This window comes from Delphinus delphis, chromosome 14 (genome assembly GCF_949987515.2).
Source record: "Delphinus delphis chromosome 14, mDelDel1.2, whole genome shotgun sequence".
Classification (NCBI taxonomy): Eukaryota; Metazoa; Chordata; class Mammalia; order Artiodactyla; family Delphinidae; genus Delphinus; species Delphinus delphis.
The window spans coordinates 268,878-339,546 of NC_082696.1; the positions used below are offsets into that span (position 1 = coordinate 268,878).

The following is a 70,669-nucleotide window of genomic DNA, read 5'->3' on the forward strand; positions in this document are numbered from 1 at the left end:
ACTAACACTAACCCGTACCATAACACGTACCCTAACCCTAGAGCGTGGTCATACCCTAACCTGTACCCTAAATCATACCCATTACCTTACCCTCACCCTAAATCTAACAGTAACCGGAACCCTTACCAGAAGCCTTACCCTAACCCGTACCTTAATCCTAACCCGTACACTAACACTAACTTGTACCCTAACACGTACACTAACCCTAGAGTGTTGTCGTACACTAACCTGTATCCTTAACCATACCCGTTCCCTAACACTAACCCTAACCTTAACCGTAACCGTAACCTTACCCGAAGCCTTACACTAACCCGTACATTAATCCTAACCTGTACACTAACACTAACCTGTCACCTAACACATATGCTAACCCTAGAGCGTTGTCATACACTAACCTATACCCGAAACCGTACAGGTTCCCTAAACCTAACCCTAACCCTAATCTTAACTGTATCCAAATCCCTTACCCGAAGCCTTACCCTAACCCGTACCTTAATCCTAACTCATACACTAACACTAACCCATACCCTAACACGTACAGTAATGCTACAGTGTTGTCGTACACTAACTTGTACCCTAAACCGTACCCGTTCCCTAACTCTAACCCTAACACAAACTGTAACCGTAAACCTTACCCAAATCCTTACCCTAACCCGTACCTTAATCCTAAACCGTACACTAACAATAACCCTTACCATAATACGTACACTAACCCTAGAGTGTTGAAGTACCCTAACCTGTACCCTAAACCGTACCCATTCCCTAACCCTAACTGTAACAGCAACCCTTACCCGAAGCCTTAACCTAACCTATACCCTAATCCTAACCCGTACCCTAACACTAACCCGTACCCTAACACGTACGCTAACCCTAGAGCGTTGTCATACACTAACCTACACCCTACACCGTCCCCGTTCCCTAACCCTAATCCTAACCCTTACCATACGCCTTACTCTAACCCGTACCCTAATCCTAACCTGTACACTAACACTTACCCTTACCCTAACACGTACCCTAACCCTAACCCGTTGTCATACCCTAACCTGTAACCTAAGCTTTACCCGTTCACTAACCGTAACCCTAACCCTAATCATAACCCTTACCCGAAGCCTTGCCCCAACACGTACACTAATCCTAACCTGTAAACTAACACTAACCCTTACCCTAACACGTACCCTAAGCCTAACCCATTGTCGTACCCTTACCAGTACCCTAAACCGTCCCCGTTCCCTAACCCTAACCCTAACCCTTACCCTAGGCCTTACCCTAACCCATTCCATAATCGTTACCCGTACACTAACACTAACCCATACTGTAACACGTACCCTAACACTAAACTTTTGTCGAACCCTAAGCTGTACCCTAAACCGTACCCGTTCCGTAACCCAAACCCTAAACCTAAACCTAACCCTAACCCTTACCCTAAGCCTTACACTAAACCGTACCCTAATCCTAACCCATTGTCGTACCCTAACCTGTACCCTAATCTATAGCCGTTCTGTAACCCTAACCCTAACAACAACCATAACCATAAGCCTTACCCTAACCCGTACCTTAATCCTAACCCATACACTAACACTAACCCGTACCCTAACACGTACCCTAACTCTAACTCATTGTCATACTCTAACCTGTACCCTAAACTTGACCCATTCCCTAATCCTAACACTAACCCTAACACTTACCATAAGCCTTACCCTAAACCGTACCGGAATCCTAACCCATTCCCTAATGCTAACCCAAATCCTAACCCTAACCATAACCATAACCCTTACCCTACACCTAACCCTAAACCATACCCTAATCTTAACCCCTCCACTAAAACTAACCTGTACCCTAACACGCACACTAAACCTAACCCGTTGTTGTACCCTAACCTGTACCCTAAACTGGACCCGTTCCCAAACACTGACCCTAACCCTAACCCTAACCCTATCCCTTACCATATGCCTTAACATAACCCGTCCCCTAATCCTAACCCGTACGCTAACAGTAACCCATACCCTAACACGTGCCCTAACCATAACCCCTTGTGGTTCACTAACCTGTATCCTAAACCGTACCCATTCCCTAAACCTAACCCTAACCCTAACCCTTACCCTAACCCTTATCCTAAGCCTTACACTAACCCGTTTCCTAATTCTAACCCGAACACTAACCCTAACCCTAACACGAGCCCTAACCCTAACCAGTTTTCGTACCCTACCCTGTATCCTAAACCGTACCCGTTCCCTAACCCTAACAAAAACCCTAACCCTAACACTTACCCTAAGCCTTACGCTAACCCGTACCCTATTCCTAACCCATACACTAACAGTAATCCGTACCCGAACATGTGCCCTAAACAGAACACATTGTCATACCCTAACCTGTAACCTATACCGTACCCGATCCCTAACCCTAACCCTAACCCTAACACTTACCCAAAGCCTTAACCTAACCCATACACTAACACTAACCCGTACCCTAACACATAGCCTAACCCTAACCAGTTGTCTACTGCAACCTATACCCTAAATCATACCCGTTCCCTGACACTAACCCTAATCCTAACCCTTACCCTAATGCTTACCCTAAACCTTACCCTACCCCGTACCCTAATCCTAACCCAAACACTAACTCGTACCCTAACCCTAAACCATTTTCACACCCTAACCTGTATCCTAAACCATTCCCGTTCCCTAACCCTAACCCTTACCCTAAGCCTTACCCTAACCCGTACCCTAATCGTAACCCATACACTAACACTAACCCATACCCTAACACATACCCTAACCCTAACCCGTTGTCATACACTAACGTGTACCCTAAACCGTACCGGTTCCCTAACCCTAACCCTATCCCTAATCCTAACTCTAACCCTTACCCTAAGACTTACACTAACCCATACCCTAATCCTAACACGTACACTAACACTGACCCATACCCTAACACATAACCCTAAACCTAACCCGTTGTCTTACCCTAACCTGTACCCTAAACCATACCCTAATCCTAAACCGTACACTAACACTAACCCTTACCCTAACACATTCCCTAACCCTAAGCCATTGTCGTACTCTCACCTGTTCCCGAAACCATACCCGTTCTTTAACCCTAACCCTAACTCTTACTCTATGCTTTACCCTAACCCTAACCCTAACCCTAACAGGTTCCCTAACCCTAACGTGCTGTCTTGCCCTAACCTGTACCATAAACCGTATCCATTCCCTAACCCTAATCCTAACCCTAGCCCTAACACTAACCCTAACACTTACCCTAAGCCTCACCCTAAACCGTACCCTAGTCCTAACCCATACACTAACACTAACACGTACCCTAATCCTAACCTGTTGTCGTACCCTAACCTGTATCCTAAACCGTATCCATTCCCTAAGCCTAACCCTAAGCCTAACCCTAACCCTAACCCTAACCCTAACCCTTACCCTAAGCCTTCCCCTAAGCCGTACCCGAATTCTAACCCGTACACTAACACTAACCCATACCCTAACATGTACTCTAACCCTAACCCATTGTCGTACCCTAACCTGTACCATGAACCGTACCCGTTCCCTAACCCTAACCCTAACCGTAACCCTAACCCTTACCCTAAGCCTTACCCTAAACCGTACCGTAATCCTAACCCGTACACTAACATTAACCCATACCCTAACCCGTACCCTAACCCGTACCCTTTCCTGTACCCATACCCTAACCCTAACCCTAACCCTTGCGTAGCGGGAGCTCAAAGCTCTCTCCTCAGGCACGGCTGTGGTCTCTGGGGGAGGCAGAGCTCTGGTCTAGGAGATGCAGCTGTGGGGTCTTTTCCTCTGCCTGGTGACGGATCCCCAAGGTGAGTGTCTCAGGTTCAGGGCCGGTCTATGGGGATGATTGTGGCTTCAGGTGGCTAAGAGGGACTGATTCTCCTTGTTCTCAGGTGTCTTGTCTGATCTGACACTGCAGAGTCTGGCCCAGGACTGGTGAAGCCCTCACAGACCCTGTCCCTCACCTGTGACGTCTCCGGGGGCTCTGTAACCAGCAGTTACTACTGGAATTGGATCTGCCCACGCCCTGGGGAAGGGTTGGAGTGGATGGGGTACTGGACAGGGAGTACAAGCTACAACCTGCTTTCCAAGGCCGAATCTCTGTCACTGCTGACACGTCCAAGAACCAGTTCTCCCTGCAGCTGAGTTCTGTGACCACCGAGGACACAGCCGTGTATTACTGTGCAAGAGACAGTGAGAGGAACTCAGTGTGAGCCCAGACACAAACCTCTCTGCAGGGAGACAGGAGGGGCTGGGCTGTAGGGGAGCTCAGAGACTAGTCCCAGGAGCCGGTGCAGCGGGTGGCAGGGAAGGTGGTTTCGGTTGGGATTGAGAATTACCTCTCCACGACGTTCAGCTGCCCCAAGGGACATTTCAAGTTTTTTCTGTCTCTGAATTCTCATATTCTCAGTGCAGCCAACAAATGAGAAAGTTACATTGTCTATTTGCAGATGGGATATCATCAGTCATTAGGGATGTGTCCATCAAGTTCCTATATCTTATTTATTTTTCTTGACAAAGAGAACATCCAGAAGACTCTCAGCTTCCCTGTGATTCGAAAACATTTCCACAAAGGGAGGTACCAGCACATTTCATCAACTCTGTGTCCAAACCCAACTTCGACCCCCTCACGCACAGGTGGCCCGCATATAGGACCTCCTGTCAGACAGGCACATATGACCTCAGGGGGTTATGATCAGTGCACCCCCAGGACCTCTGTCCACAGGGTCTCTCTCCCCCCAGGATATGTTAACCTCCTGCTTCTGATTTACTGGGGTGGATGTTGAACCCACCCCAACATAACGCTCTGCCTTCTACCTTTTAAATTCTCCCTCTACCTGTCCTAGACCCTGAGCACCGTGGGGTTAGGGTTAGGGTTAGGGTTAGGGTAGGGTTAGGTTACAGTTAGGGTTAAAAAAAGCACACAAGAGCTCAGAAAACCAAGTAGTGTTTCCCTGTGTGAGGGGAATTTATGAGGTAAATCTCCATTTGAAAGGGTGTCTCCCTCTCTGTACCAGGAATAGGGTAACTGAAGCTCAAGAAACTTTTACCTATGGAGAAGGCCTGGACTTAAATCTACATAACAAACATACCCTTGTTTACTATGCACTGCCTGATGACCTCCTTTAACTGGCTTCCCCCCTCTCCCAACACCTTTTGTTTTTTAACTGAAGATGGTCTGTAAGGGAGATTAGGTCATTTCCTGGCTTAGTTTTCCTGGTGTTGACCTGAAACAAACAGACAGCCAGATATTTCTCCAGCAAATATGGGTTTATTCTCAGGATCGGGAGAAAATCACAACTTGGAGGTCTGCAACCACAGCAAGGCACATGAGCATCCCCATGAGTCAAGGGAAGGAAACACCTCTGCAGAAAGGAAGAGGACCCTGGACGGGCTATAGCAAACAGTACACAACTTTTTATTGGCTGAGTCCCTGAGTCCTGGCTCAGTCCTTTCCTGAGGCCAGGAAATGAGAGTCTTTCTTCTCACTGTGGGGCTCCGCAATTGCGGTAACGCATGAGAGCTCTCCGTTCTGGTCTCCCCGTCCTATTTAATTGAGGTTTCTGCTTATTAATTTTTACAACACTAACCCCCAACTCTTAGCCCTTGGCCCAATCCCTAAACCCAAACCTAACTCCTAACCCTTAACTCTAGGCCCTAACCCCTAAGCTTATCCCTTCCCCACCATCCTAAACCCTCTCCCTAACTGCACCCTTCACGCCACCCTCCGTCCCTTTCCTGGACCAACTGGGCCAATGACATTTCTGCATCTTTCAGCATCTCCACCCTGCCTCTCCCCGCCACCCTACAGCCCCGCCTCCAGGGCTCAGGAGGCGACTGCGGTCATCCGCCCCTAGGTGAGCGGATATGTGCTCCCAGACCCAGAGCATTCAACAGCGTCTGCAGGACGTGCCCAGGCCGTGAGGACGTCAGAGAGCCCGCGCTCCGCTGCACTTAGCTCACCTAAACGCCCTCCAAGACCTCTACGTGACCCCCGGGGACTCAAGCGGCTTCGCGCCCCTGCCCCAGCAACCAATCGTAAGTCAGGGACAACGAAGCCGGCCCACGCCAGGCCTCCCCATGGCCCCGCCCCCTCTCCACTGCCGTCCAATTGCTTCTGGCCGGCCGTCCTCCGCGCTTCCGCGGCGACTTCCGCTGTCGGCGGCGGGGCGGCAGGTCGAGGGGCCTAATTCCTGCGCCTATGGCATCCGGGAGCGTCGGGCTGGCTGAGCTGGGTTTTGTGGAGGCGGCGCCGGCGTGGCGGCTGCGCAGCGAGCAGTTCCCCAGTAAGGTGGGCGGCCGGCCGGCGTGGCTCGGCGCAGCCGGGCTGCCGGGGCCCGCGGGGCTGGCCTGCGCGCTGTGCGGCCGCCCACTGGCCTTCCTGCTGCAGCTGTACGCACCGCTTCCGGGCCGCGCCGACGCCTTCCACCGCAGTCTCTTCCTTTTCTGCTGCCGAACGCCACCGTGCTGCGCCGGCCTACGCGGTGAGCGGCCCGGGGCCCGGGTAGCGCGTGCGCGGTGAGAGGCCTGCGGCCCCGGTCGCGCGTGCGCTGCCTTGCTCGCGGTCAGGGCCCAGGGACCGTGCAGCCTCCTCTGCGACCCCGCCGCGGGCCTCTCCCCTGTACCCCGCGAGCGTTTCCGGGGGTGGGGGTGAGTTCCAAGGGCTCGCGCCTTCTTCGACCCCAGCTTTTTGTTAATCAGTCGGTAGTAGGTGTTCAGATAATAGAACCTGTAATTTTTCGGAAACCTGGGTTCCAACACGTTGCTCATATGTATGTAGTCTGACTTAATGTTACTTTTGTTACTAATTTGAACAAGCTCAAAGAGCCTACTTAGTTGTATGGACTTTAAAAAGTTTCTCGTTTTCACTCTTATTTTTTCTTCCTTTCCAGCAAATAAGCTTTTTGAAAGCAAAAACTTTCTATTTTTCTTTTTAAAAAATGACTGTCTTTTCAGTCCTGTGTGGAGTGAAGGCACAAATATTTGAATTGCTATGTTGTTTTATTTAAAGCATGTGTAACGTTTCTCCTTCTCTCTCCTTAGTTTTTAGAAATCAGTTGCCTAGGAGAAATGACTTCTATGCCTATGAGCCACCTTCTGAGGATCCCCCGCTGGAGACAGGAGAATCCGTGTGCCTCCAGCTCGAGTCCGGTGCTCATCTCTGCAGAGTTTGTGGCTGTTTAGGCCCCAAAACATGCTCCCGATGTCACAAGGCACATTACTGCAGCAGGGAGCATCAGACTCTGGACTGGAGATTGGGACATAAGCAGGCTTGTACACAAGAAGGTCAGTCAATTCTGTTTTTATTTTTAAATCTCAGCTCAGTTTCATAGTGTCTGTCAGGCCAAATCTTTCATTTTGAGGATAAACATTAACATTACAAAAGGTGTAATACTTTTCAAAGCTTTGGTTAACTAGTGACATGAACACCTTTATGAAGAAGGAACTGTGAGGTCTTGCCCACTCACGTCCCAGCCTAGCTTTAGTATAGTCATTTAATTTATGAGCCATAATCTAAAATGCTGGAGCTACATATGTTAATTACTAGGGAAAACTGTTATGACATGGAATACACTTCAGATATAGGAAATTATTTGACCTTCCAAACTAAATGATTACTAATGATGCTAGTTACCTTACTTTGTTTCAGGTGATTTGGACAGTACAGTTCCAGACCACAGCTTCCTTTTTCCAGAATTTGAAATTGTAATAGAAACAGAAGATGAGATTATGCCTGAAGTTGTGGGAAAAGATGATGAATCAGAGATTATAGGTAGCATGGGTAAGGAATCAGTTTCAAAACTCATTCATTAAATATACACTACTATGTATAAAATAGATAACTAATGAGAACCTACTGTATAGCATAGGGAACTCCACTCAGTGCTCTGTGGTGAACTAAATAGGAAGGAAATCTATAAAAGGGGATATATGTATAAGGAAAAAAAGGAAAAAGGTGGGGGGAAGAACAGTGAATCTAGTTGAAGCAGAGAGAAAGTAGAGGGTCAAGTGTCCCAACATTCCAGCCTCAAGGGACATGTTGTCACCCATTTCAGGGGACACTGACGGCCTGCCATGGAGACCTAGGGATTAGAGAACCAGTTTGGAGACACCCGTCTTAGATCATTGCTAAGACAAAAAACGTTTTTCTTTTTAACTAACATATGAGAAGATTCAGTGCCAGATGTTTAAAAGCACCTAGGGAGAGGGATGCTATGTTTGTTGGTGGGTAGTAGTGTTAGAGAGTGCGCTTTGGGGAAGAATTCACTGATGAAGGAGTCTGATAGAAAATTTCCAGTAACAGGTGAGAGAGAACTCCCTGTATTGAGTGTCCAGTGAAATGAAACCATGCTGTATCTGAACTGGACAGTGCATGCCATTGCTCCACACTGCCTCTGCTCCCTCAGACACGGGGCCAACAAAGTAATAAGCAATCGAAATGTAAAAAAAAAAGAATAAAAAACTCTTTCATTAAGTGATTAAATATAATGCTTGAAAGGAAGGGCTCAAGATGCCAAGAAGAGAAGCACTGATAGGAAAAGGCAACTCACTTGGGAGGCTGCAACCTATACTTTTCAAATATTGCCTCATTTGAAGATATCCTTTCTGTACTTCCCTCCTTGGCATATACAGGAACGTTCTGGTTCCTGTAAACATGTCAGAGGAAGTATCCAGGTGGTCAGTTGGGTGGGGCTGCACAGGATGCTGGAAACTTGGAAAGTTTATCTGGCTCCAGGATTTGTTTCTCTGATTGAGATGGTGGACATGAGAGTGCCTAGCAGTGTTTGGTGGGCAGCAGGGGGCCCTTTTATCTGGCAAGTTTCAGGTACTTGATTTCATCAGTTACTTCAAGGTTATCATACTCTGGAGCAGTGCCTGTGCTGAGACTGAGCCGTAGCCAAAATTGATCCAACACTTACTCTGTACCACGGGCCTTTTGTGCATGATCTTACTAAAGTCTTGACATCAGAACAATATGTTAGAAACTCTGCCCCATTTTGCAGTGAGGAATTTGAGGTTCTGGGTATAACTTGCTTGGTCGTATAACTGACTAAAGTTGTTAAGTTCTAGAACTGAAGTCTGAGCTCACGTCTTACTCCAAAACTTGAGCCCAAATGTAGATTTCAGAATCTAAATTAAATTTTGGATTAGAATGTCAGCTTACTGGCTTACAGTTCACATTCAGGGTATCAGAAATATCTTCTGAGTTACAAAGACTCGATCCTGTTGGGGATGGTGGTGTTTCAGGTAGCTGAGATTCCAGAGGTGAGTGTGAAGGAGTGAGCTGGTAGGGTTAGGGCATGTGATGACTGAATGAGTGTAAGGGAAAGGAGAGATGAAACATGAAGAGATTGGAAGTAAGAGTCCAGATGGGTGAAGGACACTAGTGATAAGCAGGGCTCATATTTTTTGGGTGCCCTTTTGTGTGCTGGGCACAGCAGTCCTCAGACTGGGACTTGGGGTCTGTTCTTTTAATTTGGAGTTTTAAAGAGAAGCTCTTACTAGGAGCCGGCATAGTAATAATGCTTCATGGAGTACCTGCAAAGTCAGATGGTCTTAAAGCACAAACATTAATGAACTAAAATAGGGAAGCCTGTAGAAACATCTGGCCTTCACTGTCTGATTTAACACTAAGTTGGTTGTTTAAAACTGGCTTCCCTCAGCATGTGTTTATTGTCCAGACATGGAGATTATTCCTGTTGCATAATAGTTATGTTGATAATTTTTTAGGTGAAACACCTGAGGAAGAACTGGATTCCATGGCAAAACATGAATCTAGGGAAGATAGAATTTTCCAGAAGTTTAAAACCAAAATATCCTCTGAACCAGAACAGGTAAAATAGAATTCATTTACAGCTCCTTCTGTTCTTTTCAGGTGGTGGTTTAGGGGTATAAACCCTGAGTAGGGAATTCCCTGGCAGTCCAGTGGTTAGGACTCTGCACTTCCATCGCTGGGGGCCCAGGTTTGATCCCTGGTTGGGGAACTAAGAAACCAACCTGCAACATTAGCACAAAGACCACTGTGGTTTTGTGAAAAGAATAATGGGTTTTGCTGTTATGAAGAATTCTGGCTTCTTGAATTACATATTGACCTTCTGATGTAATTGTATCTACGGTGTGGGGAAAAAAAAAAGAGTGGTTTCGAGGATTAAGGTAGATTGTAGACTCACAGTAAGTATTCAGCAAATGCTTCCCTTTGCCTCTTTTCTTCCATTAACTTTATTCCCCTTAACTTCCCTTACCATAAACATAAATCACTAAAGAAGACAGCTAAATTCCCATAAGCCAGTCGCTAGAGCAAATCAACATCCAGGGGCTTATAGGAAGAGTAGGTCTAGGTCCTAAATACTGAGAAGGTAGTTTTTAGCAACACATATGCTTTTAACAAGAAATATTGAGGAAGGTCACTCATTTGTTACATAAGATGTTATAACAAAATTTACTTCTGTTTTATTTAAACACTGTGGCTCACTTGGTATTTGTTCCTTTAAAAATTGTTAACTAAGTTTCCTTATATCTGTGTGAAGGTAAGCACAGACCCTGGGCTGCATGTTAGATTGACAACCTGGTGATGGGGAAATAGGATTATTGTTAGTCTCTTCACAAAATAGTCATAGGATTCAGATTCTAACCATATTGACATCTAAGAAAAATAATTTGGATATCCTGAATCAGATAAGCTGAAACAGTCCCTTTGATCAGGGGCCCCAAACCCTGGGCCAAGGACCGGTACCGTGAAGCTTCAGCTGCCACTCCCCATCGCTCGCATTCACGCCAGAACCACCCCCTTCCCCCTCCCTGTCCGTGCAAAAATTGTCTTTCACGAGACAAAACCAGTCCCTGGTGCCAAAAAGGTTGGGCACCGCTGCCTTTGATGACGCTGAGAACGGTCTTAATTGTGCCCAGTGGAGGGGCGCAGGGGGACAGACAGTAAAGTGGTTTTCAGATGAGCGTTTCATCAATCGTAAGAGTATGTACAAAGCTTCTCTAGATGATCCTCAGATCACATGAGATGTTGGTGATTTAAACTGATCCTTATTGATTTTAGATTCTCAGATACGGCAGAGGGATTGCCCCCATCTGGATCTCTGGTGAAAATATCCCTCAAGAAAAGGATATTCCAGATTGCCCCTGTGGTGCCAAGAGAATATTTGAATTCCAGGTATGACCTTAAATAAGTACTATTTTAGTATGTAATTACCCTGATTTATAATTTTAAGCATTAAAAAACTTTGCCAAAGTAACATATGTGTATGGGTCCCTATGGTGTTATGGAAGGTTCCCTATGATGAAAATCAGTAGTTTCCTACCCCACCTTAGGGCTTGTTACAGGGAGGGAATTACCTTTTACTGGTTATCTGGTAGTTATTTCTATCTTTAAATAGCATGCTTTTTCTGAGATTTATCAGTTTACTAGTTTTTTAGACATCTGTTGACTGACTTCTGCAGTAGTGAGGATTTAAATGTAGTCACTCACACCATCTAGACCATCGCCCACTTCCCAGTGTGGTTAGGGTCAATATTATTTTAGTGCCTCTATTGTTACCTTTATAATTTAAAATAATATACCTTTTTTACAATATTTGACTCTCTCCTTTGTGAGAGTGTTTCAGAACGCTTACTCTGTTTAGTCTTGGTTTGTAGATTTGTTAGGAGAACAAATTAATGTAATCATTAAGGTAACCCCCCCCCCCCCCACAAGAAGTTGTTAGCATCAAAATCCGTTTGGGTTGGGCGGAAATGCTCCTGAATTGTGGATTCACTAACCTTATAAAGTGATACTTGTTTCTTAGGATAAAAAAAGGATTTTTGTGGACTGATCCAAAACTAATTGGTTCTTACTGCCAGAGCTCTGACTGACGCCCAAGATGAGCTGACGGTGGTTGTATAAAGCAATTTGATAACAGTAGTGGCAGTGCTGGCTCTTACTCTTTCCCATGAGACCACTGACTCCTAAGACCCATTTCTAGTCTATACAAATACATCAATAGATTTCCTTTTTGTATTCTACTAGGTTAGTGTTTCTTCAGAGTCATAGTAACAGCATCTGCTATTCAGGTTGTAAATAACCCAAAATAAGAGCTGCCCAAAGAGAAGCCTCATCCCTATTTTGCGGCATATTATTAATAAAAAAATAATTAGGTTAACAGCCAGGTCAAATAGATCAGCTGATCTTATTATACTTAGGAACTTCTTTCTTAAACGAAAAAGAAAGACACCAAATAGAGAGGGACTTTAAAGAAACATAGAGTTGCAAAGTATTTTTAGATTGTTAAGTATGTTAACACCATTAATGTCTTTAATCTTGCTGTGGAGTGTGGAGATGGAGAGACCAGGATCCCCAGGAAGGTCTGGTCTGTTGAAAGCAGACTGTGCTCATCACCGCCAAGGAGCGCTCTGACTGTGCCATCCTTTTCCCAGGTCATGCCTCATCTGCTCAACCACCTGAAGGCCGACAGACTGGGCAGGAGTGTCGACTGGGGCGTCCTGGCCGTCTTCACCTGTGCTGAAAGCTGTGGCCTGGGCACTGGCTACACAGAGGAATTTGTTTGGAAGCAAGATATAACAGATACTGCCTAAAGACAACTGTGTGAAGCCTCAAAATATTCATCATCTCTTAGACCTTCCAATTCCATTTCTAGGACTTTATCCTAAGGAAATAATTATACCAGAGATACACAAAGATGTTGTTTTAGGTGTTGTGTATCTGTCCAGCAGGAGGCTACACAGTCTTAATGATACAGACTTATATGCACATCAAGTAAGATAAAGATGCCAAGGTACCATTGTAGATGGTATTCATAGTATGCTATTTTTGTAAAAATATTTATACACATGTATATACACCAAAAATATCTGGAATGAAATGCACTAGGTGTGAACTGGTTAACTGAACAGTGGGACTAAGTGACATGATCTTTTTACTTATATGTGTATTTCTTTCTATAATAAAAATGGGTTATGTGCCTAATTAAGTCAAACCATCACTCAAGAGCATTTCTCCCCTAAAATTTGCAAAGTTAAAACAAGGAGAAAAATATTTGGGTAAAACCCCAGAGACTTCCTGAGTTCAAAGAGAAGCTCTACTTCAAGACTGACCTTGGTCAGCCAGTGGCACTGCTTACAGACCAGAGACTGAAAGGTCTTCTCTTTCCATCTCCCCATCTCACAGCACTGTCCACATGGCAAGTAAACCCAAATAAGGACAGGGAATCAGCCACGGGAATTTCCCTGGGTCAGCCTGAGGGAAGGCTCTGAGGTAGCTTTCAAGTGAGGGATATTGTTTCCGATGCCTCTGTTTACACAAGCGGTTCCTGAATCAATGCCACCAGCCACGCTAAGGCTCCTTCCAGCCCCAGGTGATTTATACTTGTGATAATTCCCAATTCTCTTGGTGCTGGGCAGGCTTCACTGCTGCGAAGGCAAACTTGGAGACATTGCTGTTGATCACTGCGTGAAGACCAGCAGCTAGTTCTGGTTAACATCCCTGCTAATCCTGAAATGCACTGCCACCATAAACACATCTTTTTGGAGGTAATATCACTTGCTAATATCACTGACTTGGCTATTTCACTATAGTTTTTTTATCAGGAAATCCTGGCCTTTTAGTCCGTATCACGTGTGTGTGGATATGTATGTAATTTATATAAAGATACATAAAATACTGGACTAGTGGGGCCTTCATAGCCCAAACTATAAATCAGAAGTTTGCCCCAGTAGGACAGCATCCTGACTGCGAAGGACTTTTTAAGCAAATTGTTTAGGGTCTGTCTATTTGGAGAGATCCCCAGATTATGTAGACATTCTTGCAGGCATGTTGGTAACCCACCAAGCTATCCTTTAGGTGTGTATCCCTGCCAAGGTCTGGAGATGACAGCAAGTTCACCGGGCATTTCCATTTGGAGACAGACTTCCAGCACTGACTTGGCAACCATGTCCAAAAAAAGCAACTAGTTGAAAATAACTAAAACAAAAATAAGAAAATTTAGATAAATAAAAAAAGCAACTCAGTTGCCTCTAGATATGTCAAGACATTTAAAAACCTTCATGCCAACCATGAAATGACCGACACATCTCACCCAGCAGCTGCTCCTGCGGAGGACATCAATCACTACTGCCAACCCATGCATGCTGTCCCCCAAACCTCTGCTTGGCCCAGATACTGCCTGACCAGGCAGCTCACCCTACTGTAGAGAGCAGTGCAGTCACCGGTCCCTTTTTGATACATTGAATGCTGGTCTCATCATCCTTTGACAATTCAGAGATCACAGCAAAGAAAAAATGTTTCAGTGCTTTTGATATTCATATTAGTGGTAGTGTTCTGTTATTCTAACTCATCATCCCACGTGTCTTTAAAAATTAAGGGTTCTCAGCGTAAAATACGTAATATAGAACTGATCAAATAAAAACCCTGTAGTCTGAATCTGGATTGGATATATTAGTACGAACTCATGAGGTATTTTATCTTGAAAACTTTTAAAGGGAAAGAAGCAAGAACTTATCCTGCTATGTGAAAGAAGTATATAACTATATAAAAAAGTATTCTAACAAATCATGAAAAAAGTAATTAGAATTTTATCTTTTGCAACCCACTAATGAATTAGTGGGTCAATCAGAAGACGCCAATCAGACACTAAATCCCTAACAAACACTACTTACAGTCTTTACAAAGAGATCAAGCCTTTAGATGCAGCCACCCACCGGCAGGAAATGCAGAGAACAGAGGGACATGCTGGCTGCACCATCCTGAGTTTGCAAATAGCAAGACAGACTGTAAGAAACTACCAGCCAAACAGCCTATAAATTTCCTTAAATGAGATGGCAGGGGAACTTAAGGAATAAAGCAGACATAAAAACATCAATTTATTAAAATGGAAGACTAACCTATATTGGTGTTTAGGTAATTACTGTAAAAGGATAATGGTTATTTGGGTGGGTGGTGTTGCTGGACTGGTGCATAAGGAGTAACAAGAATTCAGTAAAGTGACTGGAAATAAATCTATCAGCAATAATTTTAAAGTCTTATGAAAAATGCCATTAATAATGAACTAAAATACTTAGGAATTAACTTTTATGTAATGTAAAGCCCTATATGAAAAAAATTATGAAACTTTACTGAAGAACCTAAAGGAAGACTCACACGTGGGGAAACAATTCTTTCTTGAATAGAAGGAGATTATACTGGACTGATGTCTTTCCGATTCATCCATAATTACTGACATCACTGATGACTGGAAAATGCAAGAAAAGGGTACCTCATACACCATGTTCTCTCTGGACTGTAACCTGGTATGGATCTATCAAAACCTAGAATGTATAAATGCTCTTAATACAGTGACTCCTCTTCTAGGCATGTTGCTACAGAAATACCTGTACTAAAAAAAAAAAAAAAAAAAAAAAAAAAAAAAAAAAAGAAATACCTGTACTTATCCACAAATACACATAAAAGGATGTTCCCTGCAGCACCTGTTTATAATAGTAAAACACTACAGGTAACATAAATGACCATAATTACGGAAATGGTTAAATATATAAAGTTGTGGCACCATCAGATTCCATTTCATGGCAGTATGTTTGTCATGGAAAAATGTGTATGATATAGTGACTAAAAAAAGGAAGCTATAGGGGCTTCCCTGGTGGCGCAGTGGTTGGGGGTCCGCCTGCTGATGCAGGGGACACGGGTTCGTGCCCCGGTCCAGGAAGATGCCACATGCCGCGGAGCGGCTGGGCCCGTGAGCCGTGGCCGCTGAGCCTGCGCGTCCGGAGCCTGTGCTCCGCAACGGGAGAGGCCACAACAGGGAGAGGCCCGAGTACCGCAAGAAAAAAAAAAAAAAAAAAAAAAGGAAGCTATAAAATCAAACATATGCTTTACTATTTTTTTCAATATGATAACAAAAGCACCCCCAAAAGAAAAAAACCTGAACAGAAGAGGGCTGGGGAGGTACCCACCAATCTGGTAGTTAACCTAGGGAAACAGACAGAAGGGAGAGGAAGGAAGAAACTTTCTGGTTTCTGAAAAAATATTTTTACAATTAAAAAGAAAAACACATGCCCGAACAATGAACCCCAAGAACTTACACGTGCTCACCTGATATTCATGAGAAAAACACACCTCACCAGTCAGTGGACAACCCCAGCTCTAACACTGAAGGCCTTTGGCTTAGAGCCCGTGTTTGCCACTTAACGGGCTCTGTAACCTTGGGCTGACCCTCAGCTGGGGCCTACCTTACCCTACCTGTGAAAGAGGAACAAAACCTAACTGCAGCTTTTGTGAGAAGGCAACATATCTGGGAAACGGGAGGTGCTCAACGTATGGGACGTAATAAACATGTTTTGTGAGCAACTTAAAATTTTCAGACAACTCTTCCATTTTCACTGCAACATACAATTAAATGTTGATTGAAACAAACAACAAGCAAGCAAGCAAGCAAACACACTGAAATGGTTTCAGGCATTATATCTAAAATACGACTTTTTAAACAGTATGATCACATGAATCTTACAAAGTTTCATTTATAACATCAATCTAACACTTTTATAAACAGCATTTATTGTACAGAGTACTCTGAAGGAAGAAAAATATGTACAGCCATTTGTTTTCATTAATACATTTCTATTCTGTCCTGCAATACTGGAAAGGCGGAATGTGGCACAAAAATAACCCTTAGGAGTTACAAATTAGAAAACAACACTTTTTAAAAAGATTTTTACTTTTCTGGTAGAAATATAAAAACTGTGGTTTATGGGGAAGAAATTAAACAAAATAAAGTCCAATCGATTGTTGAGGTGGCTTTAACACTTAAAGTTTTGTCCCTTAAACCAACTTGTCAACAGCAGTAAGTGTTTAAAATCTAAATATAAATAAACGGGCAGCGCTGCCCAAATAGCAGCACAGTTCGAGCAACTTACAGTAACACTTCGGTGATCTCTGTGCAGAAATAACGCCCCCTTCCTGGCATCCCTACGGGGTACACATGCAGGGGAGCTTCACCTCGTGCTGCAACCTACAACCAGACATCCATCCTCTCATCACATGGGGCCGTCCACAACACCACTAAATGTACCAGAACTGATTTGCTTTAAAAAAAACAAGTGGGTGGGGGAGGCAGGAGTACATGACAGCCATTACGTTGTCTTCCTGAAACCCTTTAGAATAGGGTAGATGTTCTCAAAGGCTTCATAAATTTCTGCTCTGACTTTAGCACCTATGAAGACAAGTTGGAGTAGAGAAGAGTGTGAAACGGCATTTCTTAACATAAAACCACAAGCACAATTCTCTCCACACCTAGTAAGACAGATGCATTAAAACATTAACGATGGACCCTTGTCATAATCCTATTTTTGTTTTTAAGGTGGTATTTTTTTAAGTTGGCTTCTTAAAAAAATTACAAAAGCAGCGCCCCAGGTGACTCCAGCCTCCTTCCCCAGTCTGCCCATGTGACTGGTGTTGGGCTCTGGACTGTGTCAGAACCCAGCAGGGCAGCAGTCAGAGTGGCTGAATCTTATTCTCCCAATCGCTGCCTTCAAACAAGCTCTTTTGAATCTGCCTTTGTTGTCGCAAAATGATAATGGTGATGAACCCCAAAGTTTTAGACAATGGTACCCAACTTAAAACGCCATCTGTTATGCTGTAATGCCCACCTCCCCCTTCCCCACCAAGGTCATGCTTCAGCTGAAGAACCAGCAGGGCTGTGCTCTGACTTCCCTCGGCTCACTCCCTCTGGTGGGTGTGTTTCCCATCAGAGTGTTGGGGTCAGGGGAAGACAAAAAAGGGGCAAAGCTTCTTTACAAGTCACTAGTCAACTGTCCCGACACTGTGATATTACTTCTTAGCACTGAGAAAATGCCATTCTTCACACTTTCCAAACTTCGAACACTACTTCCTGTTGCAACTTACCTGTTAATACAACTTTTCCAGAAACAAAAATAAGGAGAACAATTCTCGGTTTGATCATTCTGTAGATTAAACCAGGAAATAACTCTGGCTCATAACTAGAAGGAAAATGGCAAAAACAGTTTAGAAATTAACAGCTGCTCATGCCTTTAGAAAAAATGGGGACCTGAACAAGGGAAAGTACTGAGTAAGCAGCAAACTAATGAGGAGGTGAAGCCCAATTCTTGAGGAGCATCACAGGAGAGAGGGCTCAAGTGAGGCCAACTTGTAACTGGCACTTGAAGACCAACTAACTCTATTTCTAATGAATCTGGATTTCCTGACATAAGAACAAGAGCTTTATAAATATGTTCTATAGTCTCTGACCTTTATCAAGTTTCATTCTGGACAAGTTTACACCGACTTACAAGAGCCCAATAATCATTCATTTATAAGATCTGACAGTCACAGTTTACCTTCTAATCATTCACATCTCATCTCCTTAAACTGAAATATCTCTAGCTGTTAACTTTGTTCAGGCAATTTAACCAAAGTGATAGAAAAGATACTAGTTGGAGACTGAATCTTTCCCTGACTATGTTGTCTAACTAAATGCACTATTGGTATGTTTTATTCTAATCCTAGTAATCTCATTTTCTTAGTTAGAGAGATTGAAAACAGTTAGGATGTGTGACTCTGTTTAACCTAGTGGAAAATTCAAGATAGGCTTCTCTGAGGAAGAGATGCTAGGGTGGATATGTGAAATGCCAGTGGGACTTTCCTAGGTGAAAAGTGATATAAGAGTGTGCCAGGTATAAAAGTGGGATGTGCAAGGGCCCTGGCGCAATAAGGGCATGATAAGCCTTGGGGGTGCTACGAGCAGAGAGGCTGGAGAGGTGGGTAGGGACCACCTGCCTTGTAAGTCTTCATCAGGAAGTAGCAGGGAAAATAAATGTTGACTAGCACAAAAGATTCAAACAACTGGGGAAAAAACTGATACAAGAGGTTGTGGACTTTGTTCATGTATTTAAAATGTATTTAGTGAGCAATAAAATGATAAAACATACAGAAGGGGAATCAATTTCATCCCAGTAAAGGGGACTTTTGGGTGTCGTTAAGTGAAGTGACAGGAAGTAGGAGGCTGGTGAGAATAATAGGTGTTACCAAAGACATCAGGAAGACACTTCAACATTAAATATACCTATAAGTATTATCATTTGTTCTTACATACTAATTAGTTTGCACATGTTTTATCATGAACAATGTTTAAACAGATTATAAATTACTTGCTGCCAAAGCAATCACAATCCATTTCAGACTCACCTACTGAACTGTTGGTGGGTAAGCACAAGGCCTTCTAACCTTATGGGGAACTTCACATCGCAGCTCCCCACCATATTCTGAATCTTGAAGTCCAAGAACTTAGCTGGAAAACCCAACTTCTGTACAACCCTGGCATATTTTCTTGCTGCTAGTCTGGACTGTTCTTCACTAGGGAAAGAAAAAGTGAAATACTCATACTCAAAGACACCTAAAATAATTATTTAGATGAAAAACTTATAAAAAGTCCAAATCAGGAAAGATATTTTATAAAGTGTAAACTGGTCACCCCTTCCAATAAAGAAAAGCTCAACAGACATTAACAGTTTTATGTACAAAGTATTCCTGTGTCCTTGACAGAAAACTTAGGCCTACCAAAATGAATCCCTCTTCAATTCACCAAATTATTGATAGCCCTAGATTTTTTTTTAAAAAAAAGTCATTTATTTATTTGGCTATGCCGGGTCTTAGTTGCAGCACACGGGATCTTCATTGCGGCACACGGGATCTTTAGTTGCGGCATGTGGAATCTTTAGTTGTGGCATGCAAACTCTTAGTTGCCACGTATGGGACTTAATTCCCTGACCAGGGATCGAACCCAGGCCGCCTGCATTGGGAGCACAGAGTCTTAAGCCACTGGGCTACCAGAGAAGTCCCAACAGCCCTAGATTTTATACGTGTGAAACATAATATCATCATCACCATTATCATTAATATTATTGTATTTTAGCTCACAAATTTCTACTGAGATGAAAACTAACAAGCTTCATTTGGATAGGAAAATAATGATGAGACTTATACTCAAAGAATGCATACGCTAATTCCTCTTTTACGCCAAGTCTTTCTTTATCCATTCCTAGAAGTCATCTCTTGGACAAAACTATGACTTAGCAGAGCAGGGCTCATGTAACAAAAGCATAATGATAGCAGTATCATCGTCGACAAAAGGTTCTCAAGTGCAGGGTCATGAATGACAAAAATGAGGCATGCATACATGCTGAATTGTATGGAAATAAGGTGATAGCATACACCCTAAACTAATGCCTGGTTTTAAGAAAATGAAGTTACTGCTGTCTAAAAGTGATGAGAATCAACTATTTTAATAAGAAAGCAACAATAACATTTTATTAAAGTATTAGCCTGACACCTAGAAACCATGACACAGCCATTTCTTTCATAACATACAGACCAGGACAATGAACTCCTTTAAACCCACCTCTTGGCTCCTGTGCACACCATCTTCCCAGAACTGAATATCAGTGCAGTGGTCCGGGGCTCTCTTATTCTCATGATTACAGCAGCAAACCGCTAAAACAGCCAGAGACAATAGTTAATGATGTCACGCCAGACTGCTGACTTCTGTCAGGAGAACTAGACAATGAGAAAAAACACCCCAAATAGTAAGAAGGACCTGGTACTTAGTTATCAAGATATCTGTCATGTGTTTCCATACAGGGCTCCCTTACATCACCATGTGCCACACATCTTTTGCATATGGAGCAAGCACACAAGTTGTGACTCTAAGGCGGCTGGACCAAGATCTCTGTGTTCTGTCATACACATCCCAACACCTGAAGACAAGGAATATTTGCAAAAATATCTTTAACTATAAATTTTGTTTTATTAATTTTTTTAGACAAATCTACTGATAAACCTTTTCCACATCCAGAAGGAATTAATAAATCAGATTACAAGCATATCAACGCATAGTGACGTTACCTCCCGTTTCCAATACTTTAGAAACTGAATTGGTGGATTGGCATTTATATAAATGTAATGGCCTCAGTGACTAGGTTACATGATACAAAGCAAAAAATTAGTTTCAAAATAACTGAAATTTAATATCTGCTATCTAATTACACATGAAAAAATTCGTATTATTTCTAATCAAGATCACTCTTTGACAAATTAGATTGCTCTCACAATTTTAGTTTAAAAACTACTATATGTCTTCTCTCTGATTTTACCACCATGTAAAAATGCTCGCATTATATTCTAGTTTATACAAGTCCTAGGAAATGCCTAATTATTTTGCATTTCCTAAATTCCCTCTACTGGTTTTATTGCTTGGATAACTAATATCATTTCATTAGAAAAAATTATGTAAAATCATGTATTCAACTTAATAAAATTATGACAAAAGATTAATTCTTATAATGCTACATTCATATGGACTTTCCATATGCATTAGGCTGTTTTTTTTTTAAAATAAATTTATTTATTTAGTTTTGGCTGCGTTGGGTCTTCATTGCTGTGCACGGGCCTTCTCTAGTTGTGGCGAGCGGGGGCTACTGTTCGTTGCGGTGCGCGGGCTTCTCATTGCGGTGGCTTCTCTTGTTGCAGAGCACGGGCTCTAGGCATGCGGGCCTCAGTAGTTGTGGCTCACGGGCTCTAGAGCGCAGGCTCAGTAGCTGTGGTGCACGGGCTTAGTTGCTCCGCGGCATGTGGGATCTTCCCAGACCAGGGATCGAACCCATGTCCCCTGCACTGGCAGGGGGATGCTTAACCACTGCGCCACCAGGGAAGCCCTAGGCTGTTATCTTAAAATCAGAAAATTTGTAGGTATTTTTCCCTTAATCTTTTTATTATAAAAAAATCGGCAGTTATACAAAGGTAGAAAATATAATAAACTTCTTGTACTTATTATCCAACTTTAACAATTATTAACTTTTGGCTAATCTTGTTTCATCCATATGTCCCTTTCCCAATTCTCCAACTGGACTATTCTGAAGTAAATTCCAGGTAGCATGGCATTCGATTCTATATAGTTTTCAAAACATAAATGGGATCATACTATATATTTTGCTCTGTAACTTCACATGATCCCCTCACAATGGATACGTCAGACTTCATCCTGTGGACTGCTGTATTCCTAGAGTCTCTATATAGTTTGCTCTGTAACTTCACATGATCCCCTCACAATGGGTATGTCAGACTGCATCCTGTGGACTGCTGTATTCCTGAAGTCTCTATATATTTTGCTCTGTAACTTCACGTGATCCCCTCACAATGGATGTGTCAAACTTCATCCTGTGGACTGCTGTATTCCTGGAGTCTCCTACTTGGCAGCTAGTCAATAAAAATGCTGCATATTTTGCTTTAAATCCTTGTTTTGCTGGTGTCAACAAACTTAAACACAACATATTCTTTTTGATCTAGAGACCTTTGGAAGAAAATTCTGTATTATTATAGTCTGAAATACATTAAAGTTGTTCTGACCTTGGGATTATATTCAGCATTCCGGGCACGAAGTGCAATGGTCTTCAGGTCAAGTTTACAACCAAGATTCACTGTGGATACAATATTTCTGTAAGAAATTAGAAAAGAAAACATGATTATTTACTGTTAGTGTTAGATGATTACTTAGAAATTGTATTCTTTCATTAGAACTAATTTAATGAAATTTAATGAGATTAGTTTAATTTAAACTATCTTAATTTTTTTAATTAAAATTTTTAAAAATTGCTGACATTTATTAAGTGTTTAAACAAGTACCAAACACCATGCCAACATTTTACAAAGATAATCTCACTTAATACTTACAATGCACTATGAAGTAATAACTATTTAGTACTGCCATTTTCAGATGAAGAAGCTGAGGCTTAAGTGGGGGTAACTTGCTCTGTATACACATGGTTCCTAAGTGAGGTATGACTTTCTCACTTCTCTCAAAATAAGTATCTTTTGGAAGAACAAAAGTTCAATTATCTTTGACAAAGGAAGAAAACCAGCTTTTTCCTCTGATTAACCCTCAGTAAGTCAAGAAAAACAAACATCACCATTTATTATCTGGGTCCAATGAACACTTTTCATGTTTTAATATTCTTACATAATTTTATAAATAACTTCTAAATGAGTTGTAACATCACTCTCTTGTGAATACTGATCCCAGACTGCAAATACATCTCCAACTGTTCCAGCTCATGGCTGCTTCTGGGTCTTTTCTTGGCACTGTCAAAATGCAATACCTTTGAAAACTTGATAGCTCATGATTAGGTTGAAAAGAGGTTGGGTGTCTTCTTTAATACACAATTGTAATGCCAGTTAGGTTGATCAACTCAATGTTCTCATTTCTACATCACCTATTTCCTTCCAATCAATTTTACATACACAAGTTCACAGAACTTTCTTATCTATTTTATTTGTGTAGAATTGGTAGTAACATCCCTACTTCCTTTTCTGATTTTAGTAATTTGAGTCTTCCCTTTTTTTGTTAGTCTAACTAAACGTTTGTTGATTTTTTTCAAAGAACCAACCTTTTGTTTCATTGATTTTCTCTACTGTTTTTCTTTTCTCTATTTCATTTATCTCTGCCCTAATCTTTACTATTTCCTTCCTTCTGCTAGCTTTGGGGTTAGTTTGTTCTTTTTTCAGTTGTAACATTAAGTTATTGATTTGAAATATTTTTGTTTGTTTTTTGGCTGTGTTGGGTCTTCGTTTCTGTGTGTGGGATTTCTCTTGTTGCGGCGAGCGGGGGGCCACTCTTCATCGCGGTGCGCAGGCCTCTCACTGTCGCGGCCTCTCTCGTTGTGCAGCACAAGCTCCAGACGCGCAGGCTCAGTAATTGTGGCTCACGGGCCTAGCTGCTCCGCGGCATGTGGGATCTTCCCAGAGCAGGGCTCGAACCCGTGTCCCCTGCATTGGCAGGCAGATTCTCAACCACTGTGCCACCAGGGAAGCCCTCTTGTTTTTTAATGTGATCATTTGTAGGTATAAATTTCACCCACAGCACCACATTTGCTGCATCCCATATGTTTTAGTATGTTGTATTTTTGTTTTCATTTGTCTCTAAGTATTTTCTAACTGTCCCTATGATCTTCAATCCATTGGCTGTTTAAAAGTGTGTTATTTGGACTTCCCTGGTGGCGCAGCAATTAAGAATCCACCTGCCAAGGCAGGGGACACGGGTTTGAGCCCTGGTTCAGGAAGATCCCACATGCCATGGAGCAGCTAAGCCCATGCACCACAACTACTGAGCCTGCACTCTAGAGCCCACGAGCCACAACTACTGAGCCCGTGCACCACAATGAAGAGTAGCCCCCGCTCGCCGCAACTAGAGAAAGCGTGCGCATGCAGTGACGAACACCCAACGCAGCCAAAAATAAAAATAAATAAATAAGTTCGTAACAAAAATAAATTAAGAAAATACAAGTATGTTATTTAATTTCTACAATCTTGTGAATTTTCTGGGACGCTTTGTGGAATACCAGAAATATTACGGTGTTGGCAAGAAACAAACACCCCATCTGAACTAGGTAGAATTTACGATTTAAACCAAAGGTGCAAACTTAAATACACATAGGAGCCAGCTAAGTGTTAAAAGACAATAGGGTATGGTGTTTATAGAGGTGAACTAACAAGTGCTTATCTTTCTAAAATCATTAAGATTAAAATTATTTTGTTTTTAAAATTGTTTCAGATCAAACAAACACCCACGCAAGATTTAGGCCACTGGATAAGAGTCAGGATCCATGGTTAAACATTACTTAGTTCTAAAAATGATCAGGAATGACTTACAAGAAAACTGGGTAACATAGTTGTTACAAATATCCCCTGATATGGCCATAAACTTCCTAAAGGCAAAAGCTATATACTTCTCGGCGACAGATATTTAAGAATATTTGGTTTTCAGGAAGGAGAAATTTTCCCTACCCGTCCCCTACCCCCCAGTTCTGTTACATACAGGACCTAATTCAATTAGATAGAAAAATACATTTAGGACAAGAACAGCCATCCTCAGCTTGTGGGAAGGGCACAGTTCTTCAAAAATTTACATGCAGCCCTTACAATGACCAATGAAGGAAAACAAGGACCACTATGAACTATAATGATTCTGTGACTAAGTAATTAATCTTCCCAAAAACTAAAAATATCACACGGGAAGGAGACTACATAAAGCTTCATTTGGTAAATCAGCTACAGCGAAATGTCTACAATAACAATAATGCAATCTAAATTGGACTTCATTGGCCCAAACATATAAGCACAGCTACTAAATTTCTGAAGATGTTATGAGAGCCTTTTACTGGGGGCACTGACTCACTAAGACAGCTTCCCCTTTTCTTTTTAAAGCGAGTTTTGATGCATGATCGCCTTTAGTGCCACACAAATAACTCAATCCATCTGAGAACAAAGAACAGCAGCACAGTTCCAGTGGACCCCTCCAGGGCAGGGAAAGGACGTACAACAAGTACTCACTGCAGCTGCGGCACAATCCCAGAGCTCTCCGAGGCTGGCGTGGCAGGGGTAATGGGGGTCATGGGAGTCATGGGGGAGGGATACAGGGGAGTGGTGCCCGGCAAGGGTGCGGTCGTAAGAGTCTGTGAGTGGAAAAGCTGTGGTGTCTGGCCCGAGGCCCCCTGGGTCGCCTGCTGGGAGGTCGACTGCTGAACGGCTGCCACTGCCGCCTGCTGCTGCTGTTGCTGCTGCTGCTGCTGCTGCTGTTGCTGCTGCTGTTGCTGCTGCTGCCTTTGCTGTTCTTCCAAAATAGACAGACTGTTGGTGCTCTGAATAGGCTGTGGAGTCAGTCCTGTGCCATACGGCATCATCGGACTAAAGATAGGGATTCCAGGAGTCATGGCCCCCTGTGGGAAGTTAGGAGAACAATGGGTTAGGCTGGCTGGTGTTTGTGTCTGTAGGACTTGGCTGGTAGAACAGCAGATGAGATTTGCAAAGACAGGCACCTTCCGAGTACAAAGGGGGTTATATAGCAGTAATGGGGAGGAACTTGCTGTTCTTACACACATCACTTTCTTCTTCAGCATAACACAGTAGGTAAGAGCTTAGGATGTGGAAGCACACCTGGGTGTGAAATCCAACTCTGCTACTTACAACACGTGAGAATTTAAGGAAGCTCCTTAACCCTTCAGGCTCTAGAGGATAACAATGCTGTAAGACTTAGAAAAAATCGAGAACTTCTACTCTTTGAAAGATACCATTAAGAAAATTAAAACTTGGGACTTCCCTGGTGGTCCAGTGGTTAAGAGTTAAGAACCTGGCTTGCAATACAGGGGACGCCGCTTCGATCCCTGGTCAGGGAACTAAGATCCCACAGGCTGCGGGGCAACTAAGCCCATGTGCCACAACTGGAGAGCCCGAGTGCCGCAACTACAGAGCCCATGCGCTCTGGATCCTGTGCACCACAATTAGAGAGAAGTCCGTGCGCCACAACTAGAGAGAAGCCCGTGCGCCACAACTAGAGAGAAGCCCACATGCCGCAACGAAAGATCCCATGTGGCACAACTAAGACCCTACGCAGACAAAAAAATAAAATAAATAAATATTTTTTTTAAAAAAAGAAAATTAAAAATTAAGCCACAGACTACGAGAAAACATCTACCATACATATATCTGAGAAAGAACTCATATCCAGACTACATAAAGAACAATCAAAATTCAATAAAAGATGAAAAAACAGACCAATAAAGAATGGGCAAAAGATGTGAAGGACATTTTACAAATGAAGATCTATAAATAGCTAATAAGCACTTGACAAGATGTTCAAGATCATAAGTCAGAGGAAAATGCTTGTACTTCTAGAACGGCTGAAGTAAAAACCCAAGGGCCGGTGAGCACGTGGAGCAACTAGAACTCTCACGTGTTGCTGGCAGAGCCTCAGAACATGCTTTCTTATAGAGTTAAACATGCACGTACACAATGACCCAGCAATCCCACTCCTGAGTACTCACCCAAGAGAAACAAAAACATAGCAGACACGGAGAAATGTACACAAACGCAAAGCACCTTTATTCACAATGGCCCCAACCTGGAAACAACCCTAATGTCAGCAACTGGAAAATGGACAAACTGTCGGACACCCATACAACAGAGTGCTACTTGGTGATAAAAAGGAACTTGCTGATACACAAAGACAGACACAAATAAAAGCATATACTGGTATGGTGCCATTTGCATGATATTCTAGAGTAGGCAAAACTATCTCTAACTCTGGAAAGCAGATCATTAGTTGCCTGGAGCTAGGGGAGTGACTGCAAAGGGGCAGGAAGGGACTTTTAGGGTGATTGAAATGTTCTATAACCTTCACAGGTGCATACACTTATCAAAACACATACTTAAAATGGGTGTTTTTTGACTTCCTGGTGGCACAGTGGATAAGAATCCACCTGCCAATGCAGGGGAAACGGGTTCGATCCCTGGTCTGGGAAGATCCTACACACCGCGGAGTAGCAAAGCCCATGCGCCACAACTACTGAACCTGCGCTCTAGGGCCCGCGTGCCACAACTACTGAAGCCCACACACCTAGAGCCCGTGCTCTGCAACAAGAGAAGCCACCGCAAGAAGCCCGTGCACCACAACAAAGAGTAGCCCCCGCTCGCCGCAACTAGAGAAAGCCTGCTCGCAGCAACGAAGACCCAATGCAGCCAAAAATAAATAAAATTAAACCTTAAAAATAATAGTGTTTTTATTTAAGTATGTAAACTACACTTCAACAGAAGTTATTTAAAAATTTAAAAGTAGCTACGTTATTTGGAACCTTAAACATAAAAATGAAAAGAAAACTAGAAAATAATTTGGTTAGAGTTATCTCCAAAATCAAACACCCTATAATCACTCAGACCACTTTCATAAGTGCTTATCAAAAGATTAAGTTTTACAAATACACATTTTAGCTTCCAAACAAACTCCCCAAATCAAACACTATCATGTTTATTCAAAGCCTAATAGAACTTCTCAATGAAATAAAGGAGGCTTAAAAAATATAAATCCATTTTCAACAACAGATGGTTAAATTCCCTTGCTTCCCTTTTACACTGTCTCTAACAATGCAGATTCTGTCCTACGTGTACCCTCCCTCCAGTTGTATTACCTGAGGGGAGGCCAGGCCCTGGGCATAAGGTGGGAGGCTGTTGTTCTGATCCATGAGGTTCACTTTCTTCTTGGCGAATCAAAAACCTTTGGACTGGGAATCACCTCAGCATTCAGTCTTTTCCTAGAGCATCCCCAGCACACTCTTACCGACTTCCTCAACTCTCTGGGTTGTCTTCATGCACACCAAGAAACAGTGATGCTGCTTTGAAAAAAGTTTGAAGTTTAATGTAAGAATACAGGTAAGCTATACAGTCTTATAAACCAGTTTCATGGTTAAACAAAAAACAAACAAACAAAGAATGGAAAAAACCAACGAAACTATTTTGGAATATATTTCTTTTTACCTTACAAAGCTGAAATCTTATTCCTTCCACATTTCCTGTGGCTGCATGCAAAATTGCCAACAGAACAAAAATTGTTTTTTTATGTGTTTAATTTATAGTCTTATAATGTTAAAAATTAAAGTACATAATCAGCATTAAAAACTTTTGGGGAAAAACACCCAGGGAAAACAAATTCCTAAGGAACCTGTCATATCTGAGTAGAAATATTTATTATGCATTGTATACACAGCGCTATTAGGCTAAATTCAAGTTTTAAAATATTCCATTCAGCATTCTATCCTCTACAATGTCTTGGGCATTAAGTTTAATAAATTTTGAATTGGATCCAATACACTTTAGTGTGCTCATTTATTGAGCAACTACTTTAAATAAAACACTGTGATAGACGCCGTACAGACATAAAAATAAACATCATGTTTTTATATATGTAATAACTTTAATTCTTCAGAACACATAAATACAAACTATGCCTGTATCTGGCTTTCCTTAAATCATGTCTTTACTGGCTACACGTTTGAAATTTCTTTTAGTCAAAAGAACCGAGTGACTGATGAACTACCTTTTATTGTTTAGTTCAGATGGACTCCTACCGTGCTCAGGATTGCTGTGAGAACTGACCGATTCAAACAGGACTGATTAACACCTCAAGAACAGCATCTAATTATCACACAGTAAGCACAGGATAAATGTTAGCTATTATTATTAGATTTCAGTTTAAACATTACCATCTAATAAGATATTCTCACACAGAACTTACAGATCTTAAAGTTACAAGTTATATGTCAAAGACACACGTGTAACTCAAGCATGTACTGGTACAAAATAAGCACTCAGAAAGAATCTGATAATGACTTTGAAAGGACAAAGGACCCCAAAGACATATCCTACATATTCATCAATGGAAAACAGACCAAAAAAAAGAGAAAACTCTGCTTCAGAAAACATCAGACATATAAGAAAATTATGCTCTTTCAGACATTGTTATCCTCTTACAACAACAGAAGTGCTGCAAATATAAAAATGAAGAGGCATTTGATCCCTGGCATCAAAGAGTTCAATTTGAAGGATTTGTAAATAATCATTGCAAAACTTAAGTGCTATAATAGCAGATATGCACTATGCTAAGCCCCTTGAGTGAAGAAATCAGCAATATATGTCTTTGTAATCTCTGTACTTAGTACAGGGCCTGGCATATAGTATGTGATCATGAATGAATGCATACATGCTACACAAAAGAAGACAATATAACTGCCAAGTGTTTTGAAGAGTATGTTCATAAAGCAGGGACCATATGACTTGGGTCTAGCAAGGTGAGAAGGAATTTATATTCAGCATTTCAGGCAGAAGAAAGATGAAGCAGAAAGAGACAAACACTGAAAGAGCACGCAGTATGCAAGCAACAAATTTAGCATGACTGCATGGAACGTTCCTGCAGGGGATGAGACAGCAAATATAAGTGAGGTCACATTATCAGGATTCTAAGTCATTATTACATGAGCAATATGAGCAGTGACAAGATTCTGAAGTGCACCATGAGTAGATCTACTTTGGCAAGAGTGTGGATGAATTCCAATAGATAAAACTGGAGGCTGGAAGTTCGGTTTAAGACTCACTGCTGTGGTTCAGGCAAGAGCTAATGAGGGCAGGATTTAAACCACTCATTAATATGACTACAGATTATCCAGAAACTGGTGGCTCCAGACCCCTTTTTACAAACTAAGTCTAGATAACAAATCTGTGGAACTAGGTTGAGGCCTCATGTAACCATTTTCAGAGCTCATCTCTCACTCCCAGTGATGGAACTGACCATCTTTCCTCCCCTGTGTCATTAAAACCGCACAACTATTACCGCACTACTGTATCCTCACAAAAGAGAGTTGTTTGCAGAATCTCCTCATTTTTTGGTCAAATTCGATATTTTTTGGAAATAATCACTGATAAGGGAAAAGACTCAATTAATTCTGCATAGCCTTCTAGTGACTGCATATGTAAATCAAGCATAATCTTTTCAGAGACGTCTACCTGGAGTTTTAAACGAGAAAATCACACAGTCCAGGGCCTAGGGAGGGAGACCTCGTAAGGAAAGTGGTGTGTATTTGTATCTTAACGCTCTAGCGTGCCTGAACTCTCCGGCCTCTGACAAAACGTTAAAAAGTCTCAAGCGCAACTTTATTATAAAACCACCACTGCTGGTAGCAAAACAGGTGGGCACAGGCCAGGGTGAATCTCCCTTTGAATATCGAGAGGAATTAACGGATGGCAGGACATAAAGACTCCGCGTCTTGGATGCGCGGGACTGTCCTGTCTCAGGCCCCTCCCAGCACCCTGCACCACACGCTCGTACTATGGGAAGCCGCTTTCGAACTACGGCAGAGGAAGGCACTCGGTGGGATAGGCAGCCGGTACAGGCCGAAGCTGCGGCAGCACGAGCGGGAGGAACAGCCCCCGCGCGGTGTCCCCGTCCATTCCGCGCCTCCTCCCACCATCACCCCAGGGCCCCGCTGCAGCGGTCACCTCTACACGAAACCTCCGAGAAAAGCTCAAAGGGCTTTTTTACCTGGAGTCACTGCAGAGACAACTAACAGTCGGCGAAAACGACGTTAAGCCGCAAACGGCCCAGGCGCCCGCTACGGCGACCGTTCCCGACCCTACAGAACTCCTGGCGCGCGTTGTTAACGTCACTTCCGCCAGTTCCGCCCTCGGCTTCGGCCGGCAGCCCACCGTGCAGCGCGGGCCATGGGAAGTGTGGGTGTTGCGTCACTTCCTGTGATTTGCTGGGTATTCGGCTTAAGGGAAACAAGGGGCGGGGCGGAGCTCTTCTGCCTTCCGGCGAGGCCACCCTGTCAGAGTATTTTACGATTGGTTGTTGCTGGATGTAGTAGGCAAGACTGATTTTTAAATGTTGACTGCTTAAACCGACTAGCGATGTGACATTTAGCAAGTTACCAGACCTCTCCGCCTCAGTTTCTTCGTCTGTAGGATGGAGTAATAATAGCACGTGTCCTCTAAGGACTGTGAGATGGATTAAGGAAATGCATGAACAGCGCCTGGCACATGGTAAGCATGTTAGCTATTCTCAAACATGTAGAATGATAAAACAAACAAACAAAAAACACACCTGGTTTACAAATTCGATTATATTTTAATTCTGCTGCTACCATCTTATACAGTATTTTTACATTGGTCACAAAGAGACTATAGGTAGTTGGACCCCAGAGTACCTCTCCTATGGCTCATTTAGGCATAATTACATGTTGTAATGCTTTCCTTTGTACTTCATATAATCAATGAGGTTGTGAGCTCCTTAAGGATAGGAAATGTTTTACAGAATTCTTCTATCCAGGCCAGTACCTGAATAAGTACAATACTTCTCTGTCCATAACCATCAAAGAAAATCCTTTGTTTAAGTATGGGGAAAGTTTTAATTAAAAAAGTACTTTTCAAAAATCTTCTCTGCTTCCAGAATTGCATGTATATATCAGACAGTCCATTCTATATTAGCCAGCTGCTTGTCTGCTTTTTTACATAACATTTTTAAATTGTAAAATATAATATTCATATACAGAAGTACATAAACCCATGTACAGATTAACAGACGGTATTAAATCAAGTAAAGACAACCAGTACTGCCAGCACCACGACCCGTCCCCAGCCACACAGGCCCTTCCTACTTACTGTGTACTCCTAAAGTATATAGTATGTATTCTTTTGCTCAACGTTAGAAGACTCATCCATGTTGATGTGCCTTCGCTCTAGCTGAAGTAGGTTAATTTTTTGCTGTGACACATCCCTCAGTTGCTTTATCCATCCTGCAGTTTATGGACATTTAGCTCATTTCTACTTTGGGGCCGTTAAGAACAAGGTTTTATGAACATTCTTACACGTCTTTCTGGCCAGGGTACATACCTCTGCGTGACACTGCTGGGTCATGATGCGTGTGTATTTAACTATGCCGAGTAATGCCAATCCCTGTTCGAAATATGGCTGTACCAATTTACGCTCCAATAGAGTCTTCGAGCTTCCGTTGCTCCATAGTTTTGCCAATTTCTTTGTAAGGTCAGACCTTAAAATTTTTATCCATCAAGAGTGATTTCGAATGTTTCCTTGGCAGAGAAAGCCTTTACCTCTCTGTCAGCTCTCTTGGAAGAGCGGGCACCGGCTACTCACCGGAAGGTTACGACGCTTGCCTCTAGGACCAATGACCGGCGTGAGACCGAGCGGCCGGAGGCAGCGCCGCGAAGCCGGAAGTGGCGCCATTTCCGGTAGGGGCCGCCATCTCGCCGTGAGACAGCAGGAGCGGAGCAGCGGGATGTTGTCCTCGGTAGCCGCGTACTCGGGCCCGGGGAGAGACCCGGCCATGGAGCCTCACAGCGCCCCGGGCCCTTTGCAGCTGCGCTTTTCGCCCTACGCTTTCAACGGAGGGTAAAGCCCGGAGAGCCGCCGCTTCCTCTTTCTCCCCCCATGTCCCTGCCTAAGGCTGTCGGCATGGCTACCCGGCTTTGCCCCGCCAGCCGCAGGCCTCCCTCTCCGTGGTTGCTCGGTTCGATCTTGTTCCTCAGGGCTTCACCGTACAGGCCGGTCACTGGGTCTCGATGTGGACGGGCAGGTTTGCGTGGACGGGAGGTAGAAATTGATATCTGGGCTCTGCTCTGGAAGAGGTTTAAAAATGGACCTAACCGTTCGTTACTATCTGAACGTGTTTCTCGCGCCAGCAGGCAAGGGGCAGGTTGAGCATCTGAGATGAAAGAGTTAGGATTGATTGGCCGTGTCGTTAGATGTAGTTGTGTCTGTAGCTAAATGAAACTACTTCATCATTTTCTGTTATTTTAAATAGCGGGTAGGATTAGTCGGCCAGACTTAGTTTCATAGATAAGCGTTTATTTTTAAGGGTTAGCGTTAAGTTAAGGAAAAAAAATACTCAGAAGGGGGACCTTTGAATATTGTATTCTTGCGTGTTGCATTCAAGTTGTCTTTTTTTTTTAGTTACCATTTTTACCTTAAATAATACTTTTCCTTGATAGTACACTAAAAGAATCAGGGTTATGGAAAAACACTCTGTTGAGGACTCCTAACAATGAAGAGCTGTATATTTAAGCACTGATTATAGTTTACCGACCAAACTTTGTACTTTAAAATATCCCCACCCAATTGGAACAAACAGATGGTCCTTTAAGGCAACCAGGTTAATTAATCAGGTCCTTATGGATTTGAAATTTTAATGCAGATTTTCGCGGTATGTTGCAAACAGGGTGGAAGGCTATGATTTTAGCCTTGTTTCTGCCACTAAAGAGAATTGTGGTCTTTGGGTACCCCTCAACTTCTTGAACCCAGATTTCCTTGTCTTTCTTAGCTACTCATATTTTGGCGAGGGGAGAATCAAAAGAGAAGCATTTTGTAAACTGAAAGCAGTTATCTTTTTTAATCCTTATGGTGACTGAGTGTTAGATGGTATATGCCTCAATTTTACAAATGAGCCTGGGCCCTTAGAAGTTAATTTTTTTTTGTTTTTTTAAAAATTTATTTATTTATGGCTGTGTTGGGTCTTCGTTTCTGTGCGAGGGCTTTCTCTAGTTGTGGCGAGTGGGAGCCACTCTTCATTGCGGTGCGCGGGCCTCTCACTGTTGCAGCCTCTCTTGTTGCGGAGCACAGGCTCCAGACGCACAGGCTCAGTAGTTGTGGCTCAGGGGCCCAGCTGCTCCGCGGCATGTGGGATCTTCCCAGACCAGGGCTCGAACCCGTGTCCCCTGCATCGGCAGGCAGATTCTCAACCACGGCGCCACCAGGGAAGCGCAGAAGTTAAATTTTTTTAGGCACAGAGCTGGTGTGAAGTTGAGCCGCAGGATTTGAATCCATAGCTGTGTTGCCATGGAGTTCATGTGTGCTTTTACTATTGCACTTCTAAATATCTCCTATGACAGCTAATGAAGTAGTTATACCGCAAAATGCGTTAATAGACCCATTTCACGAGGCAGTTGCAGATTCTATATAAGACTTACAAGGTATTCAGTGTTCATTACTCACTTTTTAACCTTTGTAATCCAGTTACTGCCCTAAAGTTAGTTGCTATGGCTTTTCTCATTATTGAATTACCTTTTCTCAGTCTTCGTTCTTTTTCTTTAATATTTATTCCTGCTGGCTCTTGGGCAGCCTTTGCTTCTACAAAATAAGACTTAGTCCTATGTCTTTCTCTATTCTCACTAAATGTGGTTAAACCCCAATTGATTAGCCTTCACATTTGTCACTGAGTAGTCTCACATGTTTCGTTTATGGGAAGATATTCCCAGATCTGTTTCTCCAGTTCTACCTTTCATGAGCCCCTCGATTCTGGCTTCTTAAATTCAACTTTCCACCTGGATTTTCTGCTTTCACCATAACTTAAGATATTAAAACAAAAAGTAGGGCTTCCCTGGTGGCGCAGTGGTTGGGAGTCCGCCTGCCAATGCAGGGGACACGGGTTCGTGCCCCGGTCTGGGAGGATCCCACATGCCGCGGAGTGGCTGGGCCCGTGAGCCATGGCCACTGGGCCTGCGCTTCCGGAGCCCGTGCTCCACAACGGGAGAGGCCATGGCAGTGAGAGGCCCGCGTACCGCAAAAAAGAAAGCAAAAAGCAAACTAATTATTCCTCTCAATCACTTCTCATTTACACGGCTTATAATTAGGCCATCATGCTGCTTGTCAGAGTTTAAAATCTTGGATGTCAAAATTGGCTCTTCCAGCGTCTAACACATTTTGGTAATTACAAAAACCTGTACAGTTCGTGTGTTTATGTTTTTTGGATATACCTGTTTCTTCCTGTTCACGTTGCTACCTTCCTACTGCATTAGTCTTATTGAAAGAGTTTCCATCCTAATTTCACATATAGTGTTATTGTCACAGTAGTCTTCTTAAAATTCCACTTTGCAAAAGGAACTTTTCTCATTCTGCTCGTATAACCTTTGATTCCTCACAAAAATTCCTAGATCTGTGCTTTTCCATGTGAGATTTTCTGCTGTTGGATCTGTCCATCACATAAGCCTTATGCCACTTCACTTGTATACACAAAAAGGGACACCTGAATAAGTTGTTTGAATGTTTTATTTGAATTATACCAGTTTTCCTTTATTCAGTGTTCATGTTATGTGCAATACCATCCTTTTGTACTTCAGAGTTTTAGTGCCATCCCACCTCGGTAAGAATAATGGCCTAAGTTTTCTGAGCGCTTATGTTCTGTGAGGCACAGTGCAGGTGTTTTATGTGGGTCATGTCTAATTCTCACAGCCACCCTTTAACACAGCAGCTGCTGATATCATCACCTTGAACTTGGATGATTTGTCCAAGGTCACAGAGCTGTTAAGTGGCAGGGGCGGGTTTCGGGTAACTCCAGAGCCCAGGTTCTCAGTGATCATACTCTGCTGCCTCATGCTTACGCCACAAGGATCATAGCTAACACTTTACTGGAGGACCAGTTATGTGTCAGGCACTGGTATGAGGGGTTAACAATTATTAACTCATTTAATCCTCTAACACCCAAATAAGGTAGCTACTGTTATGATCTCTGATACGCATATGAGGACATTGAGGCCTTGAGAAGTTAAGCAACTTACCCACCATCTCATTACCTGCTAAGCAGGAGAGCCAGACTTAGAACCCAGACGGTCTGCTTTTAGGGCTCATGCTCTAGACCTCCACTAAACTGCTAGCATGAGCCACACAGCCACAAAGGGAAAAGTTTGTTCTTTGTTGGTCCATTTTCCAACAGATATTTGGGTGTCTTCCTGAGTGCAAGACATAATATAAAGACTTGGATATAAAGAAATGAAAAACATTAAGCCTTTGGACTTCCCTGGAGGTCCAGTGGTTAAGACTGTGCACTTCCAATGCAGGGGGCAGGGGTTCCATCTTAGTTCCCTGGTGAGGGAACTAAGATCCCACATGCCGCTTGGCGTGGCCAAAAAATAAAAAATACAAAAATAATTTTACGGGGGTGGGGGGGGTGGTGTGATGAATTGGGAGATTGGGATTGACATGTATACACTGATGTGTATAAAATGGTTGACTAATAAGAACCTGCTGTATAAAAAAATAAATTTAAAAAATAAACAGTGGGATAGGTTCTTAAAATGAGCAAATATATATATATTTATACATACGTGCTTATGACTTTTATGTGCAAGAGAATATAAATTTTTAAAAAACAGAAAAAATAAATTTTTAAAAAGAAAAGAAAAACACTAATCCTCTCTTCTCTGAGCTCAGATAGCTTGTGTTGTAGCGCCACTGTCTACACCTAACTGCCCTCCCACCCCCCGGCGGGCAGGGCCATGGCCTTTGGCTGTTTTACAGTATCGGTAGATGTTAATTTTTTGATGACGGTGATAATTTAGTGATTTGTTTCTGTTACCTTCTGCTAAGGAACCTTTGCTCTGATTGAGGCTTGTGTTTTTTACGAAGTACTTAATATTTTTTTCCCAGATGACTTGTAGCCCAGGGATCCTTTCCCCTTATCTTTCCTCTTCCATCTGAATCCTGCACTTGCTTACATCTAGTATATTTTATCCCACTATATGCTGTGGAGCATTCTCATTTTGGGAAAGGTGTTATTACCATCCAGAAGAATTCATTAATTTTCTCTTTTGTCTTTCTTTTCCCCTCAGTACTGTATTGGCAATTGCTGGAGAAGATTTTTCAATTGTTGCTTCTGACACCCGATTGAGTGAGGGGTTTTCAATTCACACACGGGACAGCCCCAAATGTTACAAATTGTAAGTAAATATTTCTAAGGACATATTCTCAGCATCTTGTGATGATTTAATACTGCAGGAGATTTAACTTCTAAATGACTTGTTTCATGAATTTTTTAATTGCCTGTTTGGAGCTTAGCTTGCATTTTTGTTAGGAAATTGTTTTCTAATAATTCAGTATGTAGTCTTCATGATATTTGCCATATCTAGGTACCAACAGTGTTTTTGGTAACTTAAATATTTTTTACTTCAACATCTTATGAAAAATTTCAAATATACGACAAAGGTAGGATAATTTTGTAGTGAACACTCATATACTATCACCTAGATCTTATCAGTATTTTATTATTATTACTTTATCATACATACTTTCATCCTTCTATGCATCCATTAATACGTTGAATTTTTTTCTAATCTGCACCTTAAAAAAGAAGATAACCTGAAACATTCAATTTAACCATATGGTAAGCAGTTGTAGCCATCGTTCACGGTTTTAATGGGGTGCTTATATTTTTTCTAAAACATAAGAAAATAAAGGCATGTGTACAGGGGAAGAAAGTCTGCGTAAGTTACCTAAATGCATCTTGCATGTTAGCAGTGGTTTGTATTTAACATTTTTAGACACAGTTAAAAGTGGTGGTTATGCCTACGTTAGTCCACGAGATGGTCTTAACCTTGAATTGTAGCAGGAGTGGACTGATGAGGTTCGGGTCCTTTGGGTGGGCCTTGCGGTGCTGCAGGGCATGAGCTAGCCCACATCTTAACCTAAAGAACAGTAAGCTTGTCTTCATCTTCCCAGTTCCCTTTCTGTCCACTTCTCTTTTGATACCCCTTTCTCTTCTCTGATTTGTACTGTACCCATGCTATAATTTTTTCTTCTAAGTTGTAACTTTTATAATTTGAAAGTAGTAACGTCATAAATAAAATTTAAATACGTAATTTTATATATATTATCCTTGTGTAAGATTCTGCTCATCTTTATAATGTTCTGTTTTAGTTTGTGTGCTGCCTAAGTGAATACCCATTTTTTTTTTAATGAAATTCTTCAGGTATATAGAGACAGAACGTTAATGTGTTCCTGTCACGCATGTTTTGCACTAGACCATACATGCAGTTGAATTGCCTGCGTGCCTCTGATCCCATGCCCTTTGGGGCTGACCTAGAGCCAAGTCTGCCTCTTCCCCACCTGTTTGAGACTTACATTTCCTCTTTATTCTTTGCATAAAAACGCCTCTTCATTTATGTACCTGGATATTTGGCAAAAGCATTTTGAAGCTCAGATTTTGTCCTACCCTCTTGGTACTGTCAACTCTTCTTAGTAGTATAGGCAGTGAAGCCTTATGGTATACTGGGGGTCTTAGGCTCAGTGCAGTGAGGTTGGGTATAGGGGTGGATCAGGAAATGCTGGTGGTGCCCCTGGAGGTGCCAGTGGTCTCCCCAGCTGGACACGTATGTTTTGTATGAGTCATTCTTATATTTCTGAAAGGAAGGGTATCATGTGGCCTCTGCTGATCATCTCTTGATGAGATTGGTTTGTGTTTCCTTATACATGTCAAGACTTGGGAATTAATTTTTGAGACATAGATGTACCAAGATTTTACCAGTTTCCCTCTGGTGGGCATTTGGGTTGTTTTTGTTTGTTTTGTTTTGGAGAGCCATTAAAATAATACGTATACTTACACACAAGTGAACCCAGAGTATATCTTTGCAAACTTGCATAAGTATATTGACTGGATGAATTTCTGGCAGTGGAATTATTGAGTGAGAATGGTGTGCATTTAAATTTCTACTAGATACTGTCAAACGAGCCTTCTAAAAACTTGCATCAGTGTATCCTCTTTGCCAGTATCTGAGAGTACACATTTCCCACAACATCACCAGCATTAGGCATTATTAGTCTAATAGATTGAAATCATCTCTTATTTAGATTTGAATTTCTGATTGGCATGGAGGTTCTTTTATATGTTTATGGTGACTTATGTCTCTTTTTATGTGACTTTCATATAAGTTACCCATCTTTCCATTGTGTTTTTTTTTAATTGAGGTATAATTGACATATAATAGTTTCAGGTATACAACATAATGATTCTGTATTTGTATATATTGCAAAATGATCACAATTAGTCTGGTTAATATCTGTTACCACACATAGTTACGACATTTGTTTCCCTGTGGTGAGAACTTGTAAGATCTACTCTCTTAGCAACTTTTAAATACGCAACACAGGCTTATGAACTGTAGTCACCATGCTGTGTATTACATCCCCATGAGCCATTGTGCCGTTAATGCTTTTCGTATTTTTAGGAACCCTTTGTAGAATAAGGAAATTAAAATTAGACTTTGGTTGTATGTACTACAAATACATTTCCTTAGTTCTTTTTTTTTTTCTTTTTGGCTGTGCCGAGTGGCTTATGGGATCTCAGTTCCCCGACCAGGGATTGAACCTGGGCAACGGCGCTCTTGGTTCTTTTTTAAAACTTTGTTCATTGTATTTTTATAGAAGTTTTAATTTTTTATGTAATAAAATTTGTAAAGCTTTTTCTGTGTGAACATTGGGTTGTATCATATGTAAATTGGCTTGAGTTGTGAGCTAAACTAGCTGCTCACAACTCAACCTAAGGTTGTAAAAAAATTCAGTCATATTTTCCTTAGTCCATTCATAGTTTCATTTATTCTTTTGAGTGAGATGTTGGGATACAGGACCTCCCAACCCCCCCGCCTCCCCCCAAAAAGAGCTAACTAAATAGTTGTCCCATTACCATTTGGTGAATAATGGGAATGGGAGTTTTCAGTTTAAAATTACCCAAGACATGTCTTCCTCTACTGTCAAACCAACTTAGTTTCCCGAAATGTGGTTTTTTTTTACAGAACAGACAAAACAGTCATTGGATGTAGCGGTTTTCATGGAGACTGTCTTACCCTGACAAAGATTATTGAAGCAAGACTAAAGGTAGATGCCTTTGTATATGTCTGCACTATTGAAAACTAATAACAGTCCTTTAGGTTCTTTTAAGCATATACATCATGACTTGCTCAGAATAGCTGCAGAAGAGCTAGACGTCTAGCAGGTGAAACTAACCTATCCTGGAAATGAAATGATGGTGTTAATGCAGCATCATCAAAGTAGCACAATGTGAAACTACAGCAAGTTCCTTTTGTTAAAATATATGTACGGTATAAAGTAAAGGATTCTCTACGTTTTTTGAGGCAGACTGGGAGGGGTTTCTTCTGAAGACACTCTTCCCTCAGAAATGAAACAAATCAATTTCTGCAGAGGAGGCAAGCTTTTAGACCGAAGCTTGGTCTGGAGCACCGCCAGCTGACATGCTCTCTATATAGCACTGCACTGTTAGCAAGAGCAGGAGAAGAAGGAACAAACCAGCTGTTTGGACCAGAGGCACAACCTGCGCCATTGTTACCTGCCCCTCAACAGGCTTTAGTTGATAGCTAGCTGAGGAAGGAGATTTGATGCAAGGTGGATGAGGGTGGAAGAGACGAAAAGGGTGGTATTCGGAAGAAGTAAGAGAACGAGACAGACTAACCTGTTTTACAGTTTTTAAAGGGCTGACATTGCCTGCATGTCTTTTGTGGAAGCTGGGGAGGCATAAAGAACAAAGGAATGCTGACTTGATGAAAGCAGAGGGCCGTCTGGATTTTGATCATCGCCTGTGCGTATTAGCAGTGTTTGCTGCTAGTAGTTTCAGGGAGAATAGGATAGGTGTAATTTGGACTGTGCTAAAATGGATTTTATCTGTAATAATAACCAGTAACTACTCTCTTCTTAGTTGATAACAGTATAGGGTTGGAGTAGGATTCTCAGTCACCATATGTCAACATTCAGAAGTGTAGCTCTGTTTCTTAATCAGTTACAGCCTGCTGACATTTTTTAAACTGCTGATATTTACAGTGTCAATATTATATGCTGTTAATATTCTTATTTAATTTTGTAGGCTACGTGTCGTAATTTTTAATTTAGTAGTTGGTTAAGTCCAGCTGGTACATGAAAAAGTGAGCCGGGTTGGTCGCATTCTGTTTTGCCTATTTGTGATAACCCTTAAGATTATGTGTGATGTCACTGGAGTATGTAATGAATTTGTTTAACTGATACTTGCTCTTTGAATGTGTAGAAATGATTTCATTTACTATTTATCAATTGTTAACATTTATTTAAAATCTATTTATATTGAAAGCTTTAGTGACATATTTATTGATGTATTTGTATGATTCCTAATGCATATTTTATAAATGGCATTTAGAGGACAAAAATAAACATGACATGGAGAGTTGTTAATAAAATAAAACAAGCAACAGTGAGTTCAACTCAGTGTACAGTCCTTGAAATTTTTCTTTCATATATTATTGTGTAAATGGTGAGGTGAATAAATGTTGGTGCTCGGTTTTGAAATGAAGAATTTTCTTTATAACCGTGGAAAAAATGTTTCTGTACACTGATTTATCCAAGTAGCTCATTTCTCATCTTTCTTCAGTATTTGTCATTGTTTGATTTTATAGTACTTCTTAGGTGTCTCTTTAGAGGTGTTTGCTATGTAGCTGACAAACTGGTGAACTTAAATTTCTTTTATTGGATAATTTGGGATTCCTAAGGATGTAGTAAATCTGAGATTGGCAGTCACTGTATAAGATGCTGTTTGGGATACTTCTGTTCTCCATGGTAGATGCTCTAAGGGTCAAGACCACTGCACTGTATTCACACACAGTAAGGGCGCTGCCCTCGCACCTCACAGGTACCTACTCTGCAAAGAGACGGACTTACGTCTGAGTCTGATCAGGAGTTAGCATAGCAGATATCTTCAGCTTTATGAGCCATTTGGTTTCTGTGGCAACTGTTCAACTCTGCCCTTGTGCAAAAGCAGACAGACAATATGTAATGAATGAACGAGCCTGTGTTCCAATAAAACTTTATAGAAACAAGTGGTGTCTGAATTTGGCCCATGGACTTCCTGACCACTGTCTGTTTGCAGGGTGGAGAGCTGGATTTGGAACATCCTCTCCAGGTCGCCTCATATGCTCTGTTTGTATATATTGCTCTTGAGTTAGCAGTGCCTGGGATAAGGATGGCGTGGGAAGTAGTCTTTAAACCAGAGAGCTGAGGGCAAACTTAGCATTCTTTCCGATAGAAGTGTTTGTAGCCCCCAAAAATGATAGGACATAATAAAGTATTTTATTTTAGTAGTATTGTGTTGTTTGATCATGAAAGAAACAGGTATCCTTTCCCATTTCACCAAGATAGGCTTTCATTCTTTTCAATTTACTGTTCATTGTTCTAGTCTTTAATATATTCTGCCTCTACATGCCTGTTATTTTTGTTAATAATTGCAGATGTACAAACATTCCAATAATAAGGCCATGACGACAGGGGCGATTGCTGCAATGCTGTCTACAATCCTGTATTCTAGGCGCTTTTTCCCCTACTATGTGTACAACATCATCGGGGGACTCGATGAAGAAGGTAGGATGTTTTCTTTCTGGGTGATGAATGGGGTGGCATTTCTTAGATGTGTGTGTGTTTCAAACCAGAGTTGAAAAGAACCGGATACCCTCTTGCCCAGCAACTTCATTTTCTCATAATTAAAGCAGTGAAGAAACTGAAGCTGGGGCTTCCCTGGTGGCGCAGTGGTTGAGAGTCCACCTGCCGATGCAGGGGACAAGGGTTCATGCCCCGGTCCGGGAAGATCCCACATGCTGCAGAGCGGCTGGGCCCGTGAGCCATGGCCACTGAGCCTGCACGTCCGGAGCCTGTGCTCCGCAACGGGAGAGGCCACAACAGGGAGAGGCCTGCGTACCGCCAAAAAAAAAAAAGGAAAGAAAGAAAGAAACTGAAGCTAAAAGGGAAATCAATGATTATCCAGAGACACACAGCAAGTGGTGTATTAAGTGAATGTTGGGCAGTCAGTTGTTTCACTATTTTCTCAAGATCTTGCATGAATTTGATAGTATATTTAGCATTTTAATCTTACAGAAAGAAACCTGACTTGGAGAAGCTTGACCTAGGTATGATTCTAAGTACGACAAACGTACCTCAAAAGGTTTTTATGAAAGTAATGTGTTAAAGAAGTGCATTTCCACCAGTATTTTTGGATAATTTTTAAAATCCCTCTTGGATTTTCTGTCAGAGTCATACCAGGAGGGCCAGTGAAAATCAGCATTGTTACTTGACATTTCCATGCTGTTTTTGATCCAAAGCATGGATCAAAGGGCAGCAGTGTTTTTCACCAGGTCTGATTTGAATTGACTTTTAGTTGCTTCCAGAAATCAAATACAGTCTCCCAGGACAGATCTGTGCTGCCTTTTAGAGTAGTCCAGTGTAAAGAAGTTACAGGAATGTCTTGGGTATCATTGAAACAGTCTATCTTTCTGAGAGGGAAGGTTTCTGGGTAGGATGGAGTCAGGTTCTTCTCATCTCCTCTCGTTTTTACTCCTGTCCGTTCCTGTTCCATGGGTTTTTTCTTTGTTCTCCCTCGCTCTCTCTCTCACCTCTGCCCCTGTATGTGACCTCTGGGAGCATTCTGATCATTTTACCTACCATGGTTTATACGTAGACAAATTAGGTTGACACAGTTTTTTCAGGCTTTCAAACTTGCTTGAAAACTAAGAGAAAATATAAAGCACAGAAATGGTACATAGAAATTAATTACACTTAACCTGGGTAATTAAATTCTAGCCACAGGTTAGCTTGCCTTACCCAGCATGCTGGACACTTCTGGTGCCTTTTTTGACTTCAATTATGTCTGACTTGAATGTCAGGTTAATAAATTCAGATTTTAGCAATGTTAATAATAGCTACCATTGAATTTCAGCAGGCCAGACAACGTCCTTTGAGTTTTTCTGAGCATCAGACTGATTGGAGAAACCTCGTGTGTGCTGAGCTCGTGTGTGGGCAGAGCTAAGGCTTGGATCTGCTTGACTTCACAGCCCTCTTCTTTGATTTCCAGATTACACTCGCTTGCTTTGGTGGTATTCTCAGGCATTTCTAACCTTTTTTCCCCCCTCTAATCTTGTCTGGTTTGATTTGGTTTTATTCCTTAGAGGAATTTGTGTGTGTAGTAAAGCAGTCCTTTGCCGCCTTTTTCTGTTTCCCAGGACAGCCTTCAGCTCTCTCACCCGTGCTTTCCTCTTTCTTGGTTTATTTCCTTGTTTGGTGGTGTGCATCTCTAGAGAAATTTCTGAAGAAAGGAATCAGGAGACCTTTTTGAGTCCTTGTTTTTTGAGTCTTTTCTTTATCCTGGTGTTCTGAAAGGTTCCAGCGAGGCTCCTCGCCCAGAGTCTTGGCTCATTTATTTTGTCTCCTCTACTGTTCTCCTCCTCTCCCAACCCTGCCTCCTCCACAGCCACCTGGGTTATGATCCATAGTTCCTCATTTTTTCCCCTGCATGTTGTCCACCTGTTTATTTTTTTGTTCTGCTCTGAAAATTTCCTCAACTTCAATGCCTCATTCTTTACTGAGCTTTCTATTTTTGCCATCATTAATTTCCAAGAGCTTTTTCTTCTTTGTTAGCTCCTTTATTTTTATTTTAAGTGTCCTGTTACTGCTAGATTTTTTTTGTACTTCTTTGAAGTTTTCTTGTGTTCTCTGCATTTTCTCCAGCTGCTTTTTTTTTTTTTTTTTGCGGTACGCGGGCCTCTCACTGCTGTGGCCTCTCCCGTTGCGGAGCACAGGCTCCGGACGCACAGGCTCAGCAGCCATGGCTCACGGGCCCAGCCGCTCCGCGGCGTGTGGGATCTTCCCAGACCGGGGCACGAACCCATGTCCCCTGCATCGGCAGGCGGACTCTCAACCACTGTGCCACCAGAGAAGCCCCAATTGCTTTTTTTTAATGCATTATTTGATAAGTTTGGAATATGTATACACCCACTGAGACAATTTATTCCTTTTTTAAATTTTTATTTATTTATTTTTATTTTTGGCTGCATTGGGTCTTCGCTGCTGAGCGTGGGCTTTCTCTAGTTGCGGCGAGCGGGGCCCTGCTCTTTTTTTTTTTTTTTGGAGGCCTGCTCTTCATTGTGGTGCGTGGGCTTCTTGTTGTGGCTTCTCTTGTTGTGGAGCACGAGCTCTAGGCGTGCAGGCTTCAGTAGCTGTAGCACTCGGGCTCAGTAGTTGTGGCTCGCGGGCTCTAGAGCGCAGGCTCAGTAGTGGTGGCGCACGGGTTTAGTTGCTCCACGGCGTGTGGGAAGAAATCTTCCCGGGCCAGGGATTGAACCCCTGTACCCTTCATTGGCAGGCAGATTCTTTACTGTGCCACCAGGGAAGCCCTCAGATTGCTTTCTTCATCTTGTTTATTTTTGGCTGCTGCCTTCTACATTGGAGGCTTCCTTCAAATTTCTTTTGAATTTTGGCCGTCCATTTGTGCTGAAGATTGATAATCAAAATCTGGTCATAAAGGTCTGCACTGAAGGAGCACATCAGCTCTCCATTTAACACTTCTGTTTTTGTACCTGCCTTTCGCCCTGTCTATGGTAAGGCCCGGTGCCTCCAAGTCCAGAGCCTCTGCTGAAGTTTTGAGACTTTTTTTTTTTTTTTTGGCTGCGTTGGGTCTTTGTTGTTGTGTGCAGGCTTTCTCTAGTTGCGGCGAGCGGGGGCTACTCTTGGTTGCGGTGTGCGGGCTTCTCATTGCGTTGTCTTCTCTTGTGGCGGAGCATGGGCTGTAGGTGCGTGGGCTTCAGTAGCTGTGGCTTGTGGGCTCTAGAGCGCAGGCTCAGTAGTTGTGGCGCACGGGCTTAGCTGCTCCACGGCATGTGGGATCTTCCCGGACCAGGGATCGAACCCGTGTCCCCTGCATTGGCAGGCGGATTCTTAACCACTGAGCCACCAGGGAAGTCCCTGTTTTGAGATTTTATTTCCTGTCTTTTGTGTTGGTGGAAGTGGGGCTCTGTTCCTATGGAGACCCTCAGGACACTGGGTCAGCAGCTGACTCTAGCACACAGTCGACAGCTATCTACTTTGACCTCTGTGCCCTTACCTCTCCAGCTGCAATCATGCCCTCTTGTAAAAAATTTTCCCCAAGTTAATGAGGGCTTTAGTTTTTCTGTAATGAAAACAATAATGCTTACAGAAGTCAAATAGTACTGGAAGATACAAAGATAAAAGTAGTAATCCCCCAACGCCTGTCCCTAGAGATAATTACTATTCAACTTATAGCGAACATGCTTTTAGACATCTTGGTGTGCATACGTGCTTGTACACTACATAAGTAGGATGTAGTTTATACGTGTTTCTGGGACTGTCCAGTGGATGTATTATCACTGAGGTAGCTTTATGCTGGTGGATAAGGGCATGCATACTGATTCCAGGCTGACATATGGGCTAGGGCGGCACCATAGTTTCCCCACCAGTCCTCTGAGGATTATTTAGGTTGCTTCCAGTTTTCTTAATATAAACAATATGACAACTCCTGTACATACAATTTTGTGTATTTCTCCGACCCAGCTTATCTCCCTGGAAAAAATTCCTAGAAGTCGAGCTTCTGGGTCAGAGAATATCTATATGTTTGCATCCTGCTGACACCATGGGCGTGCCCTTCAGAAACAGTCCTCCTGCACTCCACCAGCAGGGGTGTGAGTACCTTCTTTTGTTTTGGGTTTTTTTGGTTCTGTTTTTGCATCCTAACCAGTCTCAGAATTTTGACACATTCTAGGTCTTTGCCTAGTAAATACTTTGTTGTTTTAATTTATATGTATTTTTTGTTTATAGAGGTTGGGTGTCTTCGTGTTTATTGCCCTTTGCATTTCTTTGGAGACTGACCCATGTGTTAATCTTTGCTTATTCCCTTATTCGCAGGTCAGTCTTTTCTTACTGATTTATAAGAACAACTGTGTTAACCCTGTGTAACGTGTGTGGCAGATGCCGTGCACGAGCGTTCTTGGTCTCTGACCTTTTGGGATGTGTCTTGAGCTATACAGAAGTTCCTGACTTTCATACAAATCTGTCAGTCTTTTCTTTATGGTATTGAGTGTCTTAACTTTGTTAGAAACGCCTTCCCCATCAAAGGTTTACCTGTGTTTTTTTCTAGGACTTGTCTGGTTTTATTTTATTTTTTACTTTGAAATCATCGCACTTTTTAAGAATTATTTTGATGAGGGAAATCACTTTATACTTACAGCCAAGATTCAGGCCTTCTGCACTCATGTTACAGGTGTCTCTTGCTTTTTCTAAGGGAGTCTTTGAAGCTGTGGTCTTGGGTATATTCTACTCTTTTGTTTTCCTCAAAGCTGTGTGTGTGGTTTTCTGAGATTGGTTTACCCTTGGGTAACTCTTTTGAGCCTCATTTTACTTGTGGCCTATTGGCCTCATGAGCGATACAGTTGTTCTTTTGGCTTTATACCTCATAGCGCTTCTTTATGTGTTGAAGTTAGTGGCCTTGCTTGCTGTGACCTTGTTTCTTGTTCTAAGCCTGCTCCCAGCAGAGCACTTCTCCAGGTTCTTTCAGGTGCTGCCTCCTCAGCCGGGTTAGGGTTAGGGTTATATCTCCGTAATTCTGCGGTGGGAAAAATACACACAGCTAATGTTGGCAGTTGTCCATGGTAGTAAGAAGATTGTCCTTATCTCACATCTCCCAGGGTAACTACTGGAGTGTTTCAGTTATGGCATAATGTGTTTTAAAAATCAGTTGTGTCACTTTTAAGTCATACCTTATAAATGATCCGTGATTTCTCACACTTAGAACACAGTTGTTTTAAAAGGCCTTTTTAAAAATTAGTGACATGTATTCTTTGTAATAAACTCAATACCAGAGCATATAAAGTGATTCCCTTCTTTTCTTGTCTGTAATCCCACAAAGATGAATAACTACAGTTTACTTATTAATCTTTCCATATGTTTTTGTGTGTATATGTAAATGTGTGTACAGTTTACTTAATGCCTTTAAACAAAAATAGGACTGTACTCTACATAGCACAGAGCTCCTTATTTTACATTGTCCCATGGATGTGTCCCACAGACCTGTCCTCCTCTTCGTAGTCTGCACATGGCTATGTTGACATATACCATTTTCTGCTAATGGAGTTGGTTGCTTGTAAATTTTTGCTCTGTAAGAGATACAGAAATGATCTTGTACATATTGCTTTGTGTGTTTATGTAAGCATTACTTGTAGGTAAATCTTAATTCTGTAAGTGAAATTATTATTGGGTCATAGGGTACGTACTTTTTCTCTAGTTGCGGCGAGCGGGGGCTACTCTTTGTTGTGGTGCGCGGGCTTCTCATTGCAGTGGCTTCTCTTGTGGCGGAGCACGGGCTCTAGGCACGTGGGCTTCAGTAATTGTGGCTCGCAGGCTCCAGTAATTGTGGCTCGCAGGCTCTAGTGCGCAGGCTCAGTAGTTGTGGCACTCAGGCTTAGTTGCTCTGCGGCATGTGGGATCTTCCTGGAGCAGGGATTGAACCCATGTCCCCTGCATTGGCAGGCAGATTCTTAACCATTGCGCCAGAGAATTCCAGGGAAGTCCCTGGAATTTCTTCTTAATTAAATTGATTTTTTTATGGTGCTGATGCTAAAGAGTGTGCTTACTATTAGTTTACAAGTACACAGTAAATTTTTCATGCTTCTCACATTTAGCACCAGGAAAATCTTACACTTGTGTCTATACTGCAACTACACCAGTTAGATTTTTAGGAATGTTGTGAGGAGTTTGGTGCAGAACTTAGAGCAGGACCTGTGATTGTTAACTAGTGAACCTGTGAGACCACATACATAGTGGGAGCCACGGCGTGGTAATCGGTGATGGTAGCTTGGAAGAGAGCATGACGCTCCTGGGGGCAAACGCCTTAGTGGACAGGAGTGGGCAGGTGGGCCTCCGATTGCATTCTGAGGGGAGGGGAGGGGAAAGGCAGACTGCACTTCTTCTGAAATTTTAGCCAAGTTGATAGTCCATTTTGTATCACATTTTGAGTAGATTTATTTTACCACGATTTGGGAATGTGGTCAAGATGCATCCTTATGGAGACTGTTTTCTTCTTTAAGGGAAGGGAGCTGTGTACAGCTTTGATCCGGTGGGTTCCTACCAGAGAGACTCCTTCAAGGCTGGAGGCTCAGCCAGTGCCATGCTGCAGCCCCTGCTTGACAACCAGGTAATAAGACTGCGTCCAGGGGGCGGTGGCATTAACACAAAGTGCCTCCCCTGCATTCTCTTCACCAGCTTGGGGGAGTGCGGAAGTCAGCGCTTTCTTGTAGTTCGCTGCTGAGTTTGCTGGGCTGATTTGCCCCACCCAGCCTTCTTGTCTCTGTTCCACTGGTTCTCCTGCCGCCCCTCCCTTCCACGGCTCCAGCTTCTTCCCTGTTCTCACGGCTTGGAAGGCGCTTCTGTCTACAGTGGTTGGTCCATGTTTTTGGTTCTCCTCCTGCCATTTTTACCTGCAATCATGAAAATGCATTTCTGCCCCAGTCTCACCGTTTCTGTGTCACCTCGTTTTGTATTCTAATTTCCAAGTATACGTTTAACTTGCCCCCTCTTCTGTCACTGCTGGCTGCATTCAGGCTTGCGTGGCATCTTGCCTGGGTCATTGTGTTTATTTCCAACATCCTTTTTGCCTCCAAGCTTACTTCCCTACTTCATCCTCCTTGCTTGTCTAAAATTCGTTACGTAGTATGTAGTTACTTCTGCTTGTTGCTTATCTGCCTCATCTCCTGTCACTCCATATTCCACTCAGATCTTGAAGTGATGTGCCTTCCCATCTCCATCCCTTTGGAGATACCACAGCCTCCATCTGCAGTGTTACTCCATCCTTGAACTCGTTTATCCTTTAGCACTCCTCTACTTAGATGTATTTTCTGCTGAAGCCTTTCTTTTCTTCTCCCAGGAGATTTAGTTAGGACAGCTTGGGGCTCTCCTGGCTCTATTTTCTTCTTAGTTTCAGTAGATTCTGTAACGATAGTTTGCTTACATATGTTCACGCCTCTGCTGTGTGCTTCTCAAGAGCAGGGCCTTTGTCTCAGTGGATATTGGTCAGGTGTTAGGTATGTGTAATTCAGCCAGGTCTGGAAATATTTCAGTTGAGGGACATTTGACGTCTGTGTGATGTACTCATGTTGAACCCTGAGACGTGTGAAAGCTTTGGGGGAGACTGGACTGCCTTTGTATGGTCACATGATGCCTCATCCAAGGTTTCTGTCCCACCAGGTTGGTTTTAAGAACATGCAGAATGTGGAGCATGTCCCACTGTCCTTGGACAGAGCCATGCGGCTTGTGAAAGATGTCTTCATTTCTGCTGCCGAGAGGGACGTGTACACTGGGGACGCACTGAGGATCTGCATCGTGACCAAGGAGGGCATCAGGGAGGAGACTGTGCCTCTGCGGAAGGACTGAGTTCTGTGCCGTTGTCCTTGATTAGTTCAAAACTGATTAAGTTTGTACCTTGGAACTGTTGGACTGATCTGTTTTATTAAAGAATAAAACCCTGAGCACTTATTTTGTTATGACTTGTTTTCTTCCAGGACAGAACTAGGAAGTAGGGTTTCTTTTTCCTTTCGTTTTCTTCATTCTTCCTGTATTTTTCTGTCATCCAGAGCTATTTTTGTATTTTAAGGATACAAAATCTTTTAGCTTTCATCCATCTGGGAAAGTTCACCGTTTTGATCAGCTTATCGTCTTATGGTAGGTCAGCCCATCTTATGGAGAGTGTTTGGAATTTATTTAGTCCACCCAGCTTGCCTTGAAGGGCAGATTACCTTTAAACCACCTCAATTTTATTAAGACATTAATGGATATAAATAGAATATGTTAAGATTTATCATCCCTGGGATTGTTAAACAGTCTGGAATGGCTGTTTTGGAGGAAAATCTTTAAATCAACCAGAGTAGAAGAAAACTGTAAAAGCAAATAGCCCTTTAAACGGGCTTTAGCCAGAAATCTGGAATAATTTGTATAAACACTTTGGAAATGTTAAAATTGATACCTAAATTTCGATAGAGTGTTTGCTTTAGAGCTAATGTTAAGTGCACTTTGGCTCCATCAAATGGGATGGAGTCAACATTGGATGTGGGAGTAATTTTCTTGATGTCGAACAAGTCGAATTCTGTGCTACGTAGGGGTGTGATTTGCCTCGCGGCCAATTCTGCCGTTGGCCTTCCGTGAGGAATTTAAATGATCAAAACCCCGTAGAGGATACGTATTTTAAAATTTGCTCGAGAAGTATTTGTTGAATACTCTGTCACAGGCACCAAGGATGCAGTGGTGGCATCTCATTCATTTCTCTTAAAACATCACAACTGGAAACTAGACTGTCCCATCCAGAGTGCACATTTGTCGTCTTTATTATTACCAGTTACCCAGAGACACGGAATCAGGAGGATACAGACGGAGATTTATTATTGGTAACTGACTCACATGGTTGTGGAGGCTGAGGCGTCCCATTTCCTGTGGTCTGCAGCCTTGAGACCCAGGAGAGGGGTGGGGCGTGGGTTCCAGTTCGAGTCTGAAGGCCTGAGACCAGGAGAGCCGACGGGGTGAGATCCTGTCCCCCAGGACGAGGGAAGGTGGCAGTCCCAGCTCAACAGGGAGCGAGAATGATTGGGTGATGCCCACCCAAACTGGGGAGGGCAACAACCTCCTCACCCAGAAACCCTCACAGACGCCCGGAAATAATATTTAGCCAAATATCTCGGTACCCTGTCATCCAGTCAAGTCGACATTAAATTAACGGTTATATAAGCTACAGGTGTATTTTACTTCTCATTTCAAAGGATTTTCTGTTGATTTGGGGTTCAGTTTTTCACCACTTAAAGTTATGTATATCGTGCCTAAAATGTTTCTATAAGGTCCTCACCTCCTGAGGTGTCTAGGACCATTTTTCCCCCACCCTCAGGTGCAAATTATTTTAGCATAATATTCCTCTAGACCGTGAACGTGGTCTCATCTGAAGGCCTTGTCCAGAATGTGCTAGATATGGACCCTTCTGGAGCTCCCTCTGACTGCAGTTGCTTGAGTGGCTTTTGTAGGTCATTCAGTCACAAGTGCTCACCTTAAAAAGGCAACCTTTTAGCACTTGGATAGATCGGAGGTGCCGGCCTTTGAGGTCCTGGTTGGAAAGCTGCCATTACGTTGTGACTTTGCTTTACAGATGAGTTGCATTCCCGCCTGTAGCACAGAATTGAAAGAATCTGATAATATTAGAAATTGTTGGGGGAAAGGAGTGCTTACTCTTTGGAGGTATTAGCCATGGCTTTGATTTACACACACACTGAATTGGAATGCTGTGTGGATGTTTGTTTTTTCTTTAATTATCGGAGCAGAAATGCTTTTTTGCAGTCTGCTCGACAGGGCTGCCCAATTGGGGTACCGCTGGCTCAGAGCTGAGCCTGTGACGGGCAGGGGCTACTCCTGCGCCTCTGAGTTTCACACGCAGCCACGTTGCCTGCTCTAATTGCAAAGACAAATCAGGCTGTGAGACAGTGACTTTGCAAGCCTACTTGAGAGGAACATGAACGACTTAGTAGGAAAATCGCCTTTATTACTAAAATATCTCAGTGATTACCCTGATGGGTTTTCCCACTGCTTTTCTGTACCTGTTACCTAGGAGAGCCCTTCAGTAACGTTTTCTGACTCCAGGGTCTACCATTCCCTCTGTTTGTGACTTTCAGGGTGTGACTAGTAGGTCCCCTCTATCAGAATTATGTAGAGCGCTTGTTAAAAATGAATTCCTGGGCCCACCCCGGACGTGTTGTCCTGGTTTCTGGACTAGGCCATGAAAATTTGCCTTAGGAAACAAACACCCAATCTGAAAACTCCCGTAACTCTTCAGGCAGGCCCAATCAGAGGAACAACCCTTAGGAGACATATAATGAAGGCTTGATTACAGGCTTGACCTTGTGCCGTTAAGAGGGGCCGGTTAGACGTGTGTGTGCGTGGTGCCAGAGCCTAGTCTACAGTGCAGCCTAGGCTGTTGGGAAGGGACAGTGGGTGTGAAGGGAACACACGGCCAGTCTGGAAACTATGAACTGGGGCGTGAGGACATTCTCAGCAGCCCCACTACCCGCAGAGATGGCTACAAGGGCTGAGCTAAACTCTCACCCGGCACAGCAGTCGGGAGAAGCTAGAGGGACGCTGGCAGGAGCTGAAGGCACCACCACGCCCACCAGATGGGCACGAAAGGAAGACGGATGCTGCCTCACGTCGCCGGCCAGCCCTCCTCCTGAGTCGGCAGCAGCAGGGCACGCCTAAACGCGGGAAGTACATTCCCTGCAGAGGAGGCGGCAACTATGTCCGTGGGCAATTTGGACTATGGGCGGCCTGAGGGCATGGAGAGCGGGGGGGGGGGGGGGGGGGGGGGGGGGTGCGGCGCGCAAGAACCTCCTCCTACCGTTCTGCTGGTTAGGCCAGAGGGCATGAGAGCTGTCTGTTAACATCCAGGCCGGTTTACTCTCTTGGACGGGGAGGGGCTCACGGTGTGTCTGTAGTGACTCTGGACACGTCCAGACAGGAGGAGGCCCTGACCACCACGGCCACATCACCCTCTCTGAGCAGGTGCCCGGTGTCTCTGTCCTGAAGGCATCTGTTCTCCTCTCTCCTCTAGCATGAGATTAGCTGCCCATGTGGCTCTCCCTGGTCTGAGTGCCTCCTTGGAGTGTGTAATCATCTTTGAAACATGTTTTTTCTGTAATAGGAAAATCTTTTCAAAAAACAGCCGGGGAAAACAAAAAGCAACAAAAAACCACCATGGGGTATGAATTGATATCCATAGGGCTGACTTAGAAAGTACAGGTGACCTGGAGTGTGGTCTCACACACTGTCCTCAGGCAGACCCACAACCTGTGCCCCTTCTGCAGTGAGATGCTGCTGGAGGGGCCCAGCTAGAAGCTGTGGGTTTGGAGGAGGAGTTGGCTGCGGTCCAGGGAGGCCATCGGACCCTCACTCTTAACGGACGTCAGATCTGTGGCCACTCTCCCCGCGGCCACTTGGTGGCAGTGTTGTCTCATTCGGCTGGCCGTCCTGCAGCTGGGGACCTGGTGTTCGGTAAGGAAGCATGTTGCTGGCCCAAGTTCTGCCAGTGCAGACTGCTGGGCTCCTGTGAGAGCCCTGAGCCTGGTGGTAAGTCCTGTTTGGTGACCTGGAAGGAGGGTTGCCTTGCTATGCGCTAAATCCCCTCATCTTCATATCAAAGTGGAAAGAACAGGAGATAAACGCAGAAGAATTGGTAGTAATCGATACCGGCAGAGATCAACCGAAAAGTTGGTAGGTAGTTATCTATACTGGAGGTCCTGTGTATGTGTATGGGTGGGAGGGGAGAGAGGGAGAAAGAGAAAGGGGGGAGAAAAACATCAGAACACAGTATTTCTGTGGAAATGGGGAAATGGACGGGGTTTGCTCAGGTAGATGACTGGCGGCAGGACTGAAATTAAGACAGTATTTGTTTTATGCTACTGCTCTCTCTCTCTGGGTTTTCTTTGTTTTCTGCTACCAGTAAATCCTTTTACTTCTTGAACTTCAGTATGTTCCTTTCAAATGAAATGTGATGTTATGATGCTCTAAGGACCCAAGGCTACAAACGCCGCTGAGATTCGTGGGTGAAGATTTTGTGTAGGCGCTCATGGTAGAAAGTGGCCACAAAGTCATGAGCACAGTGTCCATTTAATGAAGTTCTAAATCCCAGTGAGTGGGCTGCTTACTTCAAGTAGTAACTACACCCCCAAGAAAACACAAGAAAAGACTTGCTTTTCTTGCATTTAACTTAATGCCTTTTGATTTAATAGGAGTTGGCTTCTACTGATTTCCTGTGCCGCTGGCAAGGGGTACATGTGTCTTCCTTATATATCACAGGTAATTTTGCCTTTCTTCTCCTTTGCTCAGAAGAGAGATCTGGTAACCCCAAGGCTGACCTGCCCTAACTGGAAAAAGTTTAAAAAGGAAAAAGGAAAGCTTGCCATTATAATGACCACATTTTCTAAGCCAAAGGTTGAAACATGCTGTAATATACGGCCTGACCAAACATTTCAATTCAAGGCTGTCTTTCAAATATTAACACTTGTAATCGACTTGTTAAGAGTACCTGTTTAGTTTTGGTTTTCTTTCCTAACATTTATTTTTAACTATTTCAAAACCTGCACCTGGATTCTGTTTTCTCCCCGTTTTGATAATCTCATTTACTTTTTGAATTGACTGTTCAGAGCCATGAGGCTGGCCTAGAGGGTGAAGACGCTGCTGGTCCGTTTGTGACGACGTTGCTGTTTTTCCTCTTCATTTAGGATGCTAAGAACATCCACCTACAAACCCTGAAATGTTGGCTAGCGTCTCAGGAGGTCATCTTGGACTGTACGAACTCTGTTATCACTGCTTCCTGGGAGGGGTGCAGTGCACGGATCTCTGGAAGCTTGTAGGCTTGGCGAAGGCCTCCCGGAGAACTGCCAACCACCCCGCTCCCAGGCTCTGAGGCTCTGGAAGCCTTAAATGTCATAGAACATTTCCCATTTGTAGGATCCTTGTGAAACTTCTCAGAGGGAAGGGGAAGGTGTGAACAGGGAGAAAGACACAGGGTCAGGGACAGGAGACCCTGGGTAATGTCAAAGAGCCAGGGTGGTTGGTCATATTCCTTTCTGCAGGCTCTGAAAAGAGTATGAACCATGTGAGCTGGGACTTGAGAACAAAGAAAAGCCAGGGGTTTGAGGATCTTGGGGATGAGTTTGCAAGGCTCATTTGTTCCCCCAAATACCAGCTGAGCACCATCTCCGTGCCAGGCCTGAACAGACACCAGTCCTCTGGAGCTCATCTTATGTTGGGGGAAGGGAGACAGTCAACACAGAGGAATATAGGTTCTAGAGGGAGCAGAGCAGAAGGGAGACTGTGCTGGCGATTCTTCCTGAGAAAGAAGCCAAGCACTTAGTGACTCTTGTGTTGTGCCTCAGAGGGAGGCTGGGATCCTAACACGAAGGTCATGTGTTGAAGCCTCAGCTTCTTCTTGTGCGGTGTACGGTTCCCTTTGAGAAAAGCACTGGGACTCGGCCCATGTGGGCTGTTGCTAGTGGGGGTCCTGACATGAAGCACATCTAGATAAATAAAAACCTCGTCCAGACGGTGTTTCTGTTTTAAGTTCCTTAAAAACTAACAATTGGGAATGATTGAGCAATTTATGAAATACTGACTACCTAGGAACTCTGCAGCCCTTAAAAGTAGTGCCCGTGAAGCCCTTGTGGTAACACTGCAGAATATTAGGGCAGAACATTACATGAAATCCACAGAATGAAAATTGTCTGTGCGCCATGACCAAAGGTATGTGAAAACATGAATATAATAATGCAGAAGAAAAGACGTCCAAATTAATACAGTGGAGTGGCCCAATATGGGTGGTTTTCCTTATTTTATAGGCCTCCATAATGATACTTTGTCATTAAAAAAAGTTTTAGGTAAAGTTTTGTAAATTTAGAATTCTTCATTTAATAACTCCTCTTCCATTTTTGCCAACCTCCTCACAATATTTTATTTTGAGTGTGGATGCAATCTAGTAATCAGCTAACTTAATGAGAAAAATCCAACTGGTAATTTGGTTTGAGTTGGTAAAAAATTAGGTTGTTTGACAGAGTATCTCACTTTTAACCAGCCATGTTGACATCAAGAGATATACCTGATCATTTCCTAATTATTAACTAATAAAAACTATTGTTTTCATGGTGCTATTTTCATAAGCCACAAATATTTTGGGGGTGGGTAGGTGGCGCAAGGATGGGGCTAACTGCAGAGCGCACGCCTGCTGTACTTCAGGACTGTTGGGCAGTTAGGCAACGGCATGGCCAGAACACTAGTCTTGCTTATCTGTCGAATTATGAAACGAATTATGAAAACCCTAGCCTTTTCAGAAAGAGGTGTACAAAGTCTCTGGGTCGTCTGGAGAGAATCACAGAGAATTCTGACTTCCCTCAGGCTTCATGAAGGTGAAAGGAATTTTAACCTTTAGCAAACATTACAAAATTCTAACAAAGAAAATGATATTGAAGGGTGTAGAGTTTCCCTCAAAAAGACACGCTAATAAATGCTTAGAGCCAGTATGTCCCCCACAAAACAATTAAAGAAAAACTCCAGGGAAAATCACCAGCGCCTTTTTTATTCCATTGGAAGTTTGGAGTAATGTCAAATATCAACACTTCAAAACCAAGAAAAAAACACATTCTTTCTTACAGTTTTCACAGATTGGAGGGAAACAAATTACTGGTCAAAACTTATCAGGAGGGCTTCCCTGGTGGCACAGTGGTTGAGAGTCCGCCTTCCGATGCAGGGGACACGGGTTCGTGCCCTGGTCCGGGAGGATCCCATGTGCCGCGGGAGCGGCTGGGCCCGTGAGCCATGGCCGCTGAGCCTGCGCGTCCGGAGCCTGTGCTCCGCAACGGGAGAGGCCACAACAGTGAGAGGCCCGTGTACTGCAAAAAAAAAAAAAAAACTTATCAGGAAGTTTGGTGTAGTTTTGAGGGGCATTTTAACTTTCTCTTCTCCCCTTACTAACTTTGTCTTGTCCCGTGTCCCTCGTAATTCTATGAGAAAAATCCGTATGGGATTTTACACTGGAGAGAACTTTAACATGAGATCTTCATTTGCTCAAAATTTACAGCCAGTTTTGAGCCCTCCTGATACTTCAGTGCCTCCTGTTCTGTATCTTCTATTAAATAGAAGAAAGAAATCTTCTATTTGATTCTAAAGAATCTATTTGATGTGAAGAAATCAGATGAAAATCCTATAACATCATCTGTAAATATTTCAACCCTCTAAAAGATAATGATCATATTTTAAAATATAATCACAATTTCATAATCATACTTTAAAAGATTAACTCTAATTTCTCAACGAAATATCCAGTCTATGTTCAAATTGTCTCGATTGTCTCACAAATGTCTATTTACAGTTCATTCAAACCTGGAGCCAAATAAATCAATCTCTCTCTTCAGTCTCCCTCTCTCTCGCCAGTCTCTCTCTCTGTTTTAATCTCTTTCAATCTCTTGAAACTCAAAGGTCAAAGAAGCCAGGTGCTTTGTACTGCAGAGTTTCCCACTTTCTGGATGTTACCGATTATATTCCTGTAGCTTCTGTGCTTGTCTTTTCCTAGAAATCGGTAGTTAGATTTAGAAGCTTGATCAGATTCAGTTCAATTTTTCATCAACAGAGCAATCTAAGTTTACATCTTACCATTGCTTAGATCGGCAAATTTGACCCGTTTCTATTAGTCAAACAATAATCTACTGTGATGTGACACATATCTAAGTACGATTGATTGTTTTAGTTTATGCCGTTGTAAGATGATAAACTTCAGTTTCTAAAAAAGCCACAACGTTCTTTCAATCACAGGTTCCAAACTCAGACAGGGCAGGGCTTCAAGCTTCCCGCTTGTACAGGTCAGATGTTCCTTTCCCGCTGCCCTGGGGTGGGGGCACCTGGCCTCTGCATGAGCATCTCCAGGGATGGGGGCTCGTCCACTCAGCCCATCCCCGGGGCCACGTAGGAAGCTCCCTCACAAGGTCACAGCTTCTCCTCCAGGGCAGTGCATTTTCTTCCAAGGTTTTTGGTTTTTTGATTTTAAACGGGGTTTCTATCATGTTACCCTGCTCTGTGTTAATAATGTAAATATCACTTGCTTTCTCAAATAACACACTTTCCAGGCTATCTGGCCCACTAACTGAGGGAGTTTGGCTTGCTCTTGGGAATCCTCTTAGCTTAGCCCCTGTATTCAACACTCTATCTCCTATGCCTGCTTGTGGTCAACACCTTTGTTCATATTTTATTCTAGGGATCATAGTAAGGATGCGTTGCTATTAGTCTCATTGTCACCTCTGCCTTTATCTTTATTGCTCCTGTTGGGACTGTTTCTGGGAGAGGGACTCAGGGAACCTACCAGCCAAGGGTCTGTTCCAGCTCAGCTCAGCTCCAGATGGCTCCTCTGGGCACCGGGGCAGAGGGTCTGTGCGACCGGTGCCTCTTCTGCGAGGCCCAGGCTGTCAGGCTCCCTTTTAGACACTTCAGAGTCAAGCTATTCGCAGGCATCCAGCTGCCCTGCCTGCTCCCTGCCTGCCGGGCTCAGATCCCTGATGGCCTTAAAAGGAGAGTCAGAGGGTGGGCTGCACAGGCGCAGCTTCTCTCTGAAAGCGCCCAGGGAACAGTTTGTGGGAGCGAGAGGGTGCCTCCCAGAGCTTGGCCTCAAAATAGCCCGGTCGTCTTGAGCTACCCTTAACAGCCGGCCGTGAATCGATCACCCACAGTCTACGTAAAGCCCCTGTAAACCTATTTATATTTGATGTTTGTGCCACTCTGAACGAGCATTGAATCCAAACGGTTATTCCTGAGCATATTCTTTCCTCTTTTCCTTAAACTAAAGCTATCTTTAAGTTTCAAAGGTGTCCTCTTGCCTCTATGACCTGGAATTGGGTGGCGTGTGACATGTCACATCCACTTGTGAATGTGCCGTGGCGAGGTCCAGCTGCGTCTCTGATGCCAATTCATTGTCACTGTCACTTTCAGATGGAATACTGTTGCCCAAGTGACATCAGTTTCTGGGCGGAAACTAAGTGCCTTGCCTTTTGGAGTAGATTCCATCTCAAGGAATTGTCCAGAAAAGGAGACACTTATTTATCTCAGCTTCCTCCATGACTCCATTCCAAAATCAGCTTCTATAGGGACAGTATTCCTTGCAAATGTGGCAGATGGTCAGGGCAAGATCACAGCTCTTCTCCTTCCTTTACAGCTGTGACAAGTGTATGTGACAGGAGGTTGAATTAAGGAAAGTTACAGATAGGAAGCAAATCTACGTGGATTTCCACCCAGAAAGAGTCAGAGCTGGGCTCATTCAGCAGCCGAGACAGACGTGGATGCCAAGAGGAAGCCAGGGTGTGCCATGAGCCCCAGGGTGTTTACAAGATGCCAGCTTAGAGGGGGCATCCAGGGACAATATTTTGGAAAATCTAACATGAACTGGACATTAATGTGAAATAAGGCCCAAGAAAAGGCTCCGCTTTCTCTGTGTTTGCAGGGTGACTGTGCAGCGGTGCAGTGCATGGCTCTGTGCTCGCGTCTGCACTGCACTCTGCCCACTCCCCGCCGGCACTGGAGCAGCTCTGCAGACCAACGTGGCGCAGCCGAGCCGCACCAGCACCCTCAGGTCCTGGCCTGTCTTCCCACTGTCCCTTTCCAGTGACGACAAGCTGCTTGCTGTGGGCCAAACACACTTGCAGAGTCGGTGGCTGTCAGCCCTGGGGCCCAATTCCCTCACTTCCCAGCCATGCGGCCTCAGACATCCTCACCTGTGAAATGTGTGCAACGTTAGGAGGAGCGGATGAAGTGACGCGTGTGAGTGCTCAGCCCGGACCCCGACGCGCAGCAAGGCCTCAGTGAATTGCAGCTATTTTCTTTAAGCCTCAGGCTGTTCCCGTTCTCTGGGGGGTCCACAACCGAACGCCCTCCTAGCTGCCTAGAAACTTTTTTTCTTTTCTTTTTTTCTTTTTGGCTGCTTTGGGTCTTCATTGCTGTGCACGGGCTTTCTCTAGTACTCTTCGTTGCGGTGCGCGGGTTTCTCATTGCGGTGGCTTCTCTTGTTGTGGAGCTCGTGCTCTAGGCGCACGGGCTCAGTAGTTGTGGCTCGTGGGCTCAGTAGTTGTTGTGGCTCGTGGGCTCAGTAGTCGTGGCTCGTGGGCTCAGTAGTCGTAGCGCACGGGCTTAGTTTCTCTGCGGCATGTGGGATCTTCCCGGACCAGGGCTCGAACCCATGTCCCTGGCATTGGCAAGCGGATTCTTAACCACACTGCGCTACCAGGGAAGCCCTACTTGGAAACTCTTATTTGTCCTTCTTCTCCTTCAAGTCCCGGCTCAGGGGTGCCTCTGGGAAGCTGCCCCTGACCCACCTCTGCCTCCTCTTCCTTCCCTGCCTCGTCCCCGCTCCCCTCTCCTCCTGCACAGACGTCCTGAGGAGGGTAACTCCTCACTGCATGGTGACTTCTGACTCTTACCCTAGAGGGCTCGACATCCATGTCTACCATTACTGATGAATACATATTTGTTAAAATAATTAATTAAACAAACTCAGGACTTTATTCAATAAAACTTTGGCTGGAAACTATAAATATCTTTGATCCTTGAAGAATTCATTGTTACTAAATGCAATTTTGTAAGAGAAACCTTCCCGACACAGGGTGGGTCAATGGAGGCGGGGTGGGAAAGATAAAAAGAATTCTTGGTGGTAGGAAGTTTGAGGAACCGCTGCGCGAGCTTCTCCTTCCATCCCAGCGGGAGCCTGATCTCCGGATTAAGCCTTTGTTTCTGAGCTTAGGAGGCAGCAGCTGCCACTGAAGGTAGGATACAGGGCTTTGCCGCTGACCAGTGCCTTTCCTGGGTCACTTCCGCCTTCTGCCTGGCATGTGCCCCTGCTGGCCTTCTGTGGGCTGGCCTCTAGTCCCTGGCCACTCCCTAAGGTCCCTTGGGGTTAGTTTGATGCAAACAGTTGGATGGGACCAGCTCCTCTCACCTCCTGCCATTTTGCAGTTAAAACTCTATGCATGCAAAATTTTGTAAATGACCCAGCATGATACGGTGACTATATTTTCAGACCCCCAAACTGAGTTTGTTAACCAAAGATTGATTTCAGACTTGTGAACTCTTTTATACGAGAAGTCTTATAAAGTTACAAATACTAAATCATATTTTATGATGTATTCTTTAATAAATTTATTTATTTATTTATTTTTGGCTGCATTGGGTCTTCGTTGCTGCACGTGAGCTTGCTCTAGTTGCGGCGAGCGGGGCCTACTCTTCGTTGTGGTGCGCGGGCTTCTCATTGCAGTGGATTCTCTCGTCGCGGAGCACGGGCTCTAGGCACACGGGCTTCAGTAGCTGTGGCACGCGGGCTCAGTAGTTGTGGCGCACGGGCTTAGTTGCTCCGCGGCATGTGGGATCTTCCCGGACCAGGACTCGAACCCGTGTCCCCTGCATTGGCAGGCAGATTCCTAACTACTGTGCCACCAGGGAAGCCCGTGATGTATTACACTATCATTGTACTCTCCTCCCAAGTCTATACTCCTATATGCACCCTTCTCTCTTTATTCCATCCAGATACAACTGGAGAAGGTCTTTCCTCCTAACAAAGATCAGTTATTTCACAGGAGTTTCAGACCCCTTTCCCTCTCATTGTGTAGGTCTTCTTTCCTCCTATTACGCCCTCCTCCGTTGTGAATTACTGGTCTTTCTTTAGGACTTGGTCATCCTCACTGGCAAACTGATGTGCTTTAGGGCCTCCCACATAAAGAAACAAGAGAACCCCTCTGGCCTCCTCACCCCCCTCCAGCTACTGTTCCATTACTCTGATTCCCTTTATCGTCAAATTCCTCAAAACGCTTTCTGTAAACACCACTCGCCGCCCTTCCCTCCACGTGGCCTCCTGCACTCTGACACATCAAAGTGCGCTTGTCAAGGCGCCACGGAGGTACTTGGGCCAAATCTAAAGAGAATCCTCTTGCTTGGCCTCCCTCTGTCTGCCTCGGCTCTGTGGCAGCGCATCTCTGGGGCTTCCTCCCGCTCCATTAGCTGCGCCTCGGACCTCTGTAGCATTCTCCCTCCTTACCCAAGTTCTGCTGGTGGGTGTTTCTTAGGGCTCTGGAGGCCACTCTTGAAGGAACTTGGATACGCTTGGCTTTTGTTATTTAAAGTTTTGTCGGTATATTACGCTACATGACTATACCTTTTCATTAAAAACCCACAATTACATAAAGAGTCAAAATCCCACTAACCACTCCCACCAGCCCCATTCTCGTCCACAGAACTAACCGCACCCCAGGCCTGGGGCTCTGGAGCCTCGCCAGCCACTTCGGGCCTCCAGGCCACCAGCCACCTCGCCTTCTCCCCTCCCCAGACAGACGTCTTCACGCCGTTAGGAAGGGCTTCCCTGGTGGCGCAGCGGTTGAGAATCTGCCTGCTAATGCAGGGGACATGGGTTCGAGCCCTGGTCTGGGAAGATCCCACATGCCGCAGAGCAACTAGGCCCGTGAGCCATGGCCGCTGGGCCTGCGCGTCCGGAGCCTGTGCTCCGCAACGGGAGAGGCCGCAACACTGAGAGGCCCGCGCACCGCGATGAAGAGTGGCCCCCACTCGCTGCAACTAGAGAAAGCCCTCGCAGAGAAACGAAGACCCAACACAGCCAGAAAATAAATAAAAATAAATAAATTAAAAGAAGCCTCAACATTTAAAAAGAATAAAGCCTCTGGGAGCAGCAACTCTGTGTCTCTCAGTGTTTCAGTCCCAGTGCTTGGAGCAAGCAGGGCACAGCAAAGTAGTACAATACACGGATGGCAACTTCAGTGCAGCCTGTTTGGTGCCCCTCTCACATGTACATACCCTGAGACTACATGTGTACATACGTATAGTCAATCCTCACTACCCATGGATTTCATACGTGTGAATTTGCCTACTTGCTAAAAATTTCCAAGGAAGGAGAAGATCGGAGATGCACAACCTCCCAGAAGGAAAGGCAAGTGAGCAACACAACACAACACAGCACAACAAACACCACACAACAGTCATCAACATTCGAGACGTCGGAGCACGAGAGCCTTCCTCCCAGATATTAGCTGTGCTCTATTTCCCAGAGTCGAGATGTCGCCCCAAAGCCTTTCCCCAATGAAGAAACCTTCATTTCTTTTAGCCTCAACAGGCCATGTGTCCAGAGTTGTTTGTTGTCTTTCATACTCTTTAATAGACTTACTTCGTTTAAAGGGGAAAAATTTGCCCAAGAACGTGGCTACTAGAGACCTGATCCAGTGCCCTGTTTCTCTGGCATCTAGATGTTCACAGATGTGGTAATGACAGTGAGGGAAGGCACAGAAAGGCTTGAGGGTAAGAGGGGTTACTGCCCTCTCCCCTTCTGGGAGTCCCTGTGCCTGCCCACAGGCCGTGGGGAGTGGTGCTGAAACCCGCGCAGCTCTGTCGCCCAGACGCTTCTGCAAGCTGGTACATTCCCGCCCTGTGGCATGGAGGTCAGAGGGCTGCTTCCAGATATTCTCTTTTCTGCAGAGCTTTCTGTCCAGAGCAGCTGCTGGTTTCCCAGCCCCTGCGCCCCATTCTGGGAGGAGCCGCACTCTTTCCCTGCTCTGTTGTAAACAGTAGGTGCTCAGAGAGCCTGGGCCCGAAAGGCAGGGCAGGAGGCCACACGTAAGCTGGCGGGGGAGCAGGGCCCCTGCGAGCGGGCGGGAAGCAGGCACCGCCCGCCCGGCCTGTGGGACGCCCTGCGCGGGTGGCTTGCTCAGAAGATGGGGTTCCCTCGTCCCTTTCTGGAGCACCACGCCCTCCCCACCTCCGCCATCGTTTCCTGCTGCGGCCCCTTGCGCAGCGTCTGTCGGTTATAATCTTGTCCCCTATCGGCTGCAGCCAGGAGGGCAAAGCTTCACACGTCTTGCTCGCTTGGACGGGTGTCTGGCGCTCAGGGTGCACAGCACCTGGTTGTGGTGAACGGATCCAGCCCCTGCTCGGCTGGTGACCGTCTGTACTGCACAGCCTGTGACACGGGACAGACCACTTCAGGCCTCTGACCCTCCGCTCCTTCGAGAACACGGGTTTTGAGGGGACTCTGTGATTCTATGTCATGAGCGTGAAGCCACACTGGGAACCAGCAGACGCAAGCTGGGGAGTCGCCCTGGACAGAAATGGGTAGGCAGGAGGGCTTCCAGAACCATCAGAAAGCACTCTGTGGGGTAGAGGAAGGAGGGCGGCAACCAAGGGGACAAAGGAAAACTCCTGCCCAAGGGACAGTCCTCAGACTCCGCCCTCACCAGCCCCTCTCAGCCTGGAGGCTCGGCTCTGACCAGGAGGGCCGCGTCATCTGTCACAGAATTCATGCCATTTAAGCCTGACAGTAGGCCTACTTTGTCACACAGATGAGGAACCTGGGACTCAGAGAGGTTAAATCCTTCCCCACGGTCACAGCAGCTGGAGAGGCGAGGAGATCGCATCTGACCCCAAAGCCTGAAATGTTACAGATCTCTTAGCTTCTGACAGTTCCCTGAAAACTGCAAAGGACAGCGGTTGTTAGGAGTTCAGGCTCTGAAGTGAGAACGCAGGGTGAGACTCCTGGTGCTGCCCTGTCTGTGCCTCAGTTTCCACATCTGTAAAATAATGGGGATGATGGTGGTATCTGTGCCACGGGGTTCAGTGGCTTAAACTGAAAACACGGCTGACAAGCAATACGCGACCATAAGCATTAGCTGCTACTACGGTGATTATGCTTGAAGAATTACTACAATGAGGAGAAAGCCTGCTTTTCCAGGTTTATCTCCTGTTGCTTTTGAATCCCCTCCGACTCTGCTCTAGATGAGAAGTCCGTGAGGAGAAAGTGCTCAGACAGTCCATGCTGGTGGCCCAGACCTGTCTGAGGTCCCCACTTACCAGCCTTCTGGGCAGAGGAGAGGGAGAGCCATCCTCTAGGTGACATCTGCCTGACTGCTTTCAATGGTGCCTCATTTCTTTCAGGTTTTGGGATTAGCTCGTCAAGCTAGCTTGTGTGGCCACTTTGAAGGAGACGCGATCCTGGGAGAGCCAAGGACTGGGGATGACAAGGGGTCAGGGTGCGGCCGGGCCCCTCGAAGGCCTGGCTGAAGACAAGACACACCCCCAGACACGGAAGGGCCGATGTGGCCGCGGCTCAGGCCGACCCTCCCACCTGGGCTGCAGGGGCTCATGCAGCCTTCGGATCAGGAGGGGTCAGGAGAGGGAAGGAAGATGGTCGGCCCAGGACACGCAGCCCCTCTTAGGTGGCCCCTGCGCCGACCCCGCTTCTCGTTACCTGCTCTCTGGGTGTCTTCTGGCTTTGCCTTCTGCTGCCTGTCTGTCTCAAGTGCCAGCTCCTGCAGAGAAGCTGGCCGTCCCCTCAGTTTCCCATCAGCCCCCTGGGCCTTCTGCCTCTTGGGCCAAGGGCAGATTCAGACGCTACCCTTGAACTAGGAGTGACTTAAGAAGGGCAGTGAGCACGGCAGGGGCTCCTATGTGCGTCTACTGGACGCCCAGGGCTCAGCGTTGAGGCCAGGTAGCCAGGGCATGACCGTTAGGGGTGGAAGCAGAGACAGAGACAGAGAAAGACACAGGCAGAGAGAGAGACAGAGAGACAGGGGCAGAGACACACACAAAGAGGAAGGAGAGGCGTCCGGCACCTGCTGGAGGTGAGCACAGCTGCCTCTGGCTCAGCCACACCTCCTGGAAAGGACACCCCCATTTTATGGATGAGGAAATTGAGGCTCAGGGAGATTCAGGGGCACCTGGGTTTTGCTCAGCTTGTCTGAGCCTCCTTACTCCCGGGGAAGCTGTGGAGGAAATTTAAAAGGAAGAGATGGAGAGAGCAAAATTACTATGTTTGCATTGGGCCTGAGGGCAGTTTGCCAAAGGTGGAGGGAAGCCACACCTGTGCAGACCGGAGAGGCTGTGTGTCCCCAAGTCAACTAGAAGTTGCCGGGAAAGGCCACGATGGCAAGCACGACAGCTCCCCCTGGGGAGGAGGGAAGGCAGCTTAGCGTGGGGGGAAGATGGAGGCGTCTGTGTTTATTAAATCACACAGCGGGGTCTGGAGGGGGGCGGTGCCGCGGGACTCATTGGTGTGGAAGAGGTTCCCTGAGTGCATCTCACGGGGGCCTGGCTGGGAACGCAGCCGGCAGAGCTGAGCAAGGGAACAGACACACAGGACTAGCTGTGGGGCGGCTGGGGAGGAGGGTGGAGATGGCGGCCCAGGAAGGCTTCGAGGGGCTTGCGGATGCCCCTCCGTCTGGGGCCACTGTCCTGGTGGTGCCCTGCCCCACCTGAGGTAGCAGAACCGCACCCGCAGGGTAGGGAGATGCCAGGGAGTTGCCTACAGAGCACAGCGTCTGTGATCAGACCCTTGCACGGTCCTGAGCTGGGTGGAGGGAAGAGAAGAACCGACGACCGGGGAGAAAGGAATTCCCAGCGAACAGCTGGATCTCAGACACCGGCAGAGACTGTCAGGCGACGGTGTCTCAACGATAGTGCGCGTGTGTGTGTGACACACGAAACCGTCTAATGTCTCGTTTTAGTCTCAAAACCATGCTTGGGTGCAGTAACCAGCTATCGCTATGACAACCCTGTGCTCCAAGCCATCACCCCGGTGCTCGGTGGCATTGGGCAGTAGGCTCCCTTTCTCACTCAGCGTCTGTGGGCAGCGGGCCTGGCAGGCCCCCTCCCGGGACGAGGGGGCAACTCTCCAGGCCTGGCTCTCCCATGAAGGGGTGGGAGGGCTGGAGGTGAGGACTCACTGAGCAATGCCTCAGCCGACCGGCTTGTTTTCTAGCTAAGAAAGAACAGGCCCGAGGGTTCATTTGCTCGTCAGCACATTCTTCACCTCCAGAAGGGGGCAAGCGTAGGCCCAGCTGGGGGCAGATGCGGGATCTGGGGGTCAGAGCATAGCTGCAGACACCTGCGTCTATTTGAGCCGGTTCAAGCAGAGGAGGACATAACACAGGGAACAGGCACTTCCGGAGTCTGAAGCCGAGGGCGGGCTCTAGCTTGGACTTCCAGAAACAACCCCTGCCCCACGCTCTCAGGACTAGCCCGGTGAGAGGGCTGGCGCTCCTGCTTCCAGGATCAGAATTCAGGGCGGTCAGATGCCCTGCAGGCACGCAGACCTCGGGAGAGGGTGCTGGTAGCTCCGTGGGCTGCCAGGCCCCACCTGCCTTGTTCTTTAAACAGTAAAGAGTGATCTGTGGGGACTTAGGGCTTCTCTGCTAAACGGCCCCGGCAGAGTCTGCAGATGGGACCAGAGACGGAGCTGCTCTTCCCGCAGCCCCAAGCCTGACCCTGGATGCTCTGTGGCCGCTGTGCCTGCGCGAAGGCCCTTGGGCCCGGGCAGCCTCTGAGCTGCCCTCGGCAGCGTGTGCGGGTGCGTGCACACGTGTGCCTGCGCGTGCGCGTGCCTGCCTACTTGAGTACGGACCTGGGTTTGGATTCTGGTTTGGAACCCTGGACCCACCACTTGTTAGCTGTATAATCTGGGGCAAAGGCACAGCTTCTCAGACCTCGGTTACTCACCCGGGAAGAGGGCTGCCAGCACCAGGCTGAGTGCCCGGGAGCCTGGGAATTTCCCCAGGAGCCGGAGGGTGCTGCTGGGGTCTCCGAAAGGGCCCTGACAAGGCGCCCTCCTCCGCATCTGGGTCTCAAGCAAAATGAGACCCCCCCGGTCCTGGGTCATCGTGCAGTTCCAGTCGGACCAGCGACTCCCTTCCGCGAGAAGACAAACCGCGTCTTGTCCAGACACCGCGACTGTGCTTTCCAGTCGCAGGTGGTGGCGCTCGGGGCCTCACCGATAAACATTTATTGCCCAGAGCTACTGCAGACAGCGAAGGACGTCATAAAGTCAAATGCCAAATGAACGTGGCTTGTTTAGGACTCACTGGCTTCCCTAGCAGGACTTGGGAGGGTCTTTCATGGGAAAGGAACTGACCGCGGCGCCACACCAAGCAGGAGTGCAGACGGCCTGTCTCAAGACCACCTCCCTCCTCCACGCCCCACGGCTCGCCGCGGGCCAGGGCCACCTCTTCCAACCGCAGCCCCGGGGACAAACCCCGCCGGGTGGCCCCCGGCGGGGCTCTCGCTCATCCTTTCTTCGGACGCACCACTGACTGTGCTTCGGATCTCAGCTGAAGTTCGGGGCTGACCAGTGAGACCCTGCCTGACAGAAGGGTGGTAGGGGGTGAGTCTGCGATTCCTGACTTTCCTTTTTGGCTGTCTGGAGTCTCCCGGAAGCCCCGCCTTGTCTGGTCACCACACCAGCCTCCCCTGAACCTTTCTCAGTGGGACGTGGGACCAGGGGAAACAGTCCCCTTCCCTTTTTGCTCTCCCAGGCAACTGGTCACCGATCAGCAGGACGGCTGCAACCGGGGTGGGTCTGGCTGGCTGAGGAGGCCTGAGAGGGACTGACACACCTCGGAACTGCCCAGATCATTCTGTTACTGAGGATACAGCCTGTATTCAGGCGTGGTCACTTGAGAAAAGAAAAACAAAACAAGACAAAACCAATGAGCTAAAACAATTAAAAGGTAAAAGGAAAAACACCAAAGTTAATTATCTACTTTTCTTTCTCTTAGGTTGTCAAATGACGCTCATCCCCCACCATGAACCGTAAAAAACCAGGACAGAGACTTCCTTGAACCATGAGCATTTGTGGCAAGATCCACTTTTAATACGTGAAGTGCCCACGGAATCAGTCGCCACGGTGAGCGCGTCCTTGCAATAAATAACGTTCGCGTCACGTTTAGACTGCGCGAGGACTTTTACGTAACTTTCCACTGGATTCCATGGTAACGTTTGCAGTACAAGTTGTTGAAAGTGTCATTCAGCTTTTTAAAATGAGGAAACTGAGAGGATTCATGGTTTGTCGAGGCCTCTTTAAGGAACTTCAACACATCTGGGGAGACCATGAATTCTTAGTGACAGGGATGTGGTCGGGGGAGGGGAAGGCTGTGAGGAGCCGGTGGCAGCCGCTGCGCTCGCAGGTCTGCGCCCCTGTTCACCGCCCTGACAGGGAGGCACCACATCCCCGCCTTGGAAGAGGACCCCAAGGGTCAGAGAGGCTAAGGCGCTCGTCCAAGGTCACGCAGCTAGTGCCTGCTCGTGCCAAGCCCCAGTGCCTTCCTCCAGCCTCCCCGAACCCCGCCCCCCTGCCCCTGCCCACCTGCCCAGCGCCCCTGCACTGGGAAGGGCCAGAGTGTGAGTGGGGTCGTGAGCCCGGTAAGGTGGTAGAACTTTGGGGCCGAGGGCCTTAGGGATCATTTAGCCCCTCATCTTAGTCCTTTTCTCCTGGCTGGTGGGCTGGGAAGCGGATCCCTGAACCCCTGTCCGCATCTTGGCCTGAACTGCCAATGTGAGCACTGATGTCCGGTCGGGCGGCTCAGGGCGCCCCCCACTGGCAGGAGGGGACTCAGCACCACGGGCTCTGCTCCTCTGCGTCTGGTCTGAGGTTCTCCTGCCCGGGAGGGAAGGACAGAGGACGCTCCTTGAGATTCAAAGTTTCTATGCATAACAAAGTTCTCCCCAGAAGAAGGAAGGGGGAATTGGATAGCTCTAGGAACCAGTAACAGGATAGGGAGTTTTTAACCTGTACAGACCACCTGTTGGAATCTGGCTGGCCGGCCTGACAGCTGCTTGGTGAGGGCTGGTCTCATTTGGGGTGGAGGGGCAGCTGTGCCCGGTCACCACCTACCCTTAGCCAGTACCTCTGCTGACAGAAGCAGTCGAGGACCGGGGTCCAGGGCGGCCACCCTTACGCTCATTAATTCTGTTCCATTGTCACAGGAACAGTCAGTGAGCACCTAGGCGAGCAAAGCTCTGCTTCCTCAGGGGACAGATGTGAGAGGGTACGGCCTGGGTTTGGGGCTCACCTGGGGCCTGTCCAGAGGGCGTCCCGTCCCCGGGGGTGCAGGCAGGGGTGCCCCGGGTTTGGTGTGTGTTTAGTGAACGGCCCAGATGGACAGCTGCTCCATCCACTGCTAAAGGGGGGCTTACTTAGAACTCTGTCGACTTGACTTTCAAACCACTAAGACCATCTTTGGTGAGCCAAGATCAAGGGTAAATTGTGTAGCCATGAGTCAGGCTTTAGAAAAACTGG

General features: G+C 45.0%; 3 protein-coding genes across 9 annotated transcripts; 2 read left to right on the plus strand and 1 right to left on the minus strand.

Moving 5' to 3' along the window:
* The first annotated feature begins 6,159 nt into the window (after positions 1–6,159).
* Positions 6,160–13,006, plus strand: PDCD2 (programmed cell death 2). Of its 2 annotated transcripts, XM_060029591.1 has the most exons (6): positions 6,161–6,508; positions 7,068–7,310; positions 7,675–7,806; positions 9,756–9,859; positions 11,074–11,187; positions 12,447–13,006. In XM_060029591.1, the coding sequence occupies exons 1-6, from the start codon at positions 6,226–6,228 to the stop codon at positions 12,603–12,605; spliced, it is 1,035 nt and encodes a 344-aa protein (XP_059885574.1). In that variant the 5' UTR covers positions 6,161–6,225; the 3' UTR covers positions 12,606–13,006. The 2 variants fall into 2 exon arrangements, with proteins under 2 accessions (XP_059885575.1, XP_059885574.1); XM_060029592.1 differs by lacking the exon at positions 7,675–7,806 and having other exon boundaries at positions 6,160–6,508.
* A 3,400-nt stretch (positions 13,007–16,406) lies between these two features.
* On the minus strand, positions 16,407–31,067 carry TBP (TATA-box binding protein). Of its 6 annotated transcripts, XM_060029595.1 has the most exons (10): positions 30,950–31,067; positions 28,952–29,049; positions 28,393–28,433; positions 28,047–28,247; positions 25,417–25,802; positions 22,438–22,525; positions 20,435–20,526; positions 19,222–19,389; positions 17,923–18,017; positions 16,407–17,230 (listed from the first exon to the last, which is right to left on the minus strand). In XM_060029595.1, exons 4-10 carry the CDS (start codon positions 28,098–28,100, stop codon positions 17,151–17,153), a joined length of 963 nt encoding a protein of 320 aa, XP_059885578.1. In that variant the 5' UTR covers positions 28,101–28,247; positions 28,393–28,433; positions 28,952–29,049; positions 30,950–31,067; the 3' UTR covers positions 16,407–17,150. The 6 variants fall into 6 exon arrangements, with proteins under 6 accessions (XP_059885578.1, XP_069397456.1, XP_069397455.1 ...); XM_069541355.1 differs by lacking the exon at positions 28,393–28,433; XM_069541354.1 differs by lacking the exon at positions 28,393–28,433 and having other exon boundaries at positions 28,047–28,250.
* A 346-nt stretch (positions 31,068–31,413) lies between these two features.
* On the plus strand, positions 31,414–50,529 carry PSMB1 (proteasome 20S subunit beta 1). Its single transcript, XM_060029599.2, has 7 exons — positions 31,414–31,449; positions 32,504–32,814; positions 37,026–37,133; positions 39,981–40,062; positions 42,453–42,582; positions 49,086–49,192; positions 50,242–50,529. Exons 1-7 carry the CDS (start codon positions 31,429–31,431, stop codon positions 50,425–50,427), a joined length of 945 nt encoding a protein of 314 aa, XP_059885582.2. The 5' UTR covers positions 31,414–31,428; the 3' UTR covers positions 50,428–50,529.
* The last annotated feature ends 20,140 nt before the right edge of the window (positions 50,530–70,669 follow it).

Excerpts from the sequence above, each read along its gene's own strand:
- PSMB1 (XM_060029599.2), top strand. The coding sequence starts at position 31,429 with ATGAACAGCGCCTGGCACATG. Across the intron at positions 40,063-42,452 it reads TTATTGAAGCAAGACTAAAG|ATGTACAAACATTCCAATAA; the intron begins GTAGATGCCTTT and ends TAATAATTGCAG. Across the intron at positions 49,193-50,241 it reads AGCCCCTGCTTGACAACCAG|GTTGGTTTTAAGAACATGCA; the intron begins GTAATAAGACTG and ends CTGTCCCACCAG.
- TBP (XM_069541355.1), bottom strand. The coding sequence starts at position 28,100 with ATGGATCAGAACAACAGCCTCCCACCTTATGCCCAGGGCCTGGCCTCC. Across the intron at positions 19,390-20,434 it reads GTGTGCACAGGAGCCAAGAG|TGAAGAACAGTCCAGACTAG; the intron begins GTGGGTTTAAAG and ends TTCTTTCCCTAG. Across the intron at positions 18,018-19,221 it reads ACCCACCAACAGTTCAGTAG|TTATGAGCCAGAGTTATTTC; the intron begins GTGAGTCTGAAA and ends TTTTCCTTCTAG.
- PDCD2 (XM_060029591.1), top strand. The coding sequence starts at position 6,226 with ATGGCATCCGGGAGCGTCGGGCTGGCTGAGCTGGGTTTTGTGGAGGCG. Across the intron at positions 9,860-11,073 it reads TATCCTCTGAACCAGAACAG|ATTCTCAGATACGGCAGAGG; the intron begins GTAAAATAGAAT and ends TATTGATTTTAG. Across the intron at positions 11,188-12,446 it reads AGAGAATATTTGAATTCCAG|GTCATGCCTCATCTGCTCAA; the intron begins GTATGACCTTAA and ends TCCTTTTCCCAG.